Consider the following 56,489-nt stretch of genomic DNA (forward strand, 5'->3'; position numbering starts at 1 on the left):
ACTTCAAGCGTCTCATGATCTGTTTCTTTGAAAACCATTCCTAAACTCTTACAAGCATTTTTAATTACAAAATAACACATGTACTGAATATTCAATAATATATAGAACCTCCTGTCCTCTCTTTTTTAATATGTCCCCCCAAACTAAGTTTTACAATCTGTAACCAAGTTTCCATATAGTCACCTGTCCTGGTAACTGTTTTAAAGAGGCTCTTAATATATGCATTACTGTTCATAATATGAACTTTGTATATTAATACTATAAAGTTTTATATTCTTTAATAATTTCATTACAGAACTTTTACTATTATATGTTAATAATGAGTAATATAGTAGGTACCTCATAAAGCATTAGTTAAATAAAAGCCAGGTATTAACCAAGTATCAACACTTCTCAGCATTTTGTCAGAAAAGACTAAGTCCCACGAATCTTGCAAATATACTATCTAACTCAGGCTGAAGAGGGAGAACATGCTTTTCATTTTCCCTTAAGACAAAAGATTTTTTTAAAAAGTAGCATCTCCCATGTTGCTATTCCTTCAGTTTCTTTGTCTATATTGTATACAGTAAAAACAAAAGCTCAACTAAATGAATCTCCTCACAGGCAAAAACCTAGGTGATTCTCTAAAGCATGTAATTCCTCTTGTCTGTGGCCAAATTTTTGGACAATTAGTGAAAACATTGAACACCTTAAGATTTAATTAAATTGAAATCTGTGCCCAGCTTGGACAAATGAGTTGCTCAAAAACATTCTAAAGTGATTTTAAATACATGAAAGAATAAACAAATACCTTCAAATTTTTCAGGCTCGTTTATTATAATTGCTATCCAAATTGCAACTTTTTAAATCTAGTCACTAAAATCAATTATAGAAAGCCGTCCAAGAAGTGTGTGTATATTTGAAGGCAAGATTAATCTTTTTTCAATAATTGTTAATATACTAAATTAACATTCCTTCAGTGTGTCTAAATTTGGTTAGATATTTGCAATTATCCACATCTGCAAATACGATACACAGAGGTGGAACATAGGCTTTTATCATGCTTTCTTATTCAGTAAACTAAACGCAGGAAAACCCTATATCAAATGCAGTGTATCAAGTCATGCCCAGAATCAAAGTAAAAATAATGGATCACAAGTGAAAATTACAGTGCCGTCATTAATTAAAGTATTTGTTCATTTTTCACTGTCCATAACACAGCACTAGCAAGCTTTCTGAACAGTGCTGCTGGACTAGAGCTTTTATGCGAAACCAGGAATAAGACTGCTTGCTATGCGCACATTTCGCAAATGTTAATCCACCCCAGTATGCCTGTAGATCCGATTTCGTACACTCAACGAGGGACTTAAAACTTAAAAAGTGGTTAAATGCCTTCCCAAGGACCTTGAAACTAAAATTTTCTCCAAGATGACACCTGCAAAAGTATCTTTCTTATTAACCCCTGCTAAGAAACACTCGGAAAGGTACGGCGGAGGCAGCAGTCGATCAGAGGCTGCGGGAAAACTGCGCAACAGCCTGGGGGTGAGGACCGAAACTTCCCCTCCACTCCGCCTTTCCCAGGTTCTCGGTACTGGGGGACGAGCCGGACGTCTCCTGCGTGCCGGCAACAGTTGCCAGGAGCAGCGGGCTGAGTACCGGCACTCTGCCCAACCAGTGGTCTCTTCTCCGTCGTCCCCTCCTTCCCTCCCTGAAGGCCAAGGACAGCGACGTCCTCCTCCCTCTTCTCCTCCTCTTTGGTGCCTTCAGCCAGGAGGCGGGAGTGACCCGCGGCAGCTGACCCAGCACAGGCACTGCCTCTCTCACAGCCCTCAGAACACACGATGGGCCCAGAGGCGGGTTTGCAGCACAGCAGCGACGACGCAGGCGGCAGCCCCAGCGACTCTCAACTGCCTCCCTGACCGTCGACACCACTGCCGAACACCCGAAAAACCATCGCCACCAACGGCGGGAGACTCTACAGGCCCTCCAAAACACCTTCTCGATCGACTCAAGCTACGTCAACAACTATGGCAGGCGAGGGGTGGCGGGCGGAGCCGGAGAGGGAAGGATGGGGGCTGTACGTCACGCCCAGGGCTCCGCTACGGGAGGCGAGGCCCCGGCTCGCCCCTCAAAATGGCGGCGGCAGTGACGCGCCTGCGTATAGATCTCCTACGCCGTCGCGCCACGGCCGGCGGGAAGTGAGGTTCTCAGAAGAGCCGCCCGAAGTGTACGGCGACTTCGAGCCCCGGGCGGCCAAAGAAAAGGCCCCGGCGGGAAGACAAATTCCGCTAGAAGAGTTCCGGCCCGATTCGGCGAAAGAGGAAGTGAGAGAACGCTCCTATTACCTTCGGTCTCGGCAGCGGAGGCAGCCGCGACTCCAGGAAGCCGAGATGAAGACGCGAAGGGCTACTCGCCTCCAGCAGCAGCAGCACTCAGAGCCGCCTCCGCTGCAGCCGTCTCCGGTTACGACCAGGAGAGGATTACGGGACTCCCATTCATCCGAAGGTGAGGCCGACAGAGGTTAACAGTCTCAGCCCCGAGCCAGGAAGGGAGTGCCGCGAGCGTGCGCGCGCAGAGGGCGTGTGCGCCTCGGCCGGGCGTGTGCTTTTCTGGACCTCACCCCCTCGGGGCTCCTCCGCCCGGATGGGCGTGCGACCCGACGCCCGGTCCGCCCCGACCGCTGGCGGGAAAGCGGCAGGGGCGGGGGCACTGGAAGGGAAGGCAGTCGTGCGGAGCTACTTGAGCAGAGCCATGGAGCCGCGTGCATCCTTGGGCATCAATTTAGGGGTGTCAGGATTGCCTCTTTTCTGCAGGCTTGCACGTTGGGACGGCGAGTTAGGCGGCAGGCGGGACACTGAATCACTCCGGGCTGGGTTTCGTATCGGTTCTCTTTGTCCTGCGGATGTTTCTACCAAAGCCACTTCCATTTCCTCCTTTAACTCTCAGAGGCCAGAAGTCCCTAGCTGAAAATTTTGGTTCTCATCTAACCTTCTAGTCTTTTTCCATCACTACCCAGGTGGGGAGAGAGGGAGGGGAATTTTGTGAGTGGCCGTTTTGAGGACAAGTGTAGTTGATGAATTGATTTGAGGGCCCACCCAAATACTTACACCGAAATAGGGTAAGGCAGTTATCCTGAACTTGAAGCTTCCCAGTGCCTGATAAACTTGAGCTGATCGCTCTTTCTAGAGTGTGGTGGTCTCTGGCAAAAATTCGCATGTTGGGGACCGTCAATGGTTAAGTAGTAGCCAGACAAAGCAAGACTTTTAATTAGTTGTCGTCTGAATGGGCCGCAAGGATACTGACAAGGTGATTGTATAGTTTTAGGAAAGTCACAGATGAATCGGCTCCCTTAATCCATCCTCTCCCACCCTGCCCCCTCTCCCCTATCTAACACTGAGTCACAGATGAAGTTTCATGTTGGCTCCCCGTAGGGCACCTATGAGGTAAAATCGGGGGATTTGAATCATAATGGAATTACATAGTTAGTGATAGACCTTTGATGGATATGATGAAGAGGAGGTGGATTTTCAGTTTAGAGCAGAGTAATAGGCTGCACATTTACGAGCTAACACGTGAAGTGCTGCCACATTGGAAGATGTGTTGATTTTGGAAACTATGTTAAAGATAATGTAAATTAGTATTGGGAGTAGCAATTCAAGACAGTTTAACCCATATATATGTTAGTTTTATCTCTCTTTTAAGATTGTCAACTTCTGAAGACAAAGACCCTACATATATATTTATGTATTTGAAGGACCACGTTATACTTCCGTGCTTATGTTCATTCTGTATCTCCAATATCTGGAAGACTGCTCTAGAAGGCAAAAAATATATATGTTAAATTGTATTGACTCTCCCACACAGGCTGGTGCAGTTGTATAAGCTAATTTTTTTAACACATAAAGGATATACTTCTATTTTAGTAAATCTATAAGGATCTACACGTTTTTCATTCTTCTGCTTTAGCCCATCTTTTAAATTTTCTAAAGTAATGTAATTTTGTTGTAAAGCATCATTGGTGAATAGTTTATTTTTATATTGTCTTAAAGAGTAGTTCTGGCTAGTTAAATTCCTAAGTTTTGGTAAACCTAATAACACATTTCTGAAGGGATGAATTACTTGCATTTCTGTTTATATATTGCTGTTAATATACATAATCTCTACTCAGTTCACATATTCTGAATTTTAAAATTGTCATATCTTTTCTTTAGAGGATGAACCACCTTCACAAACTGTTTTAAGCCCAACCGTCTCAAAGAATACTATCAGGAGGACACAGACTCCAGGTAAGAAGAGTGAGTTTATTGTTTTCCTTACGTGGCTGCTTTTTTTATGTATAGATGATAGCCTGGTCTATCAAGGGTCGCAGATCATACCTCATTCAGGGTTTCAGTGAATCTTCTATATAGGTTGTTTATTGAATTAAGCAATAGTAGGATGTGTCAAGAAAAGACAGGGCACATACCTGAGTACCTACTAAATACCATATACTTGGTGTATGTTAATTCATTCACATAACTATGCAGGATAGATGTACCCATTTTTTGGTGAGAAAACTGGAGCTCAGAGTAGCTAACTTTTCTCTAAGATTACTTGCTTGTAACTGAGCCAAATTCAGACCCAGGTTTGTCTTCTCCAAAGCCCTTTCATTTGCCCCAAGTACCTCACTGTCACTGTCCCGTGTAATAATTACTACTCAGTAAAGCTTGTTAAGTGTTGAATGAATGAATATGTCACACTACTTTCCATTTGAAACGGATTAAGGGCTTCCCTGGTGGCGCAGTGGTTAAGAATCCTCCTGCCAACGCAGGGACACAGGTTCGAGCCCTGGTCCGGGAAGATCCCACATGCCGTGGAACAACTAAGCCCGTGCGCCACAACTACTGAGCCTGCGCTCTAGAGACCGCGAGCCACAGCTACTGAAGCCCGCGCACCTAGAGCTGGTGCTCCACAACAAGAGAAGCCACCGCAGTGAGAAGCCCGCGCACCGCAACAGCGAGTAGCCCAGCTCGGCACAACTAGAGAAAGCCTGCATGCAGCAATGAAGACCCAATGCAGCCAAAAATAAATAAATAAAATAAAATGGATTAAATGGTCTGCATTGTAAAATCATGACACAATATGGTCGATCTCAGTTTGATAATATATTTCATCAAATCTAAGATCTCATCAGTTGTAAGATATACTGTCATTGTTTTATGTACCACCTAAGAGGAAGAAATGCTGCCAATTAAACTGTAATATGCCTTAGATTTTATGATACATCCCAGTTTCAGAGATGTTAAAGTGTAAAAATATTTGCATCTTAGTATCAATGTAACATGACAATAGGGTACATTTGATAGTCTACTTAACGTTTTAAAACCTGTTTAAACTATTTTGAAAAGCAAGGGAAAGGATTAAGTTGTCATTAACGCGTAACGTCCTTTGGTTTTTAGTTCCATTTATTTTCAGTTTGCTTTTTTTGATATTAGGAAAGTCCACAGCAATAAATGATTGTAGCTATTGAAACTGATCATCTCTGGCTTTTTATTTTTAAACGCAAATCCTGACTTCTTTCCTTACCCATTGCTTCTAATAAGATTATTCCTTATAATTTAAACTGTTCTGTTCTCAGTTTAGAATGAATAAATATCTGATTCAAGTTCAGTTCCAAATAACACACCCTTTATGCTTAATTCCTTGAACAGCCTATGGTACTATATTAAGATTATAAACTACCTTAGGAAAATGCTTTGAGTGATAGGTGCTATAAACAGATTTTCCAGGCCATTGTTTTTTTAAGATTTGTTTATTTATTTTTGGCTGCGTTGGATCTTAATTGCTGTGCGTGGGCTTTCTCTAGTTGTGGTGAGCAGGGGCTACCCTTCGTTGCAGTGCATGGGCTTCTTATTGTGGTGGCTTCTCTTGTTGCGGAGCACGGGCTCTAGGCACACAGACTTCAGTAGTTGTGGCACTCAGGCTCAGTAGTTGTGGCTTGCGGGCTCTGGAGCACAGGCTCAGTAGTTGTGGCACATGGGCTTAGTTGCTCTGTGGCATGTGAGATCTTCCAGGACCAGGGCTCGAACCCGTGTCCCCTGCATTGGCAGGCAGATTCTTTTCTTTTTTTTTTGCAGTACGCGGGCCTCTCACTGTTGTGGCCTCTCCCGTTGCAGAGCACAGGCTTCGGACACGCAGGCTCAGCGGCCATGGCTCACGGGCCCAGCCGCTCCGCAGCACATGGGATCCTCCCAGACCGGGGCACGAACCCGTATCCCCTGCATCGGCAGGCAGACTCTCAACCACTGCGCCACCAGGGAAGCCCCAGGCAGATTCTTGACCACTCTGCCACCAGGGAAGTCCTTCTAGGCCATGTGGAAAAACCATATTCTTGAAATTTTATTTACTGGAGATTTAATTCATGTCCCTTATACCGGGAGGAACAAAAATCTCTCATTTTTAAAATCTACAGTAAATTTATAAAAATTATGGAGTTAAGTAAATTGATGTAATGAAGACTGTTGAGCACCAGCCTATAGACCATTATAAAACGATTATAAAATACAATGTCTCGTACAGTCTTTTGGAGTTCACATTAGGCCTGTATTTAAGGACTGCTGTTGAGGTACATGGCTGCATAATGTTGTGGAAAGAGCACTGGACCTTGGTTGAATTAGCTACTCACCTTGAACCTCAGGCCTTTATCTGTATGACTTACCCAGCCTAACTCACAAGGCCACTGCAAAAATGATATAGTACTTGCCAAGTCAGTTTGTACCCAGTAAAACATACAGATATAAGGTGGGGTTTTTTTCCTCACAGCACTTTACAGGAGATATGAAGTTCATAAAATTTTGCTTAAGCATTTCTTTTTTCTCAAGAAGCTTAGTTGGTAACGGTTTATTGTTTTCCTTACGTGGCTGCTTTTTTTATGTATAGTTGGTAACGGAAAAGACAAAACATTTCCCAGTATAGATGATAGATCGATGGAACTCATGCATAGATTACCTGGAATATATCGATATCATACTGTGCTACAATATAACTAGAAATAAGGATATGTGCATCTTTGGGAGACTTGAGATACTCGGGGTTCTCTTACTCTAAAAGGTGCTTTTAAAAATTATACTGCATCTAGCACTTGGCATGCTCCTGTATCATTCCTCTTAATAAAAGGAGAAAGAGTTTAGGGAAGTCATTAAATGAATGGTTATAAAGTCTTTCTAGCAAAGGAATTATTTAAACAGGAGTCAACTTTGATGGAAAACTGCTTTAAGTGCAAGTTTAAGGTAGGCCCTTCCTTGTTTGAGGGAATGTAAATTGGTGCAGTCACTATGGAAAACAGTTTGGAGGTTCCTTAAAAAAACTAAAAATAGAGTTGCCGTATGATCCTGCAATCCCACTCCTGGGCACATATCCAGAGAAAACTCTAATTCGAAAAGATACATGCACCCGTATGTTTATAGGAGCACTGTTTACAGTAGCTAAGACATGGAAGCAACCTAAATGTCCATCAACAGCTGAATGGATAAAGAAGTGGTATGTGTATATGTATATGTGTACACACACAACACACAATGGAATACTACTCAGCCATTAAAAAGAATGAAATAATGCCATTTGCAGCAACATGGAAGGACCTAGAGATTATCATACTAAGTGAAGTCAGACAGAGAAAGACAAATATTATATCACTTATATGTGGAATCTAAAATATGATACAAATGAACTTATTTACAAAAAAGAAACAGATTCACAGACTTAGAAAACAAATTTATGGTTACCAAAGTGGTAAGCGGGGTGGAGGAAGGATAAATTAGGAGTTTGGGATTGGCAGATACAAACTATTATATATAAAATAGATAAACAACAAAGTCCTACTGTATAGCACAGGGAACTATATTCAGTATCCTATAAGAAACCGTAATGGAAAAGTATATGAAAAAGAATATATATATATAACTGAATCACTTTGCTATACACCAGAAACTTAATACAACATTGTAAATTGACTATACATCAATTAAAAAAGAAAAAAGATAGTCCCTTCCTTCTTGTAGAATCATAGACTTTCAGTTTAACTTTGGTATTCAGAGTTGTGCCATAATTGTATATAGGGCCAGTGGTGTGGTCTGAGAGAACTTTATCCAAAAATGTCCTTGAAACTAATGACCTAAAGCAAGGGGCCACTTTCTAAAACAACCTAATAAAGACAACTACATCATTTGTCATCCTGTTTTTGAAGTTGTGAAAAAATGTTGATTGTATTAGTTTAGAATAGGGATATGGTTTAAACTCTGCTTAATGTTTGAAGTTTCAGAATTGCATTATTTTCACATTGAAATAGCCATTAGGTTGTTCAGTCAGTTCAGTCCACAATATCTATATAACTTCTTCTATGGCCAGGTTCATTCCTTTCATGAAACTAATTTCATAATCTAAAAATACAGTAGGAAAATTTCATTTACTTTTCCTAAAGTTAAATATTTTTAACAGTTATGGTTTCTGGCTAAATAATTATAGTTAAATATTTTTAATACCTTCTATTTTGTCATCAACATTTGATTCTTTGGCTCCTGTAGTTACAGCATTCATCCATTCTCCAGATATTATTGAGCACCTACTTTATACCAGTCCCCTTTCTAGAGCCTGGGGGTGCAGTGGTGAGCAAAAGCAGCAGACAAAGGAAGGAGATTGCTACTAAAGAAGGGTACTTGTTATTTTATTCTCTAATACCTCTCTGGGCTACTCTGTCTCCTTCAAGTATCTTACATAGGGCTGTATATATGGTAGAGCATACAAGAAAAGCTCAAATGAAAAGATGGGGACTGAAATAGTAATTGATGTCTATAGAGTAAGTTAAGTTTTAGGTTTTAATTAAACCTGAAAAGGATGGGAATACAGAGGAGAAAAAGAGGAAGGTAGTTGTAATAATAAGAGTAACAGACATGTACAAGATTTCTTTTTAAAGCTGCTTATGTAAGTTCTAAATACCTGATATGTGAAATTCTAACAACTGATAATAATCTTAGAACTGGAAGATTTAGGGAAGTCATCTACTCAGAGTTTCTATCAGTGTAGGTGTCCCTCTGTTAACATGTATCTGTGCATTGTTGATCATCTGCAATGATGTGGAAATCACTCCCTCACTCTCCATTCTGTTTTGGAGACAACACTTAATTTGGTTGTTTTTCGTTTTACTATTGAACTAAAAGCTACTTTGCTGTAACTTTCTCTTGATCTTAGTTCTGTGTTTTTGAGCTACACAAAGTCAATTTAATTGTTTCTCTACATCTCTGTCTTGAAGATGTACAAAATCATGCTCAGTAAGTATTTTTAGAACAAATGAATGGGTGTCCCTTCAAGATTTCTCTTCTTGATACTGTAAAGAGAAATTGGATTAAGTCAGTTTTGTGAAAACAAACATGGGCAGCCAGTGTAATGGCAGGGGTCAGGGATAGCTGGTTCGGAATGTGGTTTTTGCACTTCTCATACAGAGCCAAACATACTGCTTTGTTATAGAAACAAATGAAACAAAGCATAATATAACCCAAATTTAGATGTAGATTGCATTTTATTTTATGTTGTGTGAGGCTGTTTGAGGAAACACACCTTGGATTTCTAGGCTAACATTAATATTTTATTTAATGGGATTGGCTTCCTCATTAACCCTATGCCATTGAACCATAGACAGTCTGAAACCTGGCTAACATTAACATTGTTTTAAAAATTGGAGTTTGCATTTCCTGAACACACACAAGGTTAAATAATTGGAGGGAGTGTATTAAGTCTCAGGAAGTTAACCCTCAAATTAAAATATGACATAAATAATCCACAATTAGGGTATGCCACAAATGGGGTAGATAATTGAGTTGGTGCTATGGTACAGATTTTGGTTCTTAATTGAGAAATTTAGAAGAGTGTTATTTGATATTCCTTTCTTGTTATACAAATATGGTCTGGTGAGAAAAACTGCAAAATTTTCCATCAAGTCCATAAATTTTTTATGGCAGGAAACTTTTCTCTAGTTCACTATTGTATTCCCATACTTAGCAAAATGGAAAGCTCAGAAAAAACTTGGCTGACTAAATAGATGATTGTATAATAAATCTAATATGTTTGACATTTTATATATTTTTTTAATGTTTTCTCTTCCTGTATTAGTGGTGAGTAAAGATCCTGTAATCGGCCTGTGTAGACCCCCTCTAAGAAGCTCAAGATCTGGTAAGAGACTGTTTTGTCTGTTGGTTCAACTTTCTTATATTTTTAAATAGAGTACTACATGTATTCATATGGTTCAAAATTCAAAAGTTTCTATAAATATACAATGAAAAGTCTCCCTGCCCCTTCTGACCTTTGCCTACCCAGTTTCCTCATCAGAGGCAACTAATGTTGTCAGTTTCTTAGGTATTTTTCCAGAGGTATTTTATGGAGATATAGGGAAATTCATGTATAAATGATATTTTCCTCTCTTTTTTTAACCCAAATTTTAGCCCAATAAATACTCCTTTCTGTACTGTCTTATTGTTTATTTATTTTTACTTAAAATATATTGAGACATCTTTCTATACAAGTGTATAAAGGACTTCCTCATTCTTTTTAAGAGGTTGTTTCTTATATGTTGCTATGATTCTTTTTGTTAGCAAAATGGTTTTAAATTAGGGTCAGGGACTTTTTATTCTTCCCAGTATAATGCTAATAAAAAATTCAAGACTGAGGCTTTGTGGCTCAGGGCTATAAACTTTCCCTGCCTTAATTACGTTTCTTTTTGACTAAAACCTTAAAAGAGTATTGCCCTTAAATTGATTTCATGACTGTGAAAGAAAACTAGTAATGTCATTCCAAGAGGTCTACTTCTACTTAATTTTTAGAGTTTACAGACCCATAAGGGTGCTTTATCATGGGAACTAAAAAGGAAGCATATTTATCTTCACATGAGGTTTCTACTCCTCAATCATTCCCTTTAAAAAAGAATTCGGTTGATTTTTTTTTGTTTTTTGATAGATGGCTGTCCTTTTAAGTGTTATAAATGATAAAAATCTGTTAAGGTTTTGATGATGAACCTGTGGTAAAGAACCATATGATGCATTTCCTTTTCAGCTCTAATCATTTTCTTGCTATCTCTCTTGCAGATTCGTCATATAAAACAAATGGAAATACTAAAATGAGTGAATTAGGTTTGTTTATCTCTAATTCTTGTAGGTTCTCTTTGAGGTGTCTAATTATCAGTAGAATACAGGAGTACATTCATTTGGCCACTGGCTTGAGAATATTACTTTGTTCATTATCTCAGCTTGAGGGGCAGTGTCCTTATGACCATAAACTTTCTTAATCACCTGGGTTTTTATTCTCTCTAAAATTATGTCTTTTGTTATATTATTGTTTAAATTCATGTAAGAAAATATAAGAACATATATTTTAGTTTTTACTAGCAGTCAAGTTCACACTATTGGGAGAAAAGGATATCAATTTACCAATTAAGGTTTTTCCTTGATTTAGAAAGTGAATTTGAGCTTTTTCAAGGTAAGTTCAGTGTTCTTTGCCATGTTTGTTGAAGTGGTTTATATTCTTTTCAGTGTTTGCCTTGGTGTAAGACATGAGCTACCAAGATCTGCGGCTTTAAGTGAATTTACATTGATTGTGGTTGGACTTAGGTTACAGTTCTTTTCTAAATTTGGAGATGAGTCAAAAGGAGGGAAGCTTCATTTTTCTTTATAAATAGTTGCAGCTTGTTTTAAATTTCTTTCACTTAAGCTCAGGCTAATTTTTTTTAGAGACTTCAGCACTTATAGTGTCTGGGTACTGAAAATGATCCTTGTAGTATGCAACTTATCATGTGTACTTTCACCCACCAGTTTCTCAAATGCTCTATTTAAAAACTTAGAAAAAAAATTTTTTAAGTCACAGAATCTTAATTAGAAGAGAACTTGGAGCTGAAATAATCTAGCACTTTTATGTTCTTTGTATGCTAGATTTAGAAATCATTTCTACAAGTACTTTATAATAAAAACTAACTTTAAAAAAGTGCTTTCCAGCTTAAAGGGAATTTCTGTGAAATCAGTATAGGGAATGACACCCTCTTTTTTTTTTTTTTTTTAATAGTAATGCTAGTACATCTTGGAGTATATAAAATGGCTATTCATGGAGCTTGAGCACTAGTGATACTTCCAAACTATTCTTTATTCTCTTTTTCTTGCAGCCCCACTCTGTTCTCCAAAACATGATTGGCACTGAATAGTCTTAAAAGGTACCTTTCTTGAAGGTATCTATAGCAGGGGTCCACAAACTACAGCCTCTGAGTAAAATCTGACCTGCAATCTTGTTTTTGTACAGCCTGTGAGCTAAGAAAAGATTTTTACGTTTTATACTCACACACACGTGTGTGTGTGTGTGTGTATGTATGACAGAGACCATATGTGGCTAGAGAAACCTAAAATATTTACTATTTGGCCCTTGATGGAGAAAGTTTGCCAACCCCTGATTTTATCAGTGGCAGAAATAAACACAGCATATCACCCAAATTAGCATTTGTTTGTTCTAAGTAAATTCAGAGAGTTCCATACTTGTCTGGACATAGATTTATTGCAACATTCCACACTAGGTTTTCCTGACAACACAAAAGACAGGAGACACAGTGACTCTCCTGTATTCTATCTAGTCTTCTCTTTGAGAAGGCATGATAGTGTCACTTCTGAATCTTCATGTCTTTGTCCCACACAACACAAGTGAAGTTTATATTTCCTTGAGTACCCTTCACTACTCACACGAACACATTCCATAAGTCTCTAGGAATAGGAAAGTCTATAGTAGAAATATACCTGGGACTTTGTGTTTTTCTTAAAAACGATGACCAGGAAAAAGAAAGTGAACAGAAAGTGATACAGTTAGTGGATGCTCCACCCACCAGAGAAAGTGGTTGTAAGTGGGCTACGTTTACAGCAGACATAAAGACCTGGGACTTCTGAAAGTACCTTTTCCTAATTGGTTGAAGTTGTTAGAAAAGTGACACCTCCTTAATAGCACATTTAATTATTGCCATTTGTCTAAAAGCCACAGCTTTTATAATTTAATAACTTTTTTTGATTAAGGGTATTATTGCTCCAAATGGGATTTTAATTTCTTAAAGTTTCTGCATGAGTGTAGGGAAGAGTAATACCTTTTTTAAAAAAAATTTTTTTAAATGCTCTAACCTTCCACATGTAGCAGCCAAGAAGTTTAAAATAAACGAAACTGAATGACAAAAGAGGGAAATGAAATTAAAAGCTATGTAGTCATAGATACTGCTGATTCACCATGAGATTGTATTTGAGATTGTATTTGAATATTTATCTGTACATTCTCTGCAGCTTGGGTTAAAAAAATGAAAATCGTTTTAAGTATTAAAATAGTGGTATATATATATATATATATGGTAGCCTAGAGAAGCTCCCTACTCTGGAAGAGGTCAGGAAGGTTTTATGGAGATGGCATTTGAATTGAATTTTGAAGGATGAATAGCAGGCAAAATGGGGAAGGAGAATTACAAATATCGCCAATACTTGTAATTGTTTTGTAATAGAATGTCACTTTTTTACCTTTAGAGTTCAGGCAATATGAGAAACTCCTTTACATTAGAGGCAACACTCACATTAACTGTGGCTCTTTGAGATATTTTATGTTAAATAATTTTCAGAATGACATTCTAAATCGGTAGACTTGGGTTTCTAGAGTTTCATTTTCTAGAGTGAGAAACATGTTTAAAAATGTATATACAGTCAAGACGAAAGCCTATTACAGTGATGATTACTTGTCAAATGTACAAGAGTTATTATTATTTAAGCTGTCTAATTCATAAAATATTACTGGATTGTAAGGCACAAAATAATACCGTTTTTTGTTCTTAGTGATGTTATCAAGATAGCCTAACTTGACAAGTTATTGCTTATGTCTTGTATAGTGCTGATAAATATTTACTGTTAGGAACATGGAATTCTAAAGAAAGGATTTTTAGACACAGATTAAAAGTCTTTAAAGAGTTCAAAAATAAATTAAATACTTCAAATATGATAATAACATATTAGAAGTATTAAAAGTAAATGGGGAACTCTGTTTTATAAGCTGGTTAAAAAATAATTCTTAAATCCTCCCCCATGCTAATTAGAACACTAACATAAACAGAAAAAAAGGAGATTGAATTTTAGGCAACCTGGTATATGGACTGATTATTAGTTAATTGGCTCTAGACAAATTGACCTGGAACTTCAAAAGTATTATGGAAATAAATTGTATCAGGATGAAAAAGGGAAGGATTACTGTATAATTTATTTTTTCTGATAGTTGGGTGAATGAATATAAACCTTCAACATACTTTTCTTTCCATTAACGCAGACTCAAAAATCAGTTCAGCCTTAAAGAAAGTTTGCTACACCAAATAAATTTTAAACTATATAAAACGTAATGCCCTAATATAATTGTAACTTTAGCCCAGCTGCTGTATTACATGACTTACACTTAGGTGTTGTTGGAACCTCTCATTTTAGGAGGAATTCACATCTCAGCCTTTTCCCATCATTCATTCATTTATTCAAAAAATTATTGAGGAAGGGACTTCCCTGGTGGTGGTGCAGTTGTTAAAACTCTGCTTGCCAGTGCAGGGGACATGGGTTCAAGCCCTGGTCCGGGAAGATCCCACATGCTGCCGAGCAACTAAGCCCATGTGCCGTAACTACTGAGCCCATTTGCTACAACTACTGAAGCTCGCGCACCTACAGCCCATGCTCCGCAAGAGAAGCCACCACGATGAGAAGCCTGCGCACTGCAATGAAGAGTAGCCCCCAGTCGCTGCAACTAGAGAAAGACTGCACGCAGCAACGAAAACCCCATGCAGCCATAAATAAATAAATAAATAAATAAAATTATTGCGGAAGACTTTTTGGTTCCACGTGTAAGGAGCTTGGAAGTCACCACTTCAGTCTAATAACAAGTCAAAAACTGACAACTGAAAAATCAACAACTCTTAGATCCATAACAGAGGAGATGACACAGGTAAAACCACTGACCCCAAGATTGGAGAAACAGACAAACATAGGAAGTCATGGCTTACTGGAGCCAAGATTCACAAGCAGAAGCCTCTGCAGGAGGTAGTGCTGGGTAGGAAAATCTGAGCTGCAGTTGGTGAATTGTTGGAGGCTCAGTGTGGACAAGTCTGAAGAGTTAAAAATTCCAGGAGGACCCAGTCAAAGGTGGGCCCCTACTGTATTGTGAAATTTACCTCCAGAAGCTCAGCCAGGCTCCCATAATGAATATCAGCAAAAAATCCCCTCGTACTTATGCAAGGTAAAGGGAGAAAGGAAACATTTTGAAATATGCAAGGGCATTCTGTTCTTCTTAACAAGGCAAGCCCTCAAGGAAATCTAGTTAACTGGAACCTAACCTATTCTATTATTATTAAAGCCCGACTGACCTGAAGGAAGGGAAATACGCAATGCCAGCCCACTCTGAACATCCTGTCACACCTAAAAGGGAAGGGAAAAAAGGTGAGGAACTGTTTTGAAGTTCACGGTCCAGAGGCATAAGCTTAACCAAAAACAGAGACCTAGAGCTATAGAATACTTCCCCTTCCCCAATACCTGACCACCACCTTACTAAAGATCTATTTACAGCAGTTCTTTTTACCCAGTACAGCATGTCCAGCTATCAAGAAAAAAATTACGAAACATGCCAAAATGCAAAAAACACAATTTGAAAAGATACAGCAACATCAACCAGACGTGGCAGGGATGTTAGAATTATCAGACCAGGAATTTAAAACAACTATGACTAATATGCTAAGGGCTCTAATGGATAAAGTAGACAGCATGCAAGAACAGAAAAACAGTGTCAGCCGAGAGATAGAAATCCTAAGAAAGAATCAAAAAGAAATACTACAGATAAAAAAGCACTGTAGGGCTTCCCTGGTGGCGCAGTGGTTGGGAGTCCGCCTGCCGATGCGGGGGACGTGGGTTCATGCCCTGGTCCGGGAGGATCCCACATGCCCCGGAGTGGCTGGGCCCGTGAGCCATGGCCGCTGAGCCTGCGCATCCGGAGCCTGTGCTCCGCACCGGAGAGGCCACAACAGTGAGAGGCCCGCGTACCGCAAAAAAAAAAAAAATAAATAAATAATAAAATAAAATAAAATAAAAATTGGCACAAAAAAAAAAAAAAGCACTGTAACAGAAATGAAGAATGCTTTTGGTGGGCTTATTGGACTGGACACGGCTAAGGAAAGAATCTCTACAGGATATATCAACAGACTCCTCAAAGAAATTATAATTATGTGACATGATGTGTTAGTAAGTGCTATGATGACAATCATATTGCACTATATAAATGTATCAAATCAACACATTGTACACCTTACCCATAACACAATGTTAAGTATCAGTTATATCTCAATTAAAAAAAATAGAATCCTTGAAACCAAAAATCAAAGAGAACAATGACTGAGGAATACAGAATATCCTAGACTGTGTGACAGCTACAAAAGGTGTAATAATGCATGCATAAGGTGAATAATAGAAGGAGAAGAAAGGAACAGAAGAAATGCTTGAAATAATAATGACTGAGAATTTCCCAAATTAATGTCAAACACTAAATTCAGATCTAGGAAGCTGACAAACACCAAGCAGGATTAATGCCAAAAAATAAAAATACACTTAGGCATATCCTTTTTAAACCACAGAATGTCAAAAATAAAGAAAAAAATCCCAAAAGAAGTCAGAGGAAGACAGCACATGACCTGTAAAGGAATAAAGGTCAGAATTACGTCTAACATCTCCTCAGAAATCATGCAAGCAAGAAGAGATTGGAGTGAAAGATTTAAAGTGTTCAAAGAAAAAAACCCACCAACCTGGAATACTGTACCTTGCAAAACTATCCTTCAGAGGTGAAGCCTCTACCCGAGCTAACTAAGAAAAAAAGAAAAGGAAAGAAGAAAAAAAAAAAGGGAGGAAAAAAAGTGGGACACAAATTACTGATGTCAGGAATAAAAGAGGGGACACTACAGATCCCATGGAAATTAAAAGAATAACACAGGAATATTATGAACAACTCTATGCCACAGATTTGATAACCTAGATGAAATGAACTGACTCCTCAAAAGACATAATCTGCTAAAACTCACTCAAGAAGAAATAGGTGATCCAAATAGATCTATATCTCTTAAGTTAATTGAATCAATAAATAATAACCTTCCAAAACAGAAAGCACCAGGCCCAGATGAGTTTCCTAGTGAATTCTGTCAAACATTTAAGGAAGAAATTATACCAATTCTCTACAATCTCTTGGAGTATAGAAGCAGAGGAATTACTTCCTAACTCATTCTGTGAGGCCAGCATTATGCTAATACCTAAACCAGACGAAAACATCCTGAGAAAAAACTATAGACCAATGTCAGAAATACAGCAGAGTGAAGCATCTACCTTTGCCTGTCCCCTTCACTGTACAACCAGTGAAACATCCACAACTTAACAAAGGTGCCTCTGCCCAAAACAACAGGATGCTGGAGAATTCCACACAGCTGTACATCTAAAGCTGGGTGAATTTTAACACTTAGTGGAAGTGGAACTGAGGGAACAGTAGAGATGGGGCCTGCAATTTGAGTCCCTTAATGGGACAGCAGAGCCCACAGCTTCAGAGAACGCAGTAACTGCAAGAAAGGCTACATGCATGACTTGAGCCAACTGACTGCACCAGCACCCATGGCCACAAGTAACTGGTGGGTAGCAGCAGTGGGGCCTAGGACCCCATCACAACAGCTGCTGAGGTGCCCACATCCACAGCCCCTCCACCTCCTATTCACAGTGGCAGAGCCTGCAAACCTTACAACAGACAAGGTAGAGTTGCCTGCATGACTCCAGCTCCCTCTGCCCGCTCCGTCCTCTCCCCTTCCCCCGATGGTGGGAAGTGACCTCTAAATAGAAATCTAGAAATGATACAAGTAGAAGACGAAAGAGAAATAAGGTGTTTTAAAAACGAGGAAATCCTGTGAGAGAAGTCCAACTCTTTTAGGAAGGGCAACGTTAGGATAATGGGTATCCCAGAAGGAGAAGGGAGCAGAGAGGTTATTTAAAGAAATAATAGCTGGGCTTCCCTGGTTGCGCAGTGGTTGAGAGTCTGCCTGCCGATGCAGGGGACACGGGTTAGTGTCCCGGTCTGGGAAAATCCCACATGCCACGGAGCGGTGGGGCCCGTGAGCCATGGCCGCTGAGCCTGTGTGTCCGGAGCCTGTGCTCTGCAACAGGAGAGGCCACAGCAGTGAGAGGCTCGCGTACCGAAAAAAAATAGTAATAATAATAATAGCTGAGAATTTCCCAAACCTAGGGAAGGAGCTGCATATACAAACCCATGAAGCTAAGAGAACACCTAATTACCTCTATGCAAAAAGACCTCCTCCAAGACATAATATTAAAATTCTCAAAATTCAATAACAGTATTCTAAAGGCAGCCAGGGAAAAAATAATGGTGACCTACATACAAAGGAACCCCCCATTAGGCTATCAGTGGATTTCTCAGCAGAAACCCTACAGGCCAGGAGTAGAATGACATTCTCAAAATACTGAAAGATAAGAACTGTCACACAAGAATACTCTATCCAGCAAAGTTAACATTCACATATAAAGGAGAAAAAGACTTTCCCAGACAAAAGCTGAAGGAGTTCATCAACACTAAACCTGCCTTGCAAGCTCTATTGAAAGGAGCTCTTCAACCAGAAACAAAGTGGCCAAAATATACAAAACTTTGAGCAAGGTGATAAATAGAACTAGAAAATTGCAACGGTCTGTCAGATTTTTTAAACCCTCTATCATCACATAAAGGTTAAAGGGAGAAAAAAAGCAGAATAATATAACTATCTCACCTTGATAACAAACTCACAATATAAAAAGGAATAACTTAAGACAACAAAAACATAAAAGGGGAAAAGGACAGAACTTGTATAGGTAAATGAAGATATCAGTAGAAAAAGGACTATTTTAACTAAGGTGTTTTATACAAACCTCAGGGTAAACACAAACATTAACATAGAGCAGAGACACACAACATAACGAGAAGAGCCTGAGAAAAATATCTTAGAAAACCACCAAACCAAAATGGCAGACAGGGGACTTCCCTGGTGGTCCAGTGGTTAAGACTTCACCTTCCAATGCAGGGGGTGTGGGTCCAATCCCTGATTGGGGAGCTAAGATCCACGTGCCTCATGGCCAAAAAACCAAAACATGAAACAGAAGCAATATTGTAACAAATTCAGTAAAGACTTGAAAAAAATGGTCCATATCTAAAAAGAAGAAGAAAAAAAAAAATGCCAGACAGAAGCACTAGGAGAAACAAGGTATAGATCAACTAGAAAAAAAAAGATATGATGGCAGTACTATGTCCTTATCTATCAATAATCACCCTAAATATAAATGAATTGCACTCACCAATCAAAAGACACAGAGTGGCTGGATGGATTGAAAAACAACTATATGTTTCCTCTAGAAGACATAGCTCTAAAGACAAACATAGGCTAAAAGTAAAAGGATGGAAGATGTTACATCAAGCAACTAGCAGCCAAAAGAAAGCTGGTATAGCCATACTCATATCAGAAAAAGTAGACTCCAAGCCAAAAAAGGTAACAACAGACAAAAATGAACAGTATGTAATAATAAAGGAGACAATTTATCAAGAAGACGTAACAGTGATAACATAACAGACAGATCATTCAGACAGGAAGTCAACAAGGAAACACTGGCCTTAAATGAAACATTAGACCAGATGGACTTGATAGATTTTTAAAGAACGTTCCATCCAAACACAGCAGAATATACATTCTTCTCGAGGGAACGTGGAACTTTCTCAAGGATAGACGATATGTTAGACACAAAACAAGTTTCTGTAAATTTAAGAAGATTGAAGTCATATGCCATCTTCTCTTACCACAATGGAATGAAACTAGAAATCAACTTACAAGAAGAAAACTAGAAAAATTACAAATATATGGAAACTGAAAAACTATTGGATCAATGAAATTGAAGGAGAAATAAAAAATTACTTGAAAACAAACGTAAATGAAAATACAATATACCAAAATCTATGGGATGGAATAAAAGAGGGAAGTTTTTTTTGTTTTTTTTCTTTACATCTTTATTGGAGTACAATTGCTTCACAATGGCTTGTCCCTCTCCGCTTCACAACAAAGTGAATCAGCCACACACATACATATGCTCCCACATCTGTTCCCTCCTGCGTCTCCCTCCCCCCCACCCTTCATATCCCACCCCTCTAGGTGGTCACAAAGCACCGAGCTGATCTCCCTGTGCTATGCGGCCGCTTCCCACTAGCTATCTATTTTACGTTTCGTAGTGTATATATGTCCATGCCACTCTCTTTCTTTCTCACAGCTTACCCTTCCCCCTCCCCATATCATCAAGTCCATTCTCTAGTAGATCTGTATCTTTATTCCTGTCTTACCCCTAGGTTCTTCATGTCATTTTTTTTCTTAAATTCCATATATATGTGTTAACATATGGTATTTGTCTTTCTCTTTCTGACTTACTTCACTCTGTATGACAGACTCTTCGTCCATCCACGTCATTACAAATAGCTCAAATTCATTTCTTTTTATGGCTGAGTAATATTCTATTGTATATATGTGCCACATCTTTATCCATTCATCCGATGATGGGCACTTAGGTTGTTTCCATCTCCGGGCTATTGTAAACAGAGCTGCAATGAACATTTTGGTACATGACTCTTTTTGAATTCTGGTTTTCTCAGGGTATATGCCCAGTAGTGGGATTGCTGGGTCATATGGTAGTTCTATTTGTAGTTTTTTAAGGAACCTCCATACTGTTCTCCATAGTGGCTGTACCAATTCACATTCCCACCAGCAGTGCAAGAGTGTTCGCTTTTCTCCACACCCTCTCCAGCATTTATTGTTTCTAGATTTTTTGATGATGGCCATTCTGATTGGTGTGAGATGATATCTCATTGTAGTTTTGATTTGCATTTCTCTAATGATTAATGATGTTGAGCGTTCTTTCATGTGTTTGTTGGCAGTCTGTATATCTTCTTTGCAGAAATGTCTATTTAGATCTTCTGCCCATTTTGGGATTGGGTTGTTTGTTTTTTTGTTATTGAGCTACGTGAGCTGCTTATAAATTTTAGAGATTAATCCTTTGTCAGTTGCTTCATTTGCAAATATTTTCTCCCATTCTGAGGGTTGTCTTTTGGTCTTGTTTATGATTTCCTTTGCTGTGCAAAAGCTTTGAAGTTTCATTAGGTCCCATTTGTTTATTTTTGTTTTTATTTCCATTTCTCTAGGAGGTGGGTCAAAAAGGACCTTGCTGTGATTTATGTCATAGAGTGTTCTGCCTATGTTTTCTTCTAAGAGTTTGATAGTTTCTGGCCTTACATTTAGGTCTTTAATCCATTTTGAGCTTATTTTTGGGTATGGTGAAAGGGAGTGATGTAATCTCATACTTTTACATGTACCTGTCCAGTTTTCCCACCACCACTTATTGAAGAGGCTGTCCTTGTTCCACTGTACATTCCTGCCTCCTTTATCAAAGATAAGGTGACCATATGTGTGTGGGTTTATCTCTGGGCTTTCTATCCTGTTCCATTGATCTATCTTTCCGTTTTTGTGCCAGTACCATACTGTCTTGATTACTGTAGCTCTGTAGTATAGTATGAAGTCAGGGAGCCTGATTCCTCCAGCTTCGTTTTTCGTTCTCAAGATTGCTTTGGCTATTCGGGGTCCTTTGTGTTTCCATACAAACTGTGAAATTTTTTGTTCTAGTTCTGTGAAAAATGCCAGTGGTAGTTTGATAGGGATTGCATTGAATCTGTAGATTGCTTTGGTTAGTAGGGTCATTTTCACACTGTTGATTCTTCCAATCCAAGAACATGGTATATCTCTCCATCTGTTTGTATCATCTTTAATTTCTTTCATCAGTGTCTTATAGTTTTCTGGATACAGGTCTTTTGTCTCCTTAGGTAGGTTTATTCCAAGATATTTTATTCTTTTTGTTGCAATGGTAAATGGGAGTGGTTTCTTGATTTCACTTTCAGATTTTTCACCATTAGTGTATAGGAATGCCAGAGATTTCTCTGCATTAATTTTGTATCCTGCTACTTTACCAAATTCATTGATTAGCTCTCGTAGTTTTCTAGTAGCATCTTTAGGATTCTCTGTGTATAGTATCATGTCATCTGCAAACAGTGACAGCTTTACTTCTTCTTTTCCAATTTGGATTCCTTTTATTTCCTTTTCTTCTCTGATTGCTGTGGCTAAAACTTCCAAAACTATGTTGAATAAGAGTGGTGAGAGTGGGCAACCTTGTCTTGTTCCTGATCTTAGTGGAAATGCTTTCAGTTTTTCACCATTGAGGACGATGTTGGCTGTGGGTTTGTCATATATGGCCTTTATTATGTTGAGGAAAGTTCCCTCTATGCCTACTTTGTGGAGGATTTTTATCATAAATGGGTTTTGAATTTTGTTGAAAGCTTTCTCTGCATCTATTGAGATGATCATATGGTTTTTCTCCTTTAATTTGTTAATATGGTGTATCACGTTGATTGATTTGCATATATTGAAGAATCCTTGCTTTCCTGGAATAAACCCCACTTGATCATGGTGTATGATCCTTTTAATGTGCTGTTGGATTCTGTTTGCTAGTATTTTGTTGAGGATTTTTGCATCTATGTTCATCAGTGATATTGGCCTGTAGTTTTCTTTCTTTGTGACATCCTTATCTGGTTTTGGTATCAAGGTGATGGTGGCCTCGTAGAATGAGTTTGGGAGTGTTCCTCCATCTGCTATATTTTGGAAGAGTTTGAGAAGGATAGATGTTAGCTCTTCTCTAAATGTTTGGTAGAATTTGCCTGTGAAGCCATCTGGTCCTGGGCTTTTGTTTGTTGGAAGATTGTTAATCAGTTTCAATTTCAGTGCTTGTGATTGGTCTGTTCATATTTTCTATTTCTTCCTGATTTAGTCTTGGCAGGTTGCGCGTTTCTAAGAATTTGTCCATTTCTTCCAGGTTGTCCATTTTATTGGCATAGAGTTGCTTGTAGTAATCTCTCATGATCTTTTGTATTTCTGGAGTGTCAGTTGTTACTTCTCCTTTTTCATTTCTAATGAAATGAAAAGATATGAGTGTTCTCCCTTTTTTTCTTGATAAGTTGGCTAATGGTTTATCAATTTTGTTTATCTTCTCAAAGAACCAGCTTTTAGTTTTATTGATCTTTGCTATTGTTTTCTTCATTTCTTTTTCATTTATTTCTGGTCTGATCTTTATGCGTTCTTTCCTTCTGCTAACTTTGGGTTTTTTTTGTTCTTTCTGTAATTGCTTTAGGTGTAAGGTTAGGTTATTTGAGATGTTTCTTGTTTCTTGACGTAGGATTGTATTGCTATAAACTTCCCTCTTAGAACTGCTTTTGCTGCATCCCATAGGTTTTCGGTCGTCGTGTATCCATTGTCATTTGTTTCTAGGTATTTTTTGATTTCCTCTTTGATTTCTTCAGTCATCACTTCGTTATTAAGTAGTGTATTGTTTAGCCTCCATGTGTTTGTATTTTTTACAGATCTTTTCCTGTAATTGGTATCTAGTCTCATAGCGTTGTGGTTGGAAAAGATACTTGATACAATTTCAATTTTCTTAAATTTACCAAGGCTTGATTTGTGACCCAAGATATGATCTATCCTGGAGAATGTTCCATGAGCACTTGAGAAAAATGTGTATTCTGTTGTTTTTGGATGGAAAGTCCTATAAATATCAGTTAAGTCCATCTTGTTTAATGTATCATTTAAAGCTTGTGTTTCCTTATTTATTTTCATTTTGGATGATCTGTCCATTGGTGAAAGTGGGGTGTTAAAGTCCCCTACTATGAATGTGTTAATGTCGATTTCCCCTTTTATGGCTGTTAGTATTTGCCTTATGTATTGAGGTGCTCCTATGTTGGGTGCATAAATATTTACAATTGTTACATCTTCTTCTTGGACTGATCCCTTGATCATTATGTAGTGTCCTTTTTGTCTCTTCTAATAGTCTTTATTTTAAAGTCTATTTTGTCTGATATGAGAATTGCTACTCCAGCTTTCTTTTGGTTTCCATTTGCATGGAATATCTTTTTCCATCCCCTTACTTTCAGTCTGTATGTGTCTCTAGGTCTGAAGTGGGTCTCTTGTAGACAGCATATATGGGTCTTGTTTTTGTATCCATTCAGCCAATCTGTGTCTTTTGGTGGGAGCATTTAGTCCATTTACATTTAAGGTAATTATCGATATGTATGTTCCTATTCCCATTTTCTTAATTTTTTTTGGTTCGTTATTGTAGATCTTTTCCTTCTCTTGTGTTTCTTGCCTGGAGAAGTTCCTTTAGCATTTGTTGTAAAGCTGGTTTGGTGGTGCTGAACTCTCTCAGCTTTTGCTTGTCTGTAAAGGTTTTAATTTCTCTATCAAATCTGAGTGAGTTCCTTGCTGGGTAGAGTAATCTTGGTTGCAGGTTTTTCTCCTCCATCACTTTAAATATGTCCTGCCACTCCCTTCTGGCTTGCAGAGTTTCTGCTGAAAGATCAGCTGTTAACCTTATGGGGATTCCCTTGTGTGTTTTTTGTTGTTTTTCCCTTGCTGCTTTTAATATGTTTTCTTTGTATTTAATTTTTGACAGTTTGATTAATATGTGTCTTGGCATGTTTCTCCTTGGATTTATCGTGTATGGGACTCTCTGTGCTTCCTGGACTTGATTAACTATTTCCTTTCCCATATTAGGGAAGTTTTCAACTATAATCTCTTCAAATATTTTCTCAGTCCCTTTCTTTTTCTCTTCTTCTTCTGGAACCCCTATAATTCGAATGTTGGTGCGTTTAATGTTGTCCCAGAGGTCTCTGAGACTGTCCTCAGTTATTTTCATTCTTTTTTCCTTATTCTGCTCTGCAGTAGTTATTTCCACTATTTTATCTTCCAGGTCACTTATCCGTTCTTCTGCCTCAGTTATTCTGCTATTGATCCCTTCTAGAGTATTTTTAATTTCATTTATTGTGTTGTTCATCGTTTCTTGTTTCATCTTTAGTTCTTCTAGGTCCTTGTTAAATGTTTCTTGCATTTTGTCTATTCTATTTCCAAGATTTTGGATCATCTTTACTATCATTATTCTGAATTCTTTTTCAGGTAGACTGCCTATTTCTTCTTCATTTGTTAGGTCTGGTGGGTTTTTATCTTGCTCCTTCATCTGCTGTGTGTTTTTCTGTCTTCTCATTTTGCTTATCTTACTGTGTTTTGGGTCTCCTTCTTGCAGTCTGCAGGTTCGTAGTTCCCGTTGTTTTTGGTGTCTGTCCCCAGTGGCGAAAGTTGGTTCATTGGGTTGTGTAGGCTTCCTGGTGGAGGGGAGTAGTGCCTGTGTTCTTGTGGATGAGACTGGATCTTGTCTTTCTGGTGGGCAGGTCCACATCTGCTGGTGTGTTTTGGGGTGTCTGTGGACTTATTATGATTTTAGGCAGCCTCTCTGCTTATGGGTGGGATTGTTTTCCTGTCTTGCTAGTTGTTTGGCATAGGGTGTCCAGCACTGTAGCTTGCTGGTCATTGAGTGAAGCTGGGTGCTGGTGTTGAGATGGAGATCTCTGGGAGATTTTCACCGTTTGATATTATGTGGAGCTGGGAGGTCTCTTGTGGACCAGTGTCCTGAGGTTAACTCTCCCACCTCAGAGGCACAGCACTGACTCCTGACTGCAGCACCAAGAGCCTTTCATCCACACAGCTCAGAATAAAAGGGAGGAAAAGAAAGAAAGGAAAGAAAGAAGTGAGGGAAGGAGGGAAAGAAAGAAAGAAAGAAAGGAAAAAAGATAAAATAAAGTAAGATAAAAAATAGTTATTAAAATATAAAATAATTATTAAGAAAAAAAATGGACGGATAGAACCCTAGGACAAATGGTGGAAGCAAAGCTATACAGACAAAATCTCACACAGAAGCATACACATACACACTCACAAAAAGCGGAAAAGGGGAAAAAATCATAAATCTTGCTCTCAAGTCTACCTCCTCAATTTGGGATGATTCGTTGTCTACTCAGGTATTCCACAGATGAAGGGTACATCAAGTTGATTGTGGAGCTTTAATCCGATGCTTCTGAGGCCGCTGGGAGAGATTTCCCTTTCTCTTCTTTGTTCTCACAGCTCCCAGGTCTCAGCTTTGGATTTGGCCCCGCCTCTGCGTGTAGGTTGCGGGAGTGCGTCTGTTTTTCGCTCAAACAGGACAGGGTTAAAGGAGCAGCTGCTTCCGGGACTCTGGCTTAGTCAGGCCGGTGGGAGGGAGGGTTACGGAGTGCGGGACGAGCCTGCGGCGGCAGAGGCCAGCGTGACGTTGCACCAGCCAGAGGCACGCCGTGCATTCTCCCGGGGAGTTCTCCCTGGATCCCGGGACCCTGGCACTGGCAGGCTGCACAGGCTCCCCGGAAGCGGGCTGGGGATAGTGACCTGTGCTCGCACACAGGCATCTTGGTGGCAGCTGCAGCAGCCTTGGCGTCTCATGCCCGTCTCTGGGGTCCACGCTTTTAGCCGCGGCTCGCGCCCGTCTCTGGAGCTCCTTTAAGCAGCGCTCTTAATCCCCTCTCCTCGTGCACCAGGAAACAAAGAGGGAAGAAGAAGTCTCTTGCCTCTTCGGCAGGTCCAGACTTTTCGCCGGACTCCCTCCCGGCTAGCCGTGGTGCAGTAGCCCCTTAAAGCTGTGTTCACGCCGCCAACCCCAGTCCTCTCCCTGCGCTCCGACCGAAGCCCGAGCCTCAGCTCCCAGCCCCGCCCACCCCGGGTGAGCAGGCAAACCTCTCGACTGGTGAGTGCCGGTCACCACCGATCCTCTGTGTGGGAATCTCTCCGCTTTGCCCTCCGCACCCCTGTTGCTGTGCTCTCCTCCGCGGCTCCGAAGCTTCCCCCTCCGCCTCCCGCAGTCTCCGCCCACGAAGGGGCTTCCTAGTGTGTGGAAACGTTTCCTCCTTCACAGTTCCCTCCCACTGGTGCTGGTCCCGTCCCTATTCTTTTGTCTCTGTTTTTTCTTTTGCCCTACCCAGGTACGTGGGGAGTTTCTTGCCTTTTGGGAGGTCTGAGGTCTTCTGCCAGCGTTCAGTAGGTGTTCTGTAGGAGTTGTTCCACATGTAGATGTATTTCTGGTGTATCTGTGGGGAGGAAGGTGATCTCCGCGTCTTACTCTTCTGCCATCTTCCCCTCGTCCTGTCATTTTTTTTCTTTTTTTTAAATTATTTTTATTGGAGTATAGTTGATTTACAGTGTTGTTTTAGATTCAGGTTTACAGCAAATTGAATCTGTTATACACATATCCACTTTTTTTTTTAAGTTTCTTTTCCCATATGGGTCATTACAGAGTACATCCATGTCTTCTTTTTTTTAATTAATTTTTATTGGAGTATGGTTGCTTTACAAGGAGGGAAGTTTGTATCAATAAGGTCTACCTCAAGAAAAAGGAAAAATCTTAAACAATCTTACCTTACACCTAAAGAAAGTAGAAAAAGTAGAACAAACGAACCCCAAAGTTAGTATTATTAAGGAAAAAGTAAAGATCAGAGCAGAAATAAATAAGAAACTAAAAAGACAGTAGAAAAGATCAATGAAAATAAGAGGTAGTTCTTTGGAAAGATAAACAAAATTGACAAACTGTTAGCTAGATTCACTAAGGAGAAAAGCAACAAGGCTCTGATAAATAAAATTAGAAGCAAAAGAGGGAAAAAAAACGATACCACAGAAATACAAAGGATTATAAGAGAGTATTTTTAACAGCTATACACCAACAAATTGCACAGCCTAGAAGAAATGGACAATATCTTAGAATCATACAACCTTCCAAGACTGAATCAGGAAGAAATAGAAAATCTGAATAGACTGATCACTTGTACAGAGATTGAAACAGTAATAAGACAACTCCCAAAAAACAAAAGTCCAGGGCCACATGGCTTCACAGGTGAATTCTACCAAACATTCGATGAAGATTTAATACCTATCCTTCTCAAACTGTTCCATAAAACTGAAAAGAAGGGAATACTTCCTATCTCACTGTAACGCATTATTGACCAGAGATGCCACAGGAGTTAGTTTCTGCAGAAATCCCCTGGTCAATAATGTGTTAAGAGGCCAATGTCACCATGATACCAAAACCAGAGGATGATAACAACAACAAAAAATTACAGTCTAGTATTTCTGATGAACATAAATGCAAAAATCCTGAACAAAATATTAGCAAACTGAATTCAACAATATATTGAAAAGATCCTACACCATGATCAAGTGGGAGTTATTTCATTCAAGGATGGTTCAACATTATAAAATCAATCATTGTGATACACCACCTTAATAAAATGAAGGACAAAAGCCATAAGATCATCTCAGTAGATGCAGAGAAAGCATTTAACAAGATTCAATACTGATTTATGATAAAAATTCTAAATTTGGAATAGTAGGGACACACCTCAACATAATAAAAGCCATATATGATAAACCCACGACAACATGATACTCCATGGTGAAAAATTGAAAGCTATCCCTCTAAGATCAGGAATAAAACAAGGATGTGCACTCTTACCACTCCTATTCAATATAGTATTGGAAGTCCTAGCCAGAGCAATTAGATAAGAAAAAAGAAATGAAATGCATCCAAATTGGAAAGGAAGAAGTAGAAATAATAAATGAATACAGTAAAGTTGCAGGATATCAAATCAATATATAAAAATCTGGGGAATTCTCTGGTGATGCAGTGGTTAAGAATCTGCCTGCCAATGCAGGGGACACGGGTTTGAGCCGTGGTCCAAGAGCATCCCACATGCTGCAGAGTGACTAAGGAAACAATGTGCATAGCATGGGGAGATCAGCTCAGTGCTTTGTGACTACCTAGGTGGGTGGGATAGGGAGGGTGGGAGGGAGACGCAAGAAGTAGTAGATATGGAGATATATGTATAGCTGATTCACTTTGTCATAAAGCAGAAACTAACACACCATTGTAAAGCAATTATACTCCAGTAAGAATGTTAAAAAGAAAGAAAGCCAGCAATGTCACTTACGATTACAATAAAAATAATAATATACGTGGAAGTAAATTTAATCATGGAGGTAAAAGACATGTACAGTGAAAAATACAAGACACTGTTGAATTGAAGAAGACACAAATAAATGGCAAGATATTCTGTGCTCATGGATTGGAAGAATTAACATTGTCAAAATGTACTTATTACCTAAAGCAAACTACAGATTCAGTGCAATCCCTATCAAAATCCCAAAAACATTTTTCACAGAAAAGAACAAAAAATTTTAAAACTTATGTAGAACCACAAAAGTCCCCAAGTAGACAAAGCAGTCCTGAGAAAAAAGAACAAAGCTGGAGGTATCACACTCCCTGATTCCAAACTATACTACAAAGACATAGAGACAGCATGGTTGCTATGGCAGGAAAACATACATAGATCAATGGAACACAGTTGAGAACCCAGAAATAAGCCCACACACATATGGATATTAATTTATGACAAAGGAGCAATGAACATAAAATGGGAAAAGGATAGTCTCTTCAATTAATGGTATTGGGAAAACTAGACAGCCAAATGCAGAAAAATGAAACTAGACCAAACCATACACAAAAACTAACTCAAAATGGACTAAATATTTGAATATAAGATGAAAGCGTACACTTCTAGAAGAAGCAGAGACAATATACTCTGTGACATCAGTCTTTGCAGTATCTTCCTAGATACATCTCCTCATGCAGGGGAAACACAAGCAAAATTTAACAAGTGAGATTATATCAAGCTAAAAAGCTTCTGTAGCAAAGGAAACCATCAATAGAATGAAAAGACAACCTACTGAATGGGAGAGAGTATTTGCAAATGACATATCAAATATGGGGTTAATATCCAAAATTTATGAAGAACTCATACAAGTCAAAAACAAAAAACCCCAAACAACCTGATTAAAAATTGGGCATAGGGGCTTCTCTGGTGGCGCAGCGGTTGAGGGTCCACCTACCGATGCAGGGGACACGGGTTCATGCCCCGGTCCGGGAAGATCCCACATGCCGCGGAGAGCTGGGCCTGTGAGCCATGGCCGGTGAGCCTGCGCGTCCGGAGCCTGTGCTCCGCAACGGGAGAGGCCACAACAGTGAGAGGCCCACATACCGCCAAAAAAAAAAAAAAAAAAAAAATTGTGCATAGGAGCTGTATAGACAGTTTTCCTAAGAAGACATACAGATGGCTAACTGGCACATGAAAAAAATGTTCAACATCACTGATTATTAGGGAAATGCAAATCAAAACCACAGTGAGATATCACCTCACACCTGTTAGAATTCTCAAAAAGGCAAGAAATAACAAGTGTTGGCAAGGATATGGAGAAAAGGGACACCCTCATACATTGTTGTTAGGAATGTAAGTTGGTACAGTCACTATGGAAGACTATTTAGAGATTCCTCAGAAAGTTAAGAATAGAACTACCATATGATCCAGCTATCCTACTTCTCGGCATTTATCCAAAGAATTTGAAGATACTAATCTGAAGAGATATCTGCAGCACCACCCTCCCCCATAATCATCACAAGCATTATTTACAGTAGCCAAGGTACAGAAACAACCCAAGTGCCCATGAACAGTTGAATGGATAAAGATGTGGTATATGTATAAAATGGAATACTACCCAGCCATAAAAAAAGATGAAATTTTGCTATTTGTGACAGTGTGGATGGACCTTGAGGGCATTATGCTAAGTGAGCTAAGTCAGACAGAGGAAGACATACATATGATTTCATTCATATGGGGAATGTAAAAAAACTAATAAACATTTAAAAATAAGTGAACATACCAAACAAAAACAAACATGTAGATAGAACAAAGTAGTGGTTATCTGAGGGAAAGGGACGGTGGGGAAGGGAAAATGGGTAGAGGGGATCAACTGCGTGATGGATGGAAAATAAGGGTTTTTTAAATAAATTTATTTGTTTATTATCTATGTTTGGCTGCATTGGGTCTTCGTTGCTGCGCACGAGCTTTCTCTAGTTGCAGCAAGTGGGGGCTACTCTTCATTGTGGTGCATGGGCTTCAGTACTTGTGGCACACAGGCTCAGTAGTTGTGGCTCACGGGCTCTAGAGCACAGGCTCAATAGTTGTGGCACACGGGCTTAGTTGCTCCACTGCATGTGGGATCTTCCCGGAGCAGGGATCGAACCCGTGTCCCCTGCATTGGCAGGCGGGTTCTTAACCACTGTGCCACCAGGGAAGTCCCAAAAAATAAGTCCGTGGTTGTGAGCACATTGTAGGGTATATAGAAGTAGAAATAAAATGCTGTACACATGAAACTTACAGATCAATGTTACTTAAATTTTTTTAAAGATGTTTAAAAAATATTTCTCATGAACACAGATGCAAAAACCTTCAACAAAATGTTAGTAAATCAAAATTTTAAAAGTACGAAAAGAATTAATACACTACAACCAAATAGGATTTATCTCAGGTGTGCAAGGCTGGTTTAACATTTGAAAATCAATTCATATAATCCAACACATCAACAGACTAAGGAAAAATCATATGATCATATCAGTAGATGCAGAAAACAACATTTGATAGAGTCCAACACCCATTCATTATAAAAATCCTCAGTTAGGAATAGAGACAAACTTTGTCAGCTTGATAAAGACTGTCTACAGAAACTACAGCTAACGTGTAATAATGGTAAGAAACTGGAAGCTTTTGTACTAACATCAGGTACAAGGCAAGGATGTCCTTGCTCACCAGTTTTCAATATTGTGCTGGAAGTTCTAGCTAATGCAATAAGACAAAGGAAATAAAAGGTATACAGATTGGGAAGGAAGAAATAAAACTGTCTTTATTCACAGATGACATGATTGTCTACGTAGAAAATCCAAGAGAATGGACAAAAAAACCTTCTGGAACTTATGCAGTTATGCAAAGTTGTAGGATACAAGGTTAATATACAAAAGTCAAGCGCTGTCTTATATACCAGTAGTGAACAAGAGATACTTGAAAATAAAAGCACAATATAATTACCATTAGCATACCCCAACATGTAATACTTAGATATAAATCTAACAAAACATGTACAAGGTCTATATGAAAAAAACTACGAAACTTTGATGAATGAAATCAAAGAACTGCTAAATAAATGGGGAGATATTCCATGTTTATGGATAGGAGGATTCAATATTGTCAAGGTGTCATTTCTTCCCAACTTAATCTGTAGATTCAGTGCAACACCAGTCAAAATCCCAGCAAGTTAATTCATAGATATCAACAAATTAGTCCTAAAGTTTGTATGGAGAAACAAAAGACCCGGAATAGCTAACTCAATATTGGAAGAATAAAGTAGGACAGTACTCAACCTCAGGCTAAACTAAACCTAAAGCTACAGTAATTGAGACAATGTGGTATTGTCAAAAGAATAGACAAGGGGCTTCCCTGGTGGCGCAGTGGTTGAGAGTCCGCCTGCCGATGCAGGGGACGCGGGTTCGTTCCCCGGTCCAGGAAGATCCCACATGCCGTGGAGCGGCTGAGCCCGTGAGCCATGGCCGCTGAGCCTGCGGGTCCGGAGCCTGTGCTCCGCAACGGGAGAGGCCACAGCAGTGAGAGGCCTGCGTACCACAAAAAAAATAAAAAATAATAATAAAAAAAAAAAGAATAGACAAGTAGATCATTGGAACAGAGTAAAGAGCCCGTAAGTAGACCCACATATAGTCAACTGATCTTTGACAAAGGAGCAAAGGCAGTACAATGGAACAGAGAGTCTTTTCAACAAATGGTACTGGGACAACTGGACATTCACATGCAAAAAAAAAAAAAAGAATCTGAACACAGACCTTAACACCTTTCACAAAAATTAACTCAAAATAGATCATAGACCTAAATGTAAACACAAAACTATAAAACTCCTAGAAGATTACATAGGAGAAAAATCTAGATGACCTTGGGTATGGTGATGCCTTTTTAGGTATAAACCAAAGGCATTATCCATGAAAGAAATAACTGATAAGCCGAACTTTGTTAGAATTATAACTTCTGCTCAGCAAAAGACAATGTCAAGGGAATGAGAAGGCAAGCCACAGATTGTGAGCAAATATTTGCAAATGACTTATTTGAGAAAGGACTATTATCCAAAATATACAAAGAACTCTTAAAACTCAACAATAAGAAAACAACTTGATTTAAAAATGGGTTGAAGTCCGTAATAGACACCTCACCAAAGAAGATATACAGGTGGCAAATAAACGTTTGAAAAGTTGCTCTACATTTTATGTCATCAGGGAAATGCAATTGAAAATGAGATACCACTACATACCTACACTAACAACACCAAATGCTTATGTGGATGTGAAGCAACAGGAAATCCTATTCATTGCTGTTGGGAACGTAAGATGGTCCAACCACTTTGAAGTTTGTTTTACAGTTTCTTACAAAACTAAACATACTCTTACCATACAGTCCAGCAATCACATTCCTTGATATTTACCCAAAAGGGTTGAAAACTTATGTCCACACACAAACCTACACACACATATGGCAGCTTTATTCATAATTGCCAAAACTTGGAAACAACCAAGATGTCCTTCCATGGGTGAGTGGATAAATAAACATCCAGACAATGGGATATTATTGTGTTAAGAGCTATCAAGCCATGAAGAGACATGGAGGAACCTTAAGTGAATCTTACTAAGTGAAAGAAGCCAATCTGAAGAGGCTACATACTGTATGATTCCAATTATATGATATCCTGGAAAAGGCAAAACTCGTGAGACAATAAAAAGATCAGTGATTGCCAAGGGTTTGGGGTGGGGGTGGGAGATGGGGGAGCAATGAATATAGGTAGAGCACAGAAGATTTCTAGGACAGTGAAAATACTCTGATATCATAATAGTGGATACATGTCATTATACATTTGTCTAAACCCATAGAAGGTACAACATCAAGATTGAGCTGTTATGTAAATTATGGTCTTTGGGTGATTACGATGTGTCTGTATAGGTTCATCAGTTGTGACAAATGTATCACTCTGATAGGAATGTTGGTAATGGGGAAGACTATGCATGTCTGGGCACAGGGAGCATATGGGAAATCTCTCTCCCCCTCAGTTTCATGAATCTTAAACTGCTTTTAAAAATGAATTTTAAAAATGAATTTAAAAATAAATTTAAACAAATTACTGAGTGCTTACTATGTGCCATTATGAACAAAATTGATGCAGTGGTAGAAGGGTAGTAGACTAGGAATCAGAAGAGTCTGTATTCAAGTCCTTTTTTGTCACTTGTTAGTCCTGACACCCTTAGACAAGTCACTTAGTATCTTTGAGCCTTACCTCTGTGATAGTATTCCCTTATGACATTATGGGAATCAGAAAACAGACATGAAGTTTTTTGAAAACTAACTAGCAACATGAAAATATTAAGGACTTACTATTATTAAAATAATAACTAAGACATGACCATTGACTCTTAAGAAAAAATTTTTTTTGCATGCTATGTGAATAGTTGTATAAATGAATAAAGCAAAACAGCTGTCCAAAAAAGAAATACTGTAATAGTTATGCACTTAGAAAACAAAACTTCAAAAAGGGAACAATACCTTTTTATGTGAATGGAAATATTAACAAATTTTAAGGGAATAGCACTAAGACAAGTTTGACTTTCCATTTTTCTGCTTGGAGGAAAAAGATAAACTGAAAAGACAGTCTTTCTAAGGAAAGAGTAGCATAGTATTACTAGCAATTTTCTCAGGGTTAATTAGTTTTATAGCAGAAATGTTGGCAAATACTGATTTGCACTTGCCACTATTAAGAGTAGTTTGACTAGTATTATACCATCTAATTAAACTGATTTTTAAAAAGTATTTCCAAATTCACCATATAATGTTTTGGTAGTTGCTTTCTACAGTACAGTTTTTTTTTTCTTTTGTAAAGCAAATGGGGGTTAAAATCAATAGAAGAAAATCTGAAAGCAAACACAAGTTTTCAGCTTTGTGGAACATACTACTTCTCATATGATCATTCAGCAGTATTTTAGCCCAATTGTGCAATGCTTGCATTTGGGTATATCTTCCTTTATTAAAAAAAAAAAAATCACAGAATTCCCTGGCGGTCCAGTGGTTAGGACTCTGCGCTTCCACTGCCAAGGGTCTGGGTTCAATACCTGGTCGGGGAACTAAGGTACCATAAGCTGCGGGGCACAGCCAAAAATACAAAAATAAAAGTCAGAATAGCCGATGTAAAAATACTGCATTTGTTTGACACATTTTGCTCGTTTATCTTTGTCCAAATTCTCTGGCTCTTAGAAATAGTGGTGTATGTGGACCTGCTGGAACTAGGAGAGTTTCTTTACCTTTCTTACATCCTCTTTGGATGCACTGATTCATTAAAGAACTGGTTTTTCAACTCTACTGGTGTGGTTGGCTTTTCAAAAGAGTATAGGGAATCTAGCAGATATGAGAATAAGAATACAGTAAACCTATAGGGACTGTATTTATCAACATGGAGTTTCATGTTTTCTGCAAACAAAGGTTACATTTTATAATACAAACAGACCTCTGGGTGAAGGAACAGTAAACTCTTTCTGATTCTAGTTTGTAGCAGACTTATTCCTGAAATAATGTAAAGGGAATTAATTGATTCTTTTTTTAATAATTTAACAAAAAAAGTTTAATTGGTGTGATGTAATGTTCACTTCCCTAAATTAAATGCTCTTATTTATTCCTGAGCTTTGGCTTATGATGTTACATACAGCATGTATGCTTCTCTCTTCTAGAAGCCACCAGTGTCCAACAGAAGATCAATTTCTCAGAAGAAGGTATTTTCTCTTAAAATATCATGCAATGTATTCTAAATCTTTTTGTTAAGATTAGAAGCAATTTTGCTAAGTACTTAAGAGAGAGAGCAGAAAATAGTGTCTTTTTGGAAAAAAAAATTCATGATTATCTGAACTGTTAAATGGAAGGTAAAATAGGATAGAATGGTAGCCTTTCTGTGCATTTTTTTTTTTTTTTTTTTTTTTTTGGTACGAGGGCCTCTCACTGTTGTGGCCTCTCCCGTTGCGGAGCACAGGCTCCGGACCCGCAGGCTCAGCGACTCATGGCTCACAGGCCCAGCCGTTCCTCGACATGTGGGATCTTCCCGGACCGGGGCACGAACCTGTGTTCCCTGCATTGGCAGGCGGACTCTCAACCACTGCGCCACCAGGGAAGCCCCCTTCCTGTGCATTTTAAGCATCTTTTGTCTGTTTGAGTTAATTTAAGCAAAGCTAATATTTTCTGTTTCTGGCATGTGCTGGCCTTTGATTATGGTATTCAAATAATCAGTTTTCAAATTCTCATAACCAGTCTATGTTTGAATAGTACGGTAAAATTTAGTCCATTTTTAAGTTCACCATAATCTGAGATTAGTCACCTGCATACTGAAATGTTTGTGTACGGGTGTATGTATCCACACACCCTGTTTGCAAACACACACACATATATGCAAACACATATGCATGCATATACTAATCTTGTCTGAATTTATACACTAACTATATGTACTTTTCCTCCCCGTAAGTTAAAACTTTTCTTCTATTTAATGTTCATTTGTTTACTTGTCAACTCTACATTAAAGCCTCAGAATATAATCTTATTGAATATTCGTTTCGGATATAATTATTTACCTCAGAGAAAATAAAATAAATGAGCTCAATTTTAGCTTATTTAGACCTTTGTGACTCAGGATAGTAAGCATAATAAATAGCAATTCTATATCCGATTATTTAAAAGGCTTCATTTTAATGTTGAATTACTTGTTTTTATTTTTTAATCCAGATCTTTAGAGCCTTAGAATAAAGACTATACTGGTATATTTTTATTTCTTTTTAGGGGAAACGGAGGAAAATGATCAAGACAGTTCTGACAGTGATGTTACGGTTGTTAAGGTCAGATCCGGGGATTCTGTTGAGTCTGGAGGTAACATTGCTTTATGTGCATATGACTCTTATCTTAGGAGCTGTATTTTTAGTTAAAGTATAAAGGTATTCTGTGAATTTGCTTTTTTAAAGTGTTTATTAAAACTACTTTTTAAAAAGTTGTGTGCTTTTAAACATTTTTTAAAATTACTGATTCCGGGCTTCCCTGGTGGCGCAGTGGTTGAGAGTCCGCCTGCCAATGCAGGGGACGCGGGTTCGTGCCCCGGTCCGGGAAGATCCCACATGCCGCGGAGCGGCTGCGCCTGTGAGCCATGGTCGCTGAGCCTGCGGGTCCGGAGCCTGTGCTCCGCGACGGGAGAGGCCACAGCGGTGAGAGGCCCGCGTACCGCAAAAAAAAAAAAAAAAAAATTACTGATTCCATGTATACATCTGATTAGTAATGTAATATCTACATTACATTAAAACAAATCATTACATTACATGTAATGTAATGTAACATTACATTAAAACAAATCACTTTTATCTTGCTTTGTTGTTTATGGAACATAAGATATTTTTGTGCTCAAAAGAAGAGTTATTTGTGATTTTTTAAAAAATTTAATAGAGGGACTTCCCTGGTGGCACAGTGGTTAAGAATCTGCCTGCCAATGCAGGGGACACTGGTTTGAGCCCTGCTCCGGGAAGATCCCACATGCCGCAGAGCAGCTAAGTCCGCGAGCCACAACTACTGAGCCCACATGCCACAACTACTGAAGCCTGCGCACCTAGAGCCCATGCTCTGCAACAAGAGAAGCCACTGCAGTGAGAAACCTGTGCACCACAACACAGAGTAGCCCCCGCTCGCCACAACTAGAGAAAGCCCACGTGCAGCAACAAAGACCCAATACAACCAAAAATAAATAATTAAAAATTAAATTAAAAATTAAAAAAAAATGTTTATAGAGAAACTGATCACACTGGCATTGACTCACTACACTATCAGGAGTATTAGTTAGCTTTTAGGAAGTTCTAATAAACTTAGATTACTCCTGTTATCTCTGAATTGTTCAAATTCACATCCAGTTAGCAATAACAATTTCTGATTGTTCCTGTGAATTGATGTTTAAGTTTATTCAAGGAAAGAACTGACTGAAGAGAAAAAAATACCAACTTGAGACTTATGAGGGTGCTGATTAAATTTGTAAACAGTGGAAATAATAAATAATTTTATATTTTAGTTCCATTATAGAGTAAGTCTCTACTTACCCCTCACCACCTTTTGAGAATTTCTGTAATTCCTATGTTTTCCTAAATCATTCCATTTTAAAAATAAGCTCAGAAGCTGGTTTATGGGCATTTATTCTACATATTTCCCACCCTTCCTCATTTTTCCCCATTCTTTCTTTGTGTTTTTTTAAATATTTATTTATTTATTTGGTTATGCCAGGTCTTAGTTGCGGTACACAGGATCTTTATTGCCGCATGTGGGATCTTCAGTTGCAGCATGCGGGATCTAGTTCCCTGACCAGGGATCGAGCCCGGGCCCCCTGCATTGGGAGCTCAGAGTCTTAACCACTGGACCACCAGGGAAGTCCCTCACCATTCTTTCTTGATACAGAAATCCCAAAGGAGATATGCAACACTGTAGCCTAGTGGTTAAGATCTTGGGCTCTGGAGTTTCACTGGGTTTCACTCTTCCACTCCTAGGTTTGTGCCCTCAGGCAGTTGCTTAACTTCTCTGTTCCTCAGTTCCCTCATCTGGGTTGTTGTGAGATTTAATTACTTAGAGAGTACCTAGCACATAGTAAACACTCAAATTGAGTGTTGTTAGTTTTCATATATGCATACATACAGCTCTAAAAATTAGAGACTAATTAAGTCATGAATCATATAGCCAGTAGCTTGATGCCATTGCTACCAGTGTGGCTCTTTGATGCTACATAAACCCCAGGCTCTGTGATCCCTTTTGAATTCAAATAAATTCTTATTGAAGCATGCATACCCCATACAGAAGAAAACTCTAGCTAAGGAACAAAGATGTGAGGCATATTCAGAAGAATACTGATCTTTCTAGATTGTCTTCTGGGCCAGTTATTACCGAAGAGGTACTAGAAGGTCCACTGGAGTGCAGGAGGAAAATATTAGAATTTAGTTATATACATCTTTTATTTCATCCATTTAAAATGTCTATTTTAGTTTGTTTTATAATATATACAACACATTAGTTAATATATTATTTTAGTAATGCTTGTATATAATATTAAAAATATATTTTGGAGATAGATGCTCAAAATTTTTTTAGTTAGAGGAGTACACCAACAAAAATACTTAACCACCACCTGGTTGTGTCAAATGCTTTTGCCTCCAAGATAGCAGTCTGACTGCTTTTAGACATACTTTGTTATAAATTCCACTTTTAAATGAAAAAAAATTAAGATTTTTAAGAAGGGAAGGCTAAAATACATAACATATCGACCACTTGCAAGAGGAATTTAAGACAAAATGGATAGTAATGATTTCCAGAAGATCCATTATTGTAAACTTTCAAGATTTTCCCCAGCTCAAAGGTTTCATTATCTTTATTATCTTTATTATCTATCTATCTCATGCCATGCCCTATATCTTTTTTTCTCTTTAAAAAGAAAAGACAGATAATTAATTTTTTAGACATAACTTGACCCTTTAGAAACTATTTTTTAAAATAAATTATACATTCAAGTGTTGAATTCCCTGGGGTTTATCTGAATATTCTTGCTCTTTTGATTATTCATCATTCTCTGGTTAAATGTGCACTTAGAAAGTTAAATATGCTTTATAGTATACTATATTTCTTTTTTGTTTTTAGACCAAACCACCAGATCATCAAGTCAATATCCAGAATCATTTTGGCAGTCATCACAAAGTAAGTAAAACCATGATTTTTACTCTTAAAAGTCTACCTGTGGGTGTGGTCAAATGCTATTCTTATTTTTGAAGATCTTCTTTTGCAGTTTAATGTAAAATGTTGAAAAAGAGGTATAGTGAATGCTAAAAAAACCCTCATCTTGCATCTTGAATTTGCTTCTTGAGTTAATCACCTCTGTACCCAACCTTGATTTTGAATTTAAAAAAAAACAGGGCTTCCCTGGTGGCGCAGAGGTTGAGAGTCTGCCTGCCGATGCAGGGGACACGGGTTTGTGCCCCGGTCTGGGAAGATCCCATATGCCGCGGAGCGGCTGGGCCTGTGAGCCATGGCCACTGAGCCTGCGTGTCCGGAGGCTGTGCTCCGCAACGGGAGAGGCCACAACAGTGAGAGGCCCGCGTACCGGGTTAAAAAAAAAAAAAAAAAACTACTGCCTTCTTTGATTTGTTGAATGTCCTCATTTGCAATATAAATTTGTTGATTGTAGTAGTTTGAACCTACTTATATGGTATGATTTAAACTGTGTTGCGAAAGTTTGGAAGGATGAATAAATAAGTGGTAAATCAGGTAAAGTAAAAAGTTAATGGTAAGTTAGTTGGTGTGTATATAAAAGTCTTAAAGCCCAGCTTACAGCTTTGAAAATTTTCATAATAAAATATTGAGAAAATGTAACACACATGAAAAGAATGGGAAGTAGTATGCTAAAATGCTAACAGTGTTTGTTCAGGATGGTAGAATTGTTGACATTTTTCGTTTACTTTTTTTCTATAGTTTGCAGATTATCTACAATGGATATGTATCTCTTAGGTTAAGCAGAAATTACACTGTTTTTTCTTTTTCCATTTTTAAATCAAGTCCCAGAATTCAAATTAATTATTAGTCAACCAGAAATATCCTGGAATGTAAAATCTTCAAGAACTTTTTTTTCCTTCCACAATACCATTTTAAAAATATGAGACTATTTTTAAAGAAAAAGTCTTTGGAAATCTGTTTTCTAATCACTGTGTTCATAGAATTCCATTTTATACATGTGTGTATATATATATATATATATATATATTTTTTTTTTTTTTTAGTTTTTAGTAGGTTCTGGGTTTGGAATTAAAACTGAGACAAACAAAAGCAGGTGAAACAGAAATCAGTCATTTATGGAAAATTACTCTCTGGATTATCTTATATGTTTGCCCTTTGTTATTCTAAATCTTTGATCTTTGGAAGCTCTGAAATGTGTGTCCCTATATTAATTATGCTATACTTATACAATGGTATACTTTTCAGTTATGGAAAATGAGTTGTTTGTATACAATTAGGTATATATTTCCTTGAATCTAAAATGCCATTGCTTTTATGTATTACTGAGAAAGAAAACCATCCAGTTAAACTGTGTCATATCACTGATTCTAAGATGCAGCCCTAAAGCAAAGGTGTTTTTAAAAAGTTACTTCACAGAGTCAGTGAAAGACAATACAAAAAAGTGTGTCTAGTTTTTTAAAAAGTTCTTTGTTAGTGTAGACTGAAAACAAATCTGGAATATACATCTATCTGTCTTATTCACCACGGTTTTCCTACAATGTTTTGCATGTAATAGGCACTTAATAGATATTAATGAATTTTTAGGTTATGCATTTCTAGAATGGTGTATTTCTGTTACAGCCAGCACATACTGCATTTTTAGTCAGAAAATAAGTCGAACATAAATTTATACTGGTACTTGTATCAGTAGCTAGAAGTAACTTGTTTCTTCAGGGCAGATTTGCAAATTTGCCATGTTATAATTGTTTGTAATAACATTTTCTAATTATCCCATTGTATCATTTTATAGTTGTCCTTAAATACCATCCCAAAACATGAAGTAGCATCTTGCACTGCATAACTGCTTTGCAGTGTTCACAAATTTGCTTATATAGTATATACCGTTATATATGAACTGCCTGGGTTTATATCTCAGTCCTACTACCTTTTACATATGTAATCTTGGAGAAAATTATCAATTTCAGTTTACTTATTTGTAAAATAGGAATAATAGTATCTACCACATAAAGTGTGAGAGTTGATAAAATTATACTTGGTACCTGGTAAGCATTCAGTACATTTAGCTTTTATTTTGATGGCGTTGCTCTTAAAGCTGGCTTCTTATTATCTAATTCCTGAACATTTTGAAGTTTAGAAAAGGGAAAATACATATATATTGTATATGTTTGGGACTGATGAAAGAAAGTTTTGATTGCTTTTGTTTTTGGTGTCAGTAGTAAACAAGTAAAATGTTTATGCAACATCTTCATTGTTTTTATTTCCATTCTTTATTTTCTATGACCTTATCTCTGTTTTCTGTTTCAGGTCCCGACTTCACAGCTTTTGATAAGCAACCATTAGTGCTAAGTAAGTGGTTGGTTGTCTATTCTTTTATCAATCAACCCAGTCTTACTAGCCAACAAAAATTTGAATAGAATTCAAAGTCATTTTACCCTCTTTGCCTTTTAATCCACCACAGATTGATACTATATGTAATATTGGTACTCTGTGATGTAGAAATGTGTTTAGGACTACTTTACTGAAAATAATTTATTTACAAAAGTAAATGGTTAACCTTTTTCTTCTTAATTAACACCAAAGTGTTAATGAAGTTCAAGTGTTAATAAATGCAGTCATAGACCATAGCAAAGGACTTGTACATAGTTTTGTCTATTAGGGGATTATGTATTTATTTGCTGCCTTTTTTGCTGTGGGAAGTAACCCATCCGCACTGATGTGATCCTTTGACATTATCTTTTACTTTTGAACCTATTGCTTTGGTTGTTTCCCTCGCCAAATTTGTTTTGCCTTTCTGATAAATTTACCTTATAACACTGAGGTATAGTATACATTTTCAAAGTATGTGAAACGATATCTTGATATATATATCTGTCTCAGGCTCGGGATATCAAAAAAATCCTCAGGAATGGGTTGAAAAAACCACAAGAATAAGGACTAGGATGCAAAGTAAGTTGATAAATCTCTACCTGTTATTGAAGAAATTTTAAAATTGCTACCTGTTATTGAAGTAATTTTATTTGCCGTTTTTTTGACTATTTAACATATAAAACTGTTTAGTTCATCAGATAAGCATTTGGGTTGCTTGTGATCTCATTAATAAAGGACATTTATGATTGCTAGTTTAGTTATTTCCATCTACTTGGACTGGCAGGAGATGGACTGGGTGTAGAATGTAGAATCATGGTGTGAGAAAACCAGTGGATGATAGGTCTGTACTTGACAAATTGTCAGTTCTGTCTAGCAGCAGTACAATCTGCACATGAAAATGAAATTCTAATCTTTTGATAGTGCCTGTTTTTATTTTTAACAGTTGTTTACCGTTATATAAATAACCACTTAGAGCAGCTTTGCATACCCATTATTTTAAGTTATAAATGCTGAAATCCTCAAATTGTATTTTCATGTTTGGGTTTAGGATGGATTAAATGTCATAGAATTTAAGAAATATTGAAGAAATAAATAGGTGCGATAAAACATACTTTGAATTCAGTGTCTATCATAATTTCTATAGCAGTGTGTCCACATTAAACCTTGACTGTATAAAAAAATCCATGCCATGCCTTACGTGACCTTTAACCTCTATCCCTTCCTTATTCCTGTAGCCACAGTAGGTCTTGAGGTCATCAGGTGTCCCTTACTTTTATTTAGATAATATAAAAATCCCCATCATATAGCTCTTGCTCACAAAATAACTAACTGTAATTGGACAAGATAACCTCTGTGGCTTTGTTTTTCTATCAGTAAAGTAGTAATGGTTGCAATTCATTTTTTCCCCAGCAGTGAAGTATTACCGTACACGTAAGTGAGTTCTTCAGCTGTCTAAAACTGAAATAACTTTTTGCCCTCGCCTTATTGTTGGCTGTTATTTTTTTTTGGCCATGCTTCGCAGCTTGTGGGATCTTAGTTCCCCAACCAGGGATCGAACCAGGGCCCTCAGCAGTGAGCGCGCAGAGTCCTAACCACTGGACCGCCAGGGAATTCCCTGGCTGTCATTTCTTATTGCTGTATATACTTGCTATTAGAAGACCATTTCCTCTTAAAATTTGTTCTTCTTGACCTATTATAGTTAGGAAACCAAATATTAATTCAGCTTTTTAAGATTATGGTTATAGCCAATATCAAAAATTAAAACATTCTGAAGATCTAAGAATTACTCTTGGAAGCAAAACTGCACGAGTTTTAAGTGTATATACTATGAAAAGCTCAGAGTTTTATGATGTTATTAGTTCTTAACTATATATTCTGGGTAACTAATAGCAGATAAATTACTTCCAGAAAAGTGAAGTGTAGTACATATTGTTGTCAAAAAATGTTTGCATTGTCCTCTGTTAAGACACTGTACAAATGCAATGCAGAAGGGAAAATCATTATATTGAAGGTCTAGCTGGAATGTAGAAATAGATCTTTATGGTTGCTAAATTGATAGCTTATTTATAGTATTTTCTCTGTATTCCTATTTTGTCTTAAGTTTGTATATTTGTTATGGCTTAAATAGTTGTATACTGGTTGATAGACATCTACCATATATACAGAACTTCCAGAGTTAAAGAGAAACTATATAGCAGAAATTTGCACATTCGGGTTCAGGTAACAAAATTTTTTAGATTTTTGACCACAGAAGGACTTTAAGATAAGAAGAAAGAATTTTCAATCAGAGTAGACGATTGCAGGAAGAAAGAATTTTCAGTCAGAGTAGAAGATTGCAGTGATTTCCAAACAGCCTTATAGATTTCTCTTCAATCTAACATCATTTGAAAAAAACTTTTCCTTGGCATTCCAAGTTTCATATCTTATTGTCTTAACTATACACTTCTGCCTGCTTCAGTGAGAAAAAAAAATTCATTTTTAGATTTAGGTGTTCTAGAACCTGGATTTCAGATCATTATCACCCTATGTTAGTACCAGTTCTCTGGGTAGACAGGTCCCAGTTCAGGTTTCTGCAGGTATCCAGATCTTTGGGGAAAGATAGAACCACTGTCTATACTTTTGCTGTGTCCCAGATGATAAAACAGTCAGGCCTCTGAGTCTGTGCTTCATTAATATACATGCTTTGGAACCTGTCTCTAAAAGTGGTGTAGAGAAAAGAGGAGAGTTTGGAGTTAGAGCTATTGGGTTCCAGTCCCAGATCTTCTACTAATTGAGTCATCTTGGTAAAGTCTCTTAAACTTTGTGAACCTCAATTTTCTTAACTTTAAAGTTGGGACAATAGTGCCTATAACTAGGTTATTCTAATGAGCTTATTATATATGTGAACACAATTTTTTAAGTCTAAATGTACCACATAAATAATTAATGCTTATTTATTGTTAACAATATATTGTGTAATAATCAGTAGTAATAACTATGAAAGATTCATGCCCTCTGCTTTTGACTTTATAGAGTGATTGATTGTTACCATACTCTTCATACTAGAAAAACTCTTGAGCTTTATCTTTTTAAAAAGATCTTTTTTAACGGAATTTTTATTACTGTCTCTAAAAATATTTTTAATGAGGATAAAGTTTACCTTTTAGTGTGTTGCCTCAGCAGCATATATACCCTACTAAGTTTGAGTTCTTCAAATTATATAAATGTTTCATATGGTATATAATAACTGTTACTTATCTATTCTATATCATTAAAATCATCATAGAAGAGCACTTAACATTTTATGTATTGTCTCATTTGATCTTTGCAACCATGGATTAAAGTATTCAAGATAAACATTATCTTGATGGATTTATTTTCTAAATTGTTTCACATACTCTTTAACTGTAGGTTAAACTATTGAAGTATGATTGACATACATTCATTTTGGTTTTTAAAATATTTTGTTAAAGTATAGTTGATTTACAATGTTGTGTTAATTTCTGCTGTATGGCAAAGCGATTCAGTTATTCATATATATATTACTTTTCATATTCTTTTCCATTATGGGTTGTCACAGCATATTGAATATAGTTCCCTGTACTATACAATAGGACCTTGTTGTTTATCCATCCTACATATAATAGTTTGCATCTGCTAATCCCAAACTCCCAGTCCATTCCTCCCCTACCCCCACCTTCTTGGCAAGCACAAGTGTGTTCTCTGTGTCTGTGAGTCTGTTTCTGTTTCATAGATATGTTCATTTATGTCATATTTTAGAATCCACATATGAGTGATGTCATATGGTATTTGTCTTTCTCTGATTTACTTCGCTTAGTATGATAATCTCTAGGTCCATCTGTGTTGCTGCAAATGGCATTATTTCATCCACTTTTATGGTTAATATTCCATTGATTATATATATACCACATCTTCTTTATCAATTCATCTGTGATTGACATGCATTTAATGTATACAACTTACGTATTTACTGTATACAACTTGATGAGTTTGGAGATAAGTATATACCTGTGAAACCATCACCATAGTCTATGCCGTGAACGTATCCATCACCTCCAAAAGTTTTCTCCCACCCTCTTTATTTATTATTATGTGTGTGATAAGAACACTTAAGATCTACCCTCGTAGCAAATTTTTAATATATAGGACAATAAATATAGGTACTATGCTCTACAGTAGATTTCTAGGATTTTTTCATCTCATTTAACTGAAACTGTGTACCCTTTGACTGATATCTCCTGATTTCCCCCTCCCCCAGGCCCTGGAAACCACCTGTTTCTATGAATTTGACTAGGTTCCTCACATAAATGATAGTATGAAGCATTTGCATATCTGTATCTGACTTACTTCATTAGGATAATGTTCTCCATGTTGTCCAGAGTGGCAAGATTTCCTTCTTTTTTAAAGCTGAATAATAATTCCATTGTGTGTGTATGTGTGTGAATACATGTATATGTATAAATACATCACATTTTCTTTATCCATTAATTTGTCAATGGACATTTAGTTTGCTTCCCTGTTTCGGCTATTGTGAATATTACTGCAATGAACATGGGTGTGCAGATATCTCTCCAAGGTCGTAATTTCTGTTCCTTTGGATATATATCCAAAAGTGGGATTGCCGGATCATATGGTAGTCCATTTTTAACCTTTTGGGGAACCTCCATAATTCTTTTCCATAGTGACTGCACCAATTTATATTCCCACCAACAGTGTACAGGGATTCTCTTTCCTCCACATCCTCTCCACATACCTTGCACTTTTGTTTTTTCGATAATAGCCACAATACATTTGATAATGTGAGGTGATTTCTCATTGTGATTTTGATCACATAAGTCATGTGCTTTTTAAGTTTGATGTAATCCCATGGTCTATTTTTACTTTTGTTGTCCATGCTTTTGTTGTTATATCCAAGAAATCATTGTCAAGGCCAACTTCAAGAAGCTTTTTCCCCATGTTTCTTCTGGGAGTTTTATTGTTTCAATTCCTAATTTAAGTCTTTCATCCATTTTGAGTCGATTTTTGTGTGTGGTATAAGGGTCCAATTTCATTCTTTGTATGTGGATATCCAGTTTCCCCAGTACCATTTACTGAAGAGACTATCCTTTTGCTATTGTGTAGTCTTGACACCCTTGTTGAGGATCAGTTGACTATATCTTCATGGGTTTATTTCTGACTTTCTATTCTCTTCCATTGGTTTATATGTCTGTATTTATGGCAGTATCATAATGTTTTGATTATTCTAGCTTTGTGATATATTTTGAAATCAGAAAGTGTGATGCCTCCAGTTTTGTTCTTCTTACTCAAAGTTGTTTTGGCCTTTCAAATTTGGGGTCTTTTGTGGTTCCATATGAATTTTAGGATTGTTTTCTGTTTCTGTAAAAAATGCCATTGGAATTTTGGTACAGATTGCACTGAACCTGTAGATTGCTTTCGGTAGTATGGACATTTTAAGAATATTAATTCTCCATTCCATGACCATGGGATGTCTTTCCATTTACTTGTGTCTGCTTTAATTCCTTTCATCAGTGTTTTAGAGGTTTCAGTGTATAATGCTTTTACCTCCTTGGTTACTCTTATTCCTAAATATTTTATTCTTCTGATGCTATTGTAAATGGGAGTTTTTCTTAATTTTGTTTGTGTTAATTTTGTTTTCTTAATTTTATGTTCTTATGAGTTATATGAATGTTACATATGTTTCATAATAACTGTTATTTAGCTATTCTCCATTATTAATATCATCATGCACTTCACAGCATTTTCATATATTATATCATTTGATCTTTGCAACCATGGAATGAGGTATTTAAGATAAACATTATCTGATGGAAATTTTTTTTTTTTAGTAAGACAGTTTTAACTTTGGTTACCTAACTTTGAAGCTTCTAAATGATGCCATTTCCTAGACTAACCTAGTAATTGCAAAACAATATGCCTTTAGAGTTAAGGTTGATGTCATTTTGTTTCATTTGAGGTTTTTTGTCATATGACCAGAAATAAGGCTATTTCTGTAAAAATATATATAAAATAAATAAATCAGCAATGCTAATTTTATTCCTCCAGTTTAGTCCAGTGTTTCTCAAATGAAAACTGTTGATAAATACTAGGAAGATCACTTATACACATAAAGTTTTAAAACTCCAGGCAAGTGCTAGATGACAGTATTGGTAATGTAGATCATACAGATGAGTAACTCAGCCTCTTCGCTTCCTGAACCCTGTCGTTCCATTTCCTCTCTCTTAGATGGCTATGCCAAGGAGGACGGAGAGGAAAAGGAAAGAGCTTTTCATTTGTTTTCTAAAGTATGATGGAAATAGAGATTTGATGGAGTTGTGGGAAAATTATTTTTGAAATCTGTTGTTTAACCACAAAGCTAAAACAATTACTTGTCTATTACCAGAAATGGTGAAAAGTTTTTCAGTGTAATTTCTAAAATATTACTGATATTTGAAATGGTCAGAAGCACCAGAGGACGTATTTGAATCAGATTGAGGTAGAAATTAGTGAAGATTAAGATTGAGTTTTACCTTAAAACCCCTTATCCAGAGAGCTCAGTAATCCATAATCATATTTTGTCCTTCTTTCCCTCTTTACAGCATCATCACCAGGCATGGGTTCGATATATGGCAATTTTTCAGATGGTATTATTTGTTTCCTTTTATTATAGTTGTGCTTATTTTCTTTGTCCTCTTAACTTTGTCCCAGAAGTTTCACCACTCCCATTAAATAATTTGGGTCAAGTTCTTCAAGGCTTTCTCACAAAACTAATGTGTTAGGAGTATGCTTTGTACTCGACCATTACATTAATTATGAAAGAAACCAATCTTGTGTCTCAAGCAGCTGTCAATCTAATAGACACTTGAATCTTCTGCTTTTTCTTCTGTTTCTGACAGATCTCTGCCTTATTTTCTCTTGGTGAAATTTGTATTCTCTTTTTCTGTTGGAAATACTGAAATTATGAAACATAAATTGATAGTCTTTATTACTTCTATCATTAGATGACGGTGTTCAGAAATCAGAGCTTGGAAACCAATCTCCATCAGCCTCCAGCCAACGTAAGTTTGTCTATTCAGCTTTCATTAAACGAGTCTCTAAAATTGGTGAACATAATGATTTTTTAATTTTTTTGACACCAAAGAACTTCATGCTATTTGAAGAATGATATTTTAAGTACTTCAAAAGAAAAAGTATATATTTTACCAGCAGTAAAAGTCTTTAAGGACAAACTGTGTGAAAAAACATCTGGCTTTCCCCTTTACTTTATTATCCATAAGACCAAAAGTGAAAGTTAACAAGTAAAGCAACTAATACTGTTAACCAAGTGAACCTTGTTGTCAAAAGAAAGATGCACATAGCATGACATAATGGGAATACCATAGTTTTTTAGAGTTCACAGACCTGAATTTGAATTAGTTTGGACCACTTACCTTCTGTATAGCCTTGGGGCAAGTTTCTTTAGTTCTCTAAGCCTTTTTATTATCTTGAAAGAGTACTAAGAAAGTAACAGTGATTCTCAGATTCTTTGGTCTCAATACCACTTTCCACTAGCAAAATTAATAAGAACCCCAGAGACCTTTTTTAAAAAGAGACTTAAAAATATATATAGGAGTTATATCTGTCCATATTTACCTAGAGATTAAAATTGTAAAAAAAAATTTTAATGTTGATTAGTTATTTTTAAATAATTTAGTAAGGAGAGTGGTAGATTGCTTTGTATTTTCTCTGATCTCTAATGCCTGGCTTAATAAAATGGAGCTGGAGTTTCATTCTGCTTCTGTATTCAAACTGTTACAATATATTGGCGATTTTGGGTTTTTTTAAATTTATTTATTAATTTATTTTTGGCTGCATTGGGTCTTCTTTGCTGCGCACAGGCTTTCTCTAGTTGTGGTGAGCGGGAGCTACTCTTCATTGCAGTGCACAGGCTTCTCATTGCGGTGGCTTCTCTTTATTGCAGAGAACGGGCTCTGGGTGCACAGGCTTCAGTAGTTGTGGCTCACGGGCTCTAGAGCGCAGGCTCAGTAGTTGTGGCACACGGGCTTAGTTGCTCCGTGGCGTGTGGGATCTTCCCAGACCAGGGATTGAACCCGCGTCCCCTGCATTGGCAGGCGGATTCTTAACCGCTGAGCCACCAGGGAAGTCCCAGTCAGTTGTTTTCTTGAAAACAACAGGCTCACATTGTTTGTTTTCCAGAAAAAGTGTCCCAAATATGAAAGTCTGACTAACTAGTTTGTCACTTGTCTTTTCAAGTAAAAATTCTATGAAAAAAGCACTATTTCAGCTCACAACTCAGTTGCACAAAGTTCTTTTCTTTGAGACAGCCATATACTGTTCTATGTAGCAGAAGTGCTTTATATATATGTCCCATTTCTTCACATAGAGTGTTAAGATTTCTACTCAAGGTTGAGTTCTAATAAGATAAATTCTTTTAAATGCCTCATGAAGGATGTCCTTAAGTGAAACTGATAACCTGGAATACATGGCCATGAAGAATACAAAGACAGTCCTGGTTTGGTGCTACTGCCCTGTGATTCATCTAAAGTATCAGTTATTTTTCCTACCATGGCTTTTTACACCATCAGTGCAGATGTCAATATGGTGGAAAAAGGCAAATAAGATCTTAGTGTCGGGAGAATAGTTTTAACCTCAAGGACCCCCTTGAAGAGATCTTGAGATACCCCAACCAGTCACACTTTGAGAGCTGTTGCTCTAGAGGGTCCATGGTACAATTATTAGTCTAAAGCAGTCAATAAATAGGAAGTGTAAAAATACTGTTGCTGTCATATTAAATTATTAAATGATGTGGTATATGAGAAAGTGCTTAAACTGAAAAGCACTAGGTAAATGTAAATTCATATCATCATTGCCAGTAATAATTAGGAATGAGTTGCAAACTAAGTTTTACCAGTGTTAACTTGCATACAGCAAAAGATAGGCATCAGTGCAATTAAAGGGACAGCTAGCTATCATATGGAAGATTTCACTTATAATGCATCCTTTTCTTTATTCCTTTATATACATAAACATTCCACCTTGGATAATAATCCATGTTAGTTTCTAAATTTAAAACTATTTTGTAAAGTGTCTTTTAATATTGTTTACCTCCCAAATATTAGCAGTAGTAATAATAGTTTTGCTTTATAAATTGTATTCTTTCTGACTTGCACATGCCATTACATATACTTAAATTCTACTTTTTCCTCTAAGTCTCTTTATCATTTTGACATTGAAGAGACATGTGCATACTCATACAAGTAACTTAAAACACATGTGCTAAATTATTTCTTTAAGAAAGTAAATTATCAGCTCCCTTCTTTAAATTCCTTCCTCTCTTATCTAATGTTTATAAAGATTAATATTGGCTTTAAAAGTCACTTGCTCTTGAATCTAAGAAAATAATATTTGTGTCTATCATTTCTTTTTTTCCTGAGCAGAAGTGACTGGACAACCCCAAAGTGCATCTTTTGTCAAGGTGAAGTGGTGGTGGCCCCTTGTTCTGATAGCTGGTCTTCTCATTGGGTGTTTTTTGTACACTCGTACTCCTGAAGCAGAAACCACTGCTGTTCAAGAGTTCCAGAACCAGATGAAACAACTTATGAATAAGTACCAAGGTCAAGATGAGAAGCTGTGGAAAAGGAGCCTAACATTCCTGGAAAAACATCTTAATAGCTCCCACCCTCGGCCTCAGCCTGCTATCTTGCTGCTCACTGCTGCCCGAGATGCTGAAGAAGCACTCAAGTGTCTGAGTGAACAAATTGCCGATGCCTATTCTTCCTTCCAAAGTGTTCCTGCAATCCGGATTGATGGGACGGGCAAAGCAACTCAAGACAGTGATGTTGTCAAACAAGAGGTAGATGAGGAACTGAGCAACGGATTCCGAAATGGCCAGAATGCAGCTGTGGTCCACCGCTTTGAGTCACTGCCTGCAGGCTCTACTTTGATCTTCTATAAGTATTGTGATCATGAAAATGCAGCCTTCAAAGATGTAGCCTTAGTCCTAACTGTCTTGTTAGAGGAGGAGACACTTGGAACCAGTCTAGGCCTAAAGGAAATTGAAGAAAAAGTGAGGGATTTCCTCAAACTCAAGTTCACCAACTCTGATACACCCAACTCCTACAAACATATGGACCCAGACAAATTGAGTGGGCTCTGGAGCCGTATTTCTCACTTAGTCCTGCCAGTACAACCAGAAAATGACCTGAAAAGGGGCATCTGCTTATAAGAGGAGACAGAAGAGAAAATCATGTCTCAAGTTCTGAGAATTTTTCAAACTTTCTAACCATAGACAGGATCCAGAGCTCTTTTTGAAAGAACTGGTTTCTTTTTAAAGGAGGTTAAGTTCTTAAGTAAACGTGGAATATCTAAATCGTTTATTCAACCTAATTATCTGTTTTTTGAGAGAATTGTTTCCTTGTTTCCATTGAGATCTGTGTTAATGATATCTGAGGACTGTAAATTATATGCAGTCCCATAGAGGATCTGCTTAGATTCTGGGTTGAATCATTATTGCTATGGTATGACCAGTGGGAGGGATTAGGCTCCTTCCTGTGAATCCACCCAATTTTTTAACTTAGATTTTTTTCACAGTTTGTCGAGTTATTAGTAAGACAGCTCCCTGAACATAACTGTGGGTTTTCCCTTTTGTCCTCTTCTACATCGTTTAGATGTGAATTCCGTAGTCAGCTTCTGCTTATAGGAACAAAAATAATGAAAGACCATCCGAGTGTGTGTTTGGGATTTTTGGTTTTTGGTTTTTTCCTTTGATTTTGGAGGGCAAGGAGAAGGAGACATGGGAAAAGTTGTGGAACGGGGAGAGAAAGGGGGGAAAAAGTCTTCAAGGTGAAATGTTAAAATAAGCCACTGAGGGAATTCCCTGGTGGTCCAGTGGTTAGGACTCCACACTTTCAATGCCGAGGGCCCAGGTTTGATCCCTGGTCAGGGAACTAAGATCCTGCAAGCCGCCCCACGTGGCCAAAAAGAAAGCCACTGAGGCTTAGGGTTAGTCAAACATAGTTATATGAACTGCATTCTCAGTGAATTCTGTTGGGACTTGTTTCTCACATGTCCTTTTTTTTCCTTTAAGAAATTTTTGTTCCTCCCAGAGATTTTGAAGCATGTATATGACGAGGTTTAGTATATTTGTTCACTTGGCTCTTAAGAATGGGTAAGTTCAGGGCCATTTATTTTGGTCATGTCCTGAAAGTTTTGTTAAGAAATACAATTTCAGGAATTGGTAAACCATTTGTTAACCAGCTCTCCTGGGCTGTTGAAGAAGGATTTGATTTTCTGCATGTCTACCTGTTGCATTCTGAGTCCTTTAATGACACTCTTGTAACAAGAATAAAGATTTACAATGCACGTGATAAATTCTACTAAGAGTGCCTCAAGCGAAAAAGGAAGTGAAGTTTACCATATATGAAGAATGTTAAAATGTACTACTGTACATTACTGTACTACTATAGAATTTCAGTTTTAACTTAGCATCACTAACAGCTTTCTCATCCGTCAACTGCTTTGGTTTTCTTAGAAGCTTAAAATTCTGGATCCACTTTATTTTTTTATTGTCTACAAACCTTTAAATGAAAATATTGTTTTTAGAATACTAGAGCCTGTCAGTGGCTTCATCATTTACCTTTTAAGGATCCCATGACTGGTGGTAGAGTACAGTCTCGTTTCTTCCCACTAGGACTACCAGTATTCATAAATTTATACCCCTTATTGTAATTTGTTCCTGACTGTCAGAAGTCAAATATTCTGATTTATAGAGGATTCTAAAACAAGAGTTTTTGAAAAGACTTATTTTATACCTATATATATTATATGGAGAAACATGTTTTTTTAAATGTTTCATTGACCAAAATAACTTTAAAGTAATTAATATTACTTATATCAGGAAAAATAATTGTAGCAGCTGATCTGTAAATGACTTTAAAAGCTATTTTAGTAATTTAAATAAATTTACTTTCTTGGTTTGTACTCTTGTGTGTCATAAACTTAATGATTCATATACCTTTAAAAGAAATTATTCCTAGAGTTTTCTTTACACTTGACCAATTTTAGTGACTTCTGCTAGGAGAAACAAAGGCCAAACAAAGAATTGCAGCCACTCACAAGTACACTGGTAGGAAATATAATCAGTGTGATTTTCTGTTTCATCCAGGGATTTTGAATTATCACTAAAATGGAATTAGTTTAGGTATTCCCCACTTGGCAAAAGAATCCACACCATGTTTCTCAAATTTTTCATTCTCACCTCTCTGAAGAACCTTTTTAGATTTTTGTTTTCTAATCATCTACTCCCATGAAATTTTAATACTGCATATATGCTCTACATCTGTTTATGGACTGCATATTTTTATGCTTTATATACCTGAAGAATAAGAGTTTTTTGCCCCCATTGAAAGTGCATGCTCACGGACATCTGTATTTTATATCATTGATGCCTAAAACATTTTGTTTTGTTCATGTTACCATAATCCGTTTGGAGGGGAAAATTTAATAAATCATCGGCTTGAAAATAGGAACTTGGGCCTCTAGGAATTAGGCACATTGTGACTTTGGGTGACAACATTGGCCCAGGGAAAACCACAGTGCAAAACTGACCTTACAAATTTCTAAAAACTTAATCTGCTTCCCTTCTCTTAATGACTTACTTATATTACTCTTAAGGAGGTTTTCTAAACCTCCAGTCCTCAATGATAGGAAATAAACCTGATTTTCATTCTACGAAGAGAAATGAAACTTAGAAAAGGTTTGCATAGTTAATACCTACACTAAAGATATAAAGCCCAATTTGCCAGTGACCTTAGGTCTTCTGAAAGCGGCCTTTGTGTTGTCAATATGAGGAAGCATTTCTCATCGATTGCAAAAAAAACAGTGGACTATTCTTCTACATTGTCCTTATCAAGGCCACAGAGTCAAATCTTATGGTATGAAGATTCTACTGGCATTAGCCACCTGGGATGAAGGTGTGAGTCCTGGGTCTGGGAAACCAAACTAAGTCTTCCATTGACGACCATTGACTTGGAAAAAGAGGGAAGTCCTGCCTGCAACCTATCTTTGGCCTGGATTCAGAGAAGTCCTGGTGGGCTTGCAGGTTCTTCTGGATGGTAGGGGAAATATAGCCCATCACCTGAGTATGAACAGGGAGAAACCTCTTGCAATTTACAAATTAAAATCTTGTCTTTTGCACACTCTTGGACTCCTCTGGAATATTTTTCGTATCTTGCCTTCTCCCTTTTCCCAGCCTCACGCTCTGCTAATTCTTATTTGTTCTGAATGCTTTATTTTTTTTCAGACAGAACTTTACTGAACCTAACCTAATTCCCTACCCTGAAATACTGGTGCAGGTGCCTCTTCTTTACACGCTTGTTCATCCTGTATTACCCCTGTCACAGCACTTAGCACACTCCCACAACCATATGCCTCTTTTTTAAAAAAAATTTTATTAGTATAGTTGATTTACAGTGTTGTGTTAATTTCTGCTGTACAGCAAAGTGATTCAGTTATATATATTCTTTTTCATGTTATTTTCCATTTTGGTTTATTACAAGCTATTAAATATAGTTCCCTGTGCTGTACAGTAAGGCCTTGTTGTTTACCCATCCTACATTAAATAGTTTGCATCTGCTAATCCCAAACTCCCACTCCATCCCTCCCCTCCCCCCCCCACCTTGGCAACCACAAGTCTGTTATCTTTGTATGTTTCTGTTTCATAGATAGGTTCATTTGTGTCACATTTTAGATTCCACATATAAGTGATATCATATGATATTTGTATTTCTGACTTACTTCACTTAGTATGATAATCCTAGGTCCATCCATGTTGCTACAAATGACATTATTTTGTTCTTTTTTATGGCTGAGTAATATTCCACTGTAAATAGTGCTACTATGAACATAGGGGTGCATGTGTCTTTTCAAACTAGAGTTTTGTCTGAGTATATGCCCAGGAGTGGGATTGCTGGATCACCATATGCCTCTTGAGAGCAGGAGAGTGTGATCAATCTACGTACAGTGGTAATCACATAAAGTGCTCAAATATTTGTTAAATAAAAATTGCAAGCCCTGTGTGGTTAGCAAAAATAGGTAAGTCGCATCTTTCTCAGTATTTTGCTTTTTTTCTGTTATTACTGAGCCTTTTTTTTCTAAATCTTTTTTATATAAACTATTTCAACCTGGATTCAGTAGGGCTATGAATAATTTCAGGAAAGAGGAAGGGGACCAGTCTCAGAAGGGAAACCTGGCCCTTTTCTGATGGAAGCAAGGATCATTAGTGAGAGGTCCCCGAGGGGAAGGTGAATGTTAAGAAAGAAAACTGGGAG

The 56,489-nt window shown here is 37.4% G+C and overlaps 1 protein-coding gene across 11 annotated transcripts; it reads left to right on the forward strand.

Annotated features, from left to right (window-relative positions):
- Window positions 1-1,017: 1,017 nt before the first annotated feature.
- On the forward strand, window positions 1,018-54,141 carry TOR1AIP1 (torsin 1A interacting protein 1). Of its 11 annotated transcripts, XM_060034822.1 has the most exons (14): window positions 1,018-2,484; window positions 4,191-4,265; window positions 10,123-10,182; window positions 11,091-11,135; window positions 35,742-35,783; window positions 36,038-36,170; window positions 36,836-36,924; window positions 39,709-39,765; window positions 42,103-42,144; window positions 42,676-42,744; window positions 43,576-43,596; window positions 48,762-48,806; window positions 49,164-49,220; window positions 51,600-54,141. In XM_060034822.1, exons 1-14 carry the CDS (start codon window positions 2,007-2,009, stop codon window positions 52,385-52,387), a joined length of 2,001 nt encoding a protein of 666 aa, XP_059890805.1. In that variant the 5' UTR covers window positions 1,018-2,006; the 3' UTR covers window positions 52,388-54,141. The 11 variants fall into 11 exon arrangements, with proteins under 11 accessions (XP_059890805.1, XP_059890822.1, XP_059890829.1 ...); XM_060034839.1 differs by lacking the exon at window positions 11,091-11,135 and having other exon boundaries at window positions 1,019-2,484; XM_060034830.1 differs by lacking the exon at window positions 43,576-43,596 and having other exon boundaries at window positions 1,020-2,484.
- The last annotated feature ends 2,348 nt before the right edge of the window (window positions 54,142-56,489 follow it).

The sequence above is a fragment of the Delphinus delphis genome, chromosome 1, assembly GCF_949987515.2.
Source record: "Delphinus delphis chromosome 1, mDelDel1.2, whole genome shotgun sequence".
Classification (NCBI taxonomy): domain Eukaryota; kingdom Metazoa; phylum Chordata; class Mammalia; order Artiodactyla; family Delphinidae; genus Delphinus; species Delphinus delphis.

What these genes read in the sequence shown, in the direction of transcription:
- TOR1AIP1 (XM_060034822.1), top strand. Translation starts at nt 2,007, where the DNA reads ATGGCAGGCGAGGGGTGGCGGGCGGAGCCGGAGAGGGAAGGATGGGGG. An exon ending in GATCAATTTCTCAGAAGAAG is followed by an intron (nt 35,784 to 36,037) that starts GTATTTTCTCTT and finishes TGCGGAGCACAG; the next exon opens with GCTCCGGACCCGCAGGCTCA. An exon ending in ATATGGCAATTTTTCAGATG is followed by an intron (nt 48,807 to 49,163) that starts GTATTATTTGTT and finishes TTCTATCATTAG; the next exon opens with ATGACGGTGTTCAGAAATCA.